Source organism: Natrix helvetica (assembly GCF_964273705.1).
Source record: "Natrix helvetica genome assembly, chromosome: 6".
Taxonomy (NCBI): Eukaryota; Metazoa; Chordata; class Lepidosauria; order Squamata; family Natricidae; genus Natrix; species Natrix helvetica.
In genome coordinates, this window is record NC_138553.1 from 12,183,355 (window position 1) to 12,255,443 (window position 72,089).

The 72,089-nt window shown below is 43.1% G+C and overlaps 1 protein-coding gene across 2 annotated transcripts; it reads left to right on the forward strand.

The window, feature by feature from the left end:
• Positions 1-8,844: 8,844 nt before the first annotated feature.
• Positions 8,845-58,407, forward strand: SLC15A5 (solute carrier family 15 member 5). 2 transcript variants are annotated; one of them, XM_081957387.1, is made up of 11 exons: positions 8,845-9,167; positions 10,889-11,055; positions 11,202-11,746; positions 14,219-14,441; positions 32,990-33,159; positions 35,911-36,131; positions 36,885-37,071; positions 42,288-42,476; positions 43,835-43,966; positions 55,857-55,965; positions 57,352-58,407. In XM_081957387.1, the coding sequence occupies exons 3-11, from the start codon at positions 11,383-11,385 to the stop codon at positions 57,497-57,499; spliced, it is 1,743 nt and encodes a 580-aa protein (XP_081813513.1). In that variant the 5' UTR covers positions 8,845-9,167; positions 10,889-11,055; positions 11,202-11,382; the 3' UTR covers positions 57,500-58,407. The 2 variants fall into 2 exon arrangements, with proteins under 2 accessions (XP_081813513.1, XP_081813514.1); XM_081957388.1 differs by lacking the exon at positions 8,845-9,167 and adding an exon at positions 10,091-10,202.
• Positions 58,408-72,089: the final 13,682 nt, after the last annotated feature.

Below are 72,089 nucleotides of genomic sequence, written 5' to 3' on the forward strand. Positions count from 1 at the left end.
TGACGGAGCCCAATTATACTGTCAGGCTTCCCCGGAGAAAAACCAGTCAAAGACAATCAGCGTGTTTCAGAAGTGTTAAACACTTTGCAGAACTGCACATAATCAGTCTGGTGTACAAAGGGGGGGGGGAATAGGAGAGAGGGAGGAGAAAGTAACCCTTGTAGATGCATAGTTTCTTCAGCAAAGAAGACACATTGGAGGCTGCAGTTTTTACAGTATCCTTCTCCCAGGAGTGGGGAGGGAATGGAGATTTTAAAGTATCCTTCCCCCAGGAGTGGAGAGGGAATGCGGATTTTACAGTATCCTTCCCCCAGGAGTGGAGAGGGAATGTGGATTTTGCAGTAACCTTCCCCTGGACTGGGGAGGGAATGGAGATTTTGCAGTAACCTTCCCCTGGACTGGGGAGGGAATGGAGATTACAGTATCCTTCCCACAGGAGTGGGGTGGGAATGGAGATTTTACAGTATCCTTCCCCCAGGAGTGGGGAGGGAATGTGGATTTTACAGTAACCTTCCCCTGGACTGGGGAGGGAATGGAGATTTTACAGTAACCTTCCCCTGGACTGGGGAGGGAATGGAGATTTTACAGTAACCTTCCCCTGGACTGGGGAGGGAATGGAGATTTTACAGTAACCTTCCCCTGTAATGAGAAGGGAATAGAGATTTTGCAGTATCCTTCCCCTGGGGTGGGGAGAGAATGGAGATTTTGCAGTATCCTTCCCCTGGACTGGGGAGGGAATGGAGATTTTACAGTAACCTTCCCCTGGACTGGGGAGGGAATGGAGATTTTACAGTAACCTTCCCCTGGACTGGGGAGGGAATGGAGATTTTACAGTAACCTTCCCCTGGACTGGGGAGGGAATGTGGATTTTACAGTAACCTTCCCCTGGACTGGGGAGGGAATGGAGATTTTACAGTAACCTTCCCCTGGACTGGGGAGGGAATGGAGATTTTACAGTATCCTTCCCCCAGGAGTGGGGAGGGAATGTGGATTTTGCAGTATCCTTCCCCAGCCATGCCAACCAAGCCAGACCACACCCACCAAGCCACGCCCACAAAACTGGTAGTAAACCTTTTTGAATCCCACCACTGGAGTTAAGGATTGCAAGGCTGCATCTGGAGACAAGGCAGCGAGCTACATCTACACCTTCCAGCTGATATCAGTTCAATTACAGAGGCATCATGTTCCCCCTATGAAGCATATTTCTCAATAATAAACCATATCAGAGAGCCTGAATGGCTTGAAACCAACTCAGTTTCACCCCATTTCTCCTTGGGAAAGATAACGGCTAGATAGAGAACAATTGATCTCATTTGAGAACACAGACGCATACATTACTCTAAAATTGACTTAAAGTTGAGTCGTAATTCCTACTTAAACGACATCTTTATAAAATGTGTTTCCGAAAACCACTGTGGTGGAAGAACACCATTTATTATGTGAAGTAACTTTAAAAATAACAGAATTAGAGTCAGGAGAATTCAGGAAGAAACTGTGACAGCTTTTTTTTTTCCCAGAAAGAAGTGATCGTACTGCTTTATACAGTACTGCACTAGTGAGACTATACTTGGAATATTGAGGACAATTTTAGTCGCCACAATGCAAACAAAATGTTCAGATCTTAGAAGGTATGCAGAGAAGAGCAACAAAGATGATTAAGGTTCTGGAGGTTAAATCATATAATGGACGGTTGAGAGAGCTAAGTATGTCTGGCCTATCAAAGGCAAAGATTAGGGAGGACATGGTAACTGTTGTTGGAAGCAATGTCCATCTGGGTTCAGTTCCTAGTGGGAAGAAAACATGGAAACACGGAGACTGCTTGCAAAGTTGGTTTAATGGTGGAGAGGACCACATGGTTTGAGATCCTGGGCAAAAAAAGCACATGGAGTGGAGAGAGAGAGATATTTATACACTATCTTCGGCCCTGCCTTAGAGTTTCCTGTTCCTGTACAAGAAATGTATCCCATTGGCTGTCAGACTCCCAGGGGGTGGGGCTCTTAGCCAGTGGTGGGATTCAAAAATTTTACTACCAGTTCTGTGAGCGTAGCTTGGTGGGCGTGGCGTGGCATGGCTTGGTGGGCATGGCAGGGGAAGGATACTGTAAAATCTCCATTCCCTCCCCACTGCAGGGGAAGGATACTGTAAAATCCCCAATCCCTCCCCACTCCAGGGGAAGGTTGCTGCAAAATCCCCATTCCCTCCCGATCAGCTGGGACTCAGGAGGCAGAGAATAGATGGGGGCGGGGCCAGCCAGAGGTGGCATTTACTGGTTCTCCGCACTACTCAAAATTTCTGCTACTGGTTCTCCAGAACTGGTCAGAACCTGCTGAATGCCACCTCTGGGCTTAGCTAACTTTGTAGGCTGTCTGTGTCTGAGGCTTGGTTAAGCTTTGCTGGGTGATGTAATCTTTCCAGGTGTGGTGAGATGGGTAGAGGGCTAATCCTATTATGTCCTGAGGACCATGTCTTAATCTCACCCTGGGGCTGCAGGGAGGAGGCAGGGAGCTGCAGGGAGCTGCTTTGTCTTTAAAACGTGTTTCTCCTTTTCTCATCCAGATATAATATAAAAAAGGCAAATATAATATTCTGCCTTTTAAATATTTCTCAGAATATTTCATTCTCCTAGGAGAGGGGTGGGTGCTAACTTCCTACACTGTCTTCCTGTACTTGATGGGTTGTCACAGAGAAGAGGGGATTGTCCAAGGCACCAGAGAGCAGGATAAGAAGCAATGGATGTAAGCTTGTCAAAGAGAGATCCAAAGTAAGGAGAAATTTTCTGACAGTAAGAACAAACATTTGATGTAATAGTTTGGCTCCAGAAATTATGGATGTTCCATCACTGGAGGTTTTCAAAAACAGACTGGACAATCATTTAACCAGGATAATATAAGATCTTCTGCCTTGAGCAGGGGGTTGGACTAGGAGGCCTCCAAGATCCTTTCCAGTCCTATGATTTTATGTTCTAAACATATTCCTAATCTGGCTATTTATCCCCCACCCAACTCACCCCAAACATTTTAAGGACATTTCTCTGAAACAGACAGAATCTCTTTGTGTTTTGTTCATTCAAACACTTTTTGCACACAAACAAATATAAGGTAAAGGTAAAGGTTCCTCTTGCACATATGTGCTAGTCATTCTCGACTCTAAGGGGCAGTGCTCATCTCTGTTTCAAAGCCGAAGAGCCAGTGCTGTCCGAAGACGTCTCCGTGGTCATGTGGCCGGCATGACTAAAAGCCGAAGATGCATGGAACACTGTTACCTTCCCACCAAAGGTGGTTCCTATTTTTCTACTTGCACTTTTACATGCTTTCGAACTGCTAGGTTGGCAGAAGCTGAGACAAGTCACTGGAGCTCACTCCATTACGTGGCGCTAGGGATTCGAACCTCCAAACTGCTGACCTTTCTGATCGACAAGCTCAGTGTCTTAGCCACTGAGCCACCCCATCAACAAACATATATACACATAAACACACATATATAAACATAAGTGGACTATCACTCATCCACATATCAATAGCTACTACTGAAAAGGGACTCAATCCAGCAACATTAATTGAAACAGAATTCAGATTCATTTGAGTTTGCAGTGCTGGAATACCTCAGTGACAGCTGGAGAACCTCTTCTGAAATCAAGTGTCTTTGGACATATTTCTTTTGACGAAACACTAAAGAACATACACTGAGATGCAATTTGGTATGGTTGTACAGAGATCATTGTTTAATCACCTGGTCAAGATAATAGAGATAATTCTGTAAACAACTTTTAGCACATAGCCTTACCCCAGGAAGAATGGATATTTTTCAGACAAAGCTCTGATCAGCATATCTGGGAGGTGAAATAGGGAGAAACAGTGGGGTTGTCACAACTCTGTAGCAGGGGTGAAATTCTCTTCAGTCTGCTACCAGTTCGCTTCGCATGCACATGCATGGCAAACGAGCACTTTGGCACACCACAGGCGCTAAGAAGCATTTTCTGGGTCTGCAAAGGTAAGTAGAACAGTGAGGGGGGAGAACAGCTGTGCCATGCGATTTACATTCACTAGAAAGCACAATTTCCTGCTTTCTAGCGAATGTAAATCGTGCGGCACAGCTGATTATCACACAGCTGATCGTCGACACTTTTAAAAACTTTTTTAAAGCATTTTTTTTACTACCGAACCGGTAGCATTTCACCTCTGCTCTGCAGCAGACAAACTCTTCAGTCTTTCATATCCTTAGCTCCAGGAATATAAAATGTGCGAGGATGCATAAGTAAATTTAATATTCACTAAGCTTTTCCACCAAGATGCTTGTGACTTTCCTGGCCTTATGTTAAGCTTCACAACCATCCTGTAAAATGGATTAAGTTGAAAGATACTTTAAGTCTGGCTGAAAATCAATTAGTGAGTTCTGCTGATGAGTGGGGACTGGAAGCTGGCTCCCTAGATATTCTTTTGCAGAAATTGATGCTTCTACTACCTCATAAAGGCCTCTTGCAAGTTGTTGGATTACAGAAACGGAAACGTGGATAGACAACTGCAAAATTGTTTCTAAAATTCTAGCTTACGTGATGATTTTCTCCTAGGGAGAATCGCATTTGAAAGCATTCTCTGCCCAGAGAGTTTGCACACAGACAGCTTCAACCTCCCCACCCCCATCCTCCCAAAAGCAGTCAGATAAAAGTCAATTTTCAGTGGAGAAGAAAGTTTCACTTTTATCAGAAACTAGTTGATAACCCGGAGTTGCCTGGGTATTTATTTATAGGGGGGGAAATATCCAGATCAAACGTAATTTCTAATGTTGGATTTTCCCCCTTACCAGTGGTAGCTCCCTTGTGGAGTGCTGTGAAGCCATTACCATGACAACTCCACAGCACTGTACAAGAAGCCATTTTACGGCAGTACAATAGAAGCCATTTTAAGGCACAACAGGCTGTATCTTAACAGAACACACACCCCAAGGGGTGTTAGGGGTGTCTTACCCCCACAGTATTTGTTTCCAGAGAGTAAGTCATCTGTGTGCCAAGTTTGGTTGAAATTGCTCGAGGCATTCCAGAGTTATGCTGGAACATACACACACACACACACACACACACACACACACACACACACACACAGCCATTTATATATAGAGAGATCAGTTGCTCTTCCTGCACTGTGCAATGGTGTTTGCCTAAAGAGGGACTAGAAGTCACTGTCTCCTGGTTTCTAGCCTGGTGCCTTAAACCTCCACACCAAAGTGGGTCTCAAAGGGGTATTACACCTTTACTCAATGGTACAACAGCTGTGTTCAAGCATGTAGATTCAAGAAATGGAACAAGAATATAATTCATTCCCATATCTACCCATGAACTGACACCATGTCAAAAATGCTAGATTTATAGTACTATATTGGATAGTACCTCTATCGAGAAATGGATACCCTAACTTTCCTGAGGTTGCTGAGTTATAGCTCTCTGCATCTCTCACTGACCACACTAAATTTTATTCATTTATTTATTTTGTCAAGCATGTATAAGATAACAGATATAAGTATAAATGTGATTATGAATACAGGAAATGGATACGAATAAGTGGGGACAGTAGGACAGGGATGGTAGGCACGTTGGAGTTTGGAGCAGTTTACATTGAGTTTGTATCCATTGTGTGCCCGTGTACTGTTGAAGTTGAAGTAGTCATTGACAGGTATGATGTTGTAGCGGATGATTTTGCGTACAATGCTTAGGTCAGACCAAAGGCAGTGTAATTCTAAGTTGTCTAAGCCCAAAATTTCAAGCCTGGTAGTATAAGGTATTCTGTTGTGAGCAGGGGAGTGGAGGACTCTTCTTGTGAAATGTCTCTGGACTCGCTCAATTGTATTAATGTCCGATATGCAGTGCGGGTTCCAGACAGATAAGCTGTAATCGAGAATATGCCTAGCAAAGGTTTTATATGCCCTAGTTTGCAATGCAATATTATGGGAGAAGAAACTTTGCAAAATTAGGTTAACAACTCTTAATGCCTTTTCGGCAATGCTGTTACGGTGAGCTCTGGCACTTAGATCATTAGAAATGATACTCCAGGGTCCTTGACAGAGTGAGGGACATCCTCACTCTGTCATAAATGTTCCATAAATGAAACTTCTCTGTTCGGCAACATGTGGAAGGCTCAGATTCCTCATCCCAATGTTATCTACTCAATAGCGATCCCTGAGTTTTTCTGATCACTGTAATCTGTATGTAATGTAATCTCCATGTAATCTGCTCACTGAGCTAGCAACTCCTAGGCAGCACAGGTAAGGCTTATTGCTAGAGATTGCTAAGGGTGAAAAACAACAATTAAGTTAGTGAATATTGTAAAAGACTCAATTAAAGCTTTGAACTATCTTCATTGTCTGGCAGCATTTCCCTAAAATTTTAGATTGGGTCTTAGCTTCAGCTAAAGATGACATAGACCAAATCTGGAACTATTTAGCATAGCATGTTTACCATGGAAATATAGTTAAAGAGATTTTTTTCTCTGCCCTACTCAAGGGATGCGATGGCTCAGTGGCTAAGGCGCTGCACTTGTTGATCAGAAAGGTCAGCAGTTCGATGGTTTGAATCCCTAGCGCTACATAACGGAGTGAGCCCCCATTATGTGTCCCAGCTTCTGCCAACCTGGCAGTTCGAAACCATGTAAAAATGCAAGTAGAAAAATAGAGACCACCTTTGGTGGGAAGATAACAGCGTTCCATGCGCCTTCGGTGTTGAGTCATGCCAGCCACATGACCATGGAGACGCCTTCGGACAGTGCTGGCTCTTCAGCTGTGAAACAGAGATGAGCACCGCCCCCTAGAATTGGGAAAGACTAGCACATATGTGCGAGGAGAACTTTCGCCTTTAATCATGGTTACTCTACATTACTAGCAATGAGCAGCTAGGAACAAACCTAAGTACATTAATGTTTTATTTAAACATTAAGAAGTTTGTGATATGAGAGAGAGAGAGAGAGAGAGAGAGAGAGAGAGAGAGAGAGAGAGAGAGAGAGAGAGAGAGAGAGAGAGAGAGAGAGAGAGAGAGAGAGAGAGAGAGAGAAATATACAAACACACACCATGCACTGTACTTTTTTAGTAGATAAGAGGATGGAGAAGAACCTTGAGTACTTTCTCCCATTTACAATTTGTCATACGATTTTTAAAAAAGTAATCTTTCCAGATGATAAAGCTGGGTCTAATTTACCCATTAGTGAAAACAATGTCGTAAAGAATATCTGCTGACTGCCCAATATAAAACTCCACCATGCATCATGAAAAATAATCGCAATGCAATTACCTCTGAATTATAGAAACGTCAAATAGGTGCAAGTAAGACAAGAACTTACGAATATATGAAAAACTGCCTGCCACAGATATCATGTATATGTTTGCTTTGACGCTAAAGAAGAAGGCAATAGAGAAGGAGAAATAAAAGTGGAGCAATAATCAGATGCCAAAAAAGAGCATAATGGCACCTTTATTGTATCTTGCAAGACAATAAAATAATGGCCAAACATTGATATGTGCCAACACTTTACTAGTATAGCATGTATGCATGCATGCATGCATACATACATACATACATACATACATCCACACATATACATACATACAAAAGGTGTGCTCATCATGCTTGCCATCGCTTATCTTTTTTATGTTCTGTTGATTTTATTGTAATTTCTTTAATTATTGTTAGCTTTCCAGGGTCATTGAGAGTCGGTGAGACATTTAATGTGCAGCAGCTGCCAAAAAAGCTGACACAGTTCTAGGCTGCATAAACAGAGGGATAGAATCAAGATCACATGAAGTGTTAATACCACTTTATAATGCTTTAGTAAGGCCACCCTTGGAATACTGCATTCAGTTTTGGTCACCACGATGTAGAAAAGATGTGGAGACTCTAGAAAGAGCGCAATGAAGAACAACAAAGATGATGAGGGGACTGGTTGTGTAATACTGTTTTGTGATTGCACCCAAAGTGCCTATCACTATTGGTACTATATTTGCTTTCTTTTGCCATTGTTGCTCTACTTCTATTTGCAACATTTGTGATTTTCTATTATGGTTCATCACACAATCAGCCCAGTGGTGGGTTCTGGATCCCAGTACGGTTGGAACGGGCTCGCCATCGCCCACATGGATGCGCGCCATGCGCATGCATCGTACCTGCCAGCAATGCCTCTGCAAGCCTCCGCGACACTCCAACTGCTCGTGCGCAGAAGCGCCAAAGGCTTTAAAGGACAGGTAAGGAGCTCAGGTGGGCGGGTGGGCCCTCCGGAGCACCATACCGGAACAGTGCCCGGTGTTCCGGGCAGACTCCGGTACACCCGTACCAGACCATATCACCTACAACCCACCACTGAATCAGCCATATGTTTAGGCTGGATTTGGCGTTTTTTATCTACCTATCAAGTTCTTCCCAAAGACTTGGGATAGGGAGTTTGTTGTTGTTTTGAGAGCATTAAAGGTATTATATGTTATATGGCTGTGATCATACAATATGCTAACATAGAACAGAACATAGAATAATAGAGTTGGAAGGAACTTTGGAGATCTTCTAGTCCAATGGCTAAACTCACAAGACAACAAGGCAACCTCAAGCAACCCTATTACTTCCTCCAGTAATCAGAAAGGAAGTTTATATAGTGCATTCATCTTCATTGCCCTATTTCCACACCTTTTCCCCTCTTAGTTTACCCCAACTTCCAAGAATATTACACAACACCTGAAACCTTTGTTCCTGGAAACACAATAAATCATGCAAATAGATTCTGACTTACAGAGTGTCTTAACTACCGTTCCAAATTATTTAAAAACGCACATGCTCTAAATCTGAAAATTCCCTTTGGTTGAATAGTTTTGCTTTCTAATATCCCAACTATCTACTGCAGTCTTTCACAATACTTTGCAGTAGTGTCGTCTACAGAACATTTCCTTCTGTTGATTTAAATAGGCTAAATGTGTAAAATGTAAATTCTTGGGGGAACTAAGTGACTCTCCATCTTTGATGACTGTGCTGTGACCTTTGCATATTTATCTAAAAGTATGTCCTGTTGTGACCAACAGGATCTACTTGCAAGTAAGTGTGCATAAGATTTCTCCCATGGAGCTAAGTGGCTTCAGGGGTTGGGCCTCAGAACATACTACAGAACTGAAGGCTCAGCAGTTGGCCACAGACAAGGACGGGCAGGTAAGTTAACACTAACTGTTCTAAATTGAATTGGATTGTCATCTCTACCATCCCAGAATAGAGTTGCTGGCTGGCAGTAATGGGAACTATTACCTACCCCACAAAGAGTTGACCAGCTTGGAGTAGAGTGCTCGCAATATTAAGAGTAGAAGTTATCCAGGCACATTTGTGTGATTGATAAACTGGGTTATAAATCAAACACAGAAATCAGTCAATTTGGTGGGATTCACAGTACTCTAAACAAAAACCAAACAAGCTACCTTAATATTTTAGCCATAATCGGATAAACAAGTGAGCAGGTTGAGTTTATTATTCAAAAAGTATTAACTTTATGAAAAACCATCACCCAGAGTTTACAAATATTCTGCACAAAATACAAGAGTTTAAATGCCTAGCATTTAGTTTAAGGTTATAGTTCAAATTAATTCCAGCTGAAGCACAAATCAAAGATGGGGAAAAAAAGATGAGATGTGTGTTTTTCTCACAGGAAGAAGTCTCATTCATAAAGGGGATGCAGATTAAGAGATGAGTTTGCAGATTACTCAATCTATTTTAGCATAAAATAAATCTACCAGGTTTGTGAAAAGAAGTTGAAGAAGAGTTGTGTTAAAAATATGATATGTTGGGTTTTTTTTATAAAAAAAATAACTATTTAATTTAGCCAGCCATTTTGATTTGTAAATCATGGTTTGTCTTTTTACCTGCATGTGTATTTATGATTTAGCTTGTTGCACAAACCTCCCTTGCCTATGCAGTGGACTAGAAGACCTCCAAGGTCCCTTCCAACTCTGCTATTGTATTGTAGTTTATGGCTTAATATGTTGTGTGAACTCAGCCAATTATAGTTTATTTGTTTTTTTTAAAAAAAAACCATGGCTCCCTAAGCAACAGTTTTAAAACTGTGAATTCGGCCGCTTTGCTTCCAGTATGATGGCTAGGAACTTTGAACCTGTCCTCTTGTTTCACCTTAACTGACGTTTGCTTGCTTTCTTGCAATAAATAGACAAAATGGATGATGTGAAAGGTTGCAAACAGGTAACGTCTCTGCAGTTTTTTTCCTTAATCTTGGCTACTCTAAAATGTGTGGACTTCAAAGGCTCGAAATTCCCCAGCTAGACTACTGGCTAAGGAATTCTGGGACTTGAAGTCCATACATCATAAAGAGGTCTAGGCTGAGAAACTGCTTTAAATATTAATGCATAGAAAAAAAGCCTTAACCTTTTGTCCATCAGGGACCGTTTCTATGGAGGCTGGTTTTTCCATAGGGGGGGGCAGGGGGGGGCATGGTTTCATGCACTGCCAGGATCCTGCACATGTACAGATTGAGCCTTCTTCAATTGTGCAGCCTGGTTCTGTTTATACTGCAGACTGACACCATAAATTTTACCTATAAGATTTTTTTCTGGAAACCTCGCAAACGGGGTTGAGATTAGAACAAAGTTGCAAGGAAGAAATATGCATCTATTTTGGTTTGGAGATATCCCAGGTGATTTTCTTCGTGGCTTCCAAACTTTTCATTAGCACTTTGCAATTATTTGGAAGAAGGTATGTTGATGAAGATCCTACCTATACTTTTAAATCTAGCGGAATATAGTTCCCCCCCCCCTCCTAATTAACTTTCTTATCTGAATTTAACTAAGAAAATAGCAAAATGTAATAACGATAAGCTGTTGTTCATCCTGTAATGTGTATCCATCACATCTTTATCTGTTTACTTCCAGTTTCATTTGTGGCTGCTTAATTAAAGCATCGGAATATTAGCCTCCTGTTATTTTCTCAATCCTAAAACTTGAATTTTGCGAAGGTATTTTATCTGTAACAGACAGATAAAGTTTGCTGCACATTGTATTGGATTCACATAATTTTAATCGGCAATTGTGGTCTGGAGGTAGGTAGAAAAGAGAGTACAGATCATGTTTGCCACCTGAAAAGCTAATTAAACAGGGATGGCTTTGGGGTTTTTTTGTTTTTTTTACAAAACTTGCACCATCCACTAAAATTAATACCCATGTTTTGAATCTGTTTTTTAAACAGATTGAAAATAGGACTCGCTCTGAAAATTGTAGCCGAGGATGGAATCTTACACAAATCTCTCACTTAGGTGTTAATTATAGAAGAGGGTAAACCGAAGCACGCACACACACTCACACTCACACACACTCACACACACTCACACACACACGTACGTTCCATTGCTCACAGCAACCTTCAAGTCATGCCTCTCGTAGACTTAAGACTCCGGCAGGACGAACAGCTTCTAAATCATGTTTCCAAGATTGAAAGAAGACCAGCCAATGATCCTCTTGGCCTGGGTAGTTCAAAGTTTGAGAAAGAATTCCAGGCGATGGTTTGCTTACTCCTGGTGGAACTGTGCGAAAAATTTACTTTCTACGGCATCGTCTGCAACATGATTCTTTTCTGCACTATCAAGCTTGGTTATCACAACTACGAAGCCGCCATGCTCAACGTTTGCTTTGCTGGGGCGTGCACAGTGGCCCCAGTTTTGATGGGCTGGCTTGCTCAGCACCCAGTGGGACGGATCAGGCTGGTGTATCTGTGCGCTGCGCTACATTTTATTGGTAGGTATCCCTTTTTTGGGGGGGCACCTTATGGTAGCTGGTGGTTATTTCCAAATGTAGATGGTGTGCAAAAGATGGCTTTGTAAAACCTGAATGTTTCTGCGCCAAATTGGACATTTGAGAAATGGGTGCGTGCTATATTTTGAAATCGTATGTATGGCCTCTTTTTAATTTTTTTTTTTTTACATTTTGTTTGGAACGTAAGTTGCTTTTCCTGCCATTCATGCTATGACAGTCATTTAGACTAGTGTTTCTCAACCGTGGCAACTTGAAGATGTCTGGACTTCAACTCCCAGAATTCCCCAGCCAGCTGGGGAATTCTGGGAGTTGAAGTCCGGACATCTTCAAGTTGCCAAGGTTGAGAAACACTGATCTAGACCATAATGGATGAAACTAACTGGCCTTGAGACAACAAGATTTATCAAGTTTGAGAAAATCCAAACAGAGGTCAGATTAAGGAAAGAATAAGCCAGTGTTTCTCAAACTTGGTGACTTTAAGTCCTGTGGACTTCAACTCCCAGAATCCCCCAGCCAGCATAGCTGGCTGGGGAATTCTGGGAGTTGAAGTCCACAGGACTTAAAGTCGCCAAGTTTGAGAAACACTGGAATAAGCAATAGTGTTCCAGGTCTTTCTGAATTTACAGTACTTCAGGTGTTGGTTTAATTTAAAAAAATTAAAGGTACAGCTTTATTATTTTTGATGAATGTTTAATGAAAAGAAGGACTAGAGATAACACGATAGCGGTGTTCCAATATCTAAAAGGGCTGCCCTAAAGAAGAGGGGGGGGGGTCAACCTATTTTCCCAAGCATCTGAAGGCAAGACGGGAAGCAATGGATGGAAACTAATCAAGGAGAAAAGCAACCTAGAACTAAGGAGACATTTCTTGGCAGAACAATTAACCAGTAGAATAGTTTGTCTCTAGAAGTTGTGGATGCTCCATCACTGGAGGTTTTTAGGAAAAGATTGGACAAGGATTTGTCTGAAATGGTATAGGATTTCCTTCCTGAGCAGGGCATTGGCCTCAAACAGGGGTCATCAACCTTTCGGACCTCAGGGACCACTAAATTCATAGTTTTAAATCCCGTGGACCACTAATATGATCTGCCTAGACCAGCTGGGTGGGCATGGCTAAGTGGTCATGTGACTGGGTGGGTGTGGCCAACTTGATGTCACTCACATCGAGGGGCGCCTCAAAGGCCTCTACTCGCCCCTCTCCTCCCAGCCACTCCTCGCCTCCCCGCCTGGGTTCCTTAGGGCCCCAACAGGAAGCAGTTGTTGGAGCTAAGCAGCCACCATGAGAAAGAGTTGGCAAAACAGCTCAGTTCAAATTGGATCTGACCGAGAAGGAGGCTCAGCAGAAGCACCTTACTGAGGACTACGAGCATAGGCTTTCCAAGCAGAGGGAAGGCCCGCGGGAGTGCAAGGCCAGGTACCAGTGCCTGGAGGCTCAGCGGGCTGAGATGGTCAGCCAGTTCCAGGCCATGATGCAGTCCCAGTGGAACAAGGCCCTCCGGCTCTTCGCCATCAGTGGCACTTCCCTCCAGCCTTCACCCAAAGCCCCACAGCAGGAGGCTGAAGCAGACTCCAAGTGGGAATTTCTGCCCCCCTCCGACCCACACAAAAAGACCAAAAAGGAGGAGACTCTCTGCAGCAACACAAGCCTTCATTGCACGTATCCAGCCCAGGGGCCGTAGTTTGAGGACCTCTGATTTAGTGAAATATAAAAAAATGCAAATAATTTTTCTGCGGATCGCCAAAATTTTCTCGCAGATCACCAGTGGTCCATGGGCCACCACTTGGTGACCGCTGGCCTGGAAGACCTCCAAGGTCTCTTTTAACTCTCTTATTCTGTTATTTATTTATTTATGCCTCCAGCAACAGCTCCCAGGGGCATTTTTTTAAAAAAAATTAGAATGGCAGGTTACCTCAGCTGGATGGTTGCTAGGAAGTCTGCTACCTATTGACATTAAAAAAGGACAAAGCTTCAACTGAGATAGTCTACTCTGGCAACCATTTTGTTAATACCTAACCTCATTTGAAACACAGATAGTCCTCGACTTAACAACCATAATTGGTATCATTGGCTTCCCCCATTGACTTTCCTTGTCAAAAGTTGGCTGGTAAGTTTACAAATGACAATCACATGATCCTGGGGATGTAAATTGTAAGTGTGTAAATACATGCTGGTTACCAAATGCCCAAATTTTAATCACACAACCATGGAGATGGTGCCACAATCGTAAATGTGAGGTATCAGCTGTAAATAACTTTTTTTCAGTGTCATAACTTTGGCCTCTAAACAAATGGTTGTCACTCAAGGGTTGTCTTAGTTCTTTTATAAGAGTCACCATGACCTGCTCCCAAAATTTATGAGGCCCCCCTACCACTTCAAGAAGTCTACGTTCCTTCAGAACTTCCCAGGATGACATGTCTGTTTTATGCTTTCAGATGTTCCTCTTTCTTTCTGCAGGTACAGCCCTGTTACCTGTGGTGGCCTTCCCTTTTGAGGATTTTTTCATAGATAAGCACTACGTCCTCCACACTTTGGCTAAAAAGAAGCAGGAAGCCCTCTTCTACATTGCGTTGTTGGCCACCTGCCTTGGCTCTGGAGGAATAAGAGCCATTGTGTGTCCTTTAAGTGTTTACAACCCCGAGGAACATAGACCAAAAGAGCTTCTGTCCTTCTTCAACTGGTCAGTGTCATGTGCAGGAGATACAAATGGTCAACCATGGGAACGGGTGTCATTTTGGAAAAACTGAACGTGGTTTGTTTGTTGCAAGCTATGCCAAGATTTCACTTGTGTGTTTAATTATCAAAGAAGGTAAATACCATGTTTCCCCGAAAATAACACAGAGTTTCTTATTCTTTTGACCCCCCGAAATAAGTGCTTTGCTTTATTTTTGGGGAGGTATTATTATTTTGGAGGTGCAGGAGATGGCGAGTGTGGTCACCTCTTGGCTGCTGCTGTGTTGCAATATTTTCAGGGAGGGCTTATTTTCGGGGAGGGCTTATTTTCAGGGGGAGGGCTTACTTTAGCACATGCGCTCAAAAGCCCAATTGGGCTTATTATCCAGGGAGGTCTTATTTTGGGGGAAACAGGGTAGTCAGGTCCAATGATCGCTGATGAGCCAATTTATCATAGAATCCTAGATTTAGAAAGACCCTCAAAGGTCATCTAGTACACATTCAGGTTCCTTTAAAGCACTTTAGATAGGTCTGTTTGAAGATCTCCAATAATGAATGCTGTGGTGGCCTAGAGGTGAAGACACTCGCCTCCCATTCAGAAGGTTGAGAGTTCAATCCTAAATAGCGGCAGAGGTTTCTCTATCAGGGCACAGTAAAGAGAAAATATATGTTGTGAACTCCGCATGGCTCCATCTAGTTGCCCCAACTCTACCCTGAATTAAGAGATTACAGGGTCATAAAAAGGGAGGGGTTTGGGGGGTTGAAGTTCTCCAAAAAAGGACATATCACTCCATAAGACAAGGTTTTCCACTGTTGACAGGTCTTACTGTGAGAAAGTTCCTCCTGATAACCTAACCTGGAATTTCTCGGGCAGAAGAGAAGAGATCCACTCCCCCCTCTATATAATGGCCTTTAGATTTCTGAAAATTCTACATTTCCCTTCGGTCTTCTCTGCTGCAAAGTAAACATGCCCACTTCTCTCTCTCCTCCTTTTCAACATCTCCATGAAATCACAGGGTCAACTGCCAGTTTGTGATTCGGTATCTTGACTACACAGGGGATGCGATGGCTCAGTGGCTAAGACGCTGAACTTGTCTATCAGAAAGGTTGGCAGTTCGGAGGTTCGAATCCCTAGTGCAGTGATGGTGAACCTTTTTTGGCTCGCGTGCCAAAAGTGGGGGGAGCGCAGGGGGGTCGTGTGCCACACCCGTAATGCTATGTGCACAACTCCAGCACGCATGCGCACACAATCAGCGCTCTCCCTCCATTTTTGGCATGGTTTTTTCACCCTCCCCAGGCTCCAGAGGCTTTATAGGAGCATGGGGAGGGCAAAAATGCCCCCCCCGGAGGCCCTCTGGAGGCTTCAGGAGCTTCCCTGAAGCCTCCAGAGCGCGAAAAACCAGCCCTATGGGCAAACCGGAAATTCGAGAATGGACTTCCGGTTTGATCGTATGGCCGGTTTTGGCCCTCCGGATCCTTCAAGGCAAAAAATGACCATACAAGCAAATTGGAAGTGGCTTCCAGTTTGTCCGTAGGGCTGTTTTCCTCCTCCGGAGCCTTGATGGCCCCTTCAAAAGGCTTCCCTGAAGGCTCCAGAGGGCTAAAACCGGCCCTACGAGCAAACCGGAAGTCACTGGCCAGCTAACAGGGCAATGCCTCGTGTGCCCTAACAAATGGCTCAGCGTGCCACCTGTGGCACATATGCCAAAGGTTCGCCATCACGGCCCTAGTGCCATGTAATGGAATGAGCTCCCATTACTTTGATCTTTTGATCTTCTAGAACACTCAGATTCTTTTCACATGTACTCCTGCTTGGATCAGTCTCCCCTCTGATCTTAGCACAATTTTAATGGCAAAGTTAAGGCTCAGACACCACAGATGACTGTTATCTTCATACTTTGTTTTACACTGAAACAAAAATTAAAAAATCCCACAAGTGCAATAAACAGAAAAAGAGATAGAAAGCCCAATGCCTAGCAAAGCTCAATCATATATTTAATACGAAATGGGTGGTTGGTTGGATATGTTTAGCTGTGACCGAAACCTTAACAGAGCAATTCCGGTTAATTGGAGAACATTTACTTTTAAAGTTCTAAAATGTTTTATTGCAAGTCAGAGCATTTGAAAGAAGTTCAGCTGGGGAGCGTCTGTGCTTCTTCTCTGCAGAGAGACTCATGAAAAGAATGTTTGTAGGAGAGAACTGAGCTATTAAATCACATCTATGATTTTCCTAGCAAAGGTGTATATCTATTTTTGGAAACGGAGGAGTTACTGAAAAAGAGAATAGCCAAGGCAATGCTTGTTTGAGAAAAGGTGGGAAAAAGGAAGATGAAGAATTGCCTAAAAGCAGAACTGAGAACAACTTGCAAGGGAGAGGAAAAGAAATAAAAGGACTAGGGGAGACATGATAGCAGTGTTCCAACATCTCAGGGGCTACCACAAAGAAGAGGGAGTCAAGCTATTCTCCAAAGCGCCTATTGCCCCCCCTTCTTTGTGGCACCCCCCTCAAAACCCTGTTTTGTAACCTGCCTATCACACTCTTGGGCAAAGCATGTGAGGCATCTCCTCCTTTCAGTGGTCCACAAAAGTACATCTATAGTATGTAGATGAAGATAATAAAGTTGAAAAAAAGGTGAACAACATTTTTACAGAACTATAGATACCTTGAGGCTGGTTGATCTTGAGGGCAGGACAAGAAGCAATGGGTGGAAACTAATCAAGTAGAGGAGCAACTTAGAACTAATGAGAAATTTCCTGACAGTGAGTACAATTAATCAGTGGAACAACTTGCTTCCAGAAGTTGTGAATGTCCCAACACTGGAAGTTTTTAAGAAGATGTTGGATAGCCATTTGTCTGAAGTGGTGTGGGGTTTCCTGCCTAGGCTGGGGGTTGGACTAGAAGACCTCCAAGGTCCCTTCCAACTCTGTTATTCTATTCTACTCTACTCTACTCTACTCTACTCTACTCTACTCTACTCTACTCTACTCTACTCTACTCTAAATATTGGATATACCCTTCAGTAAAGTTTGCAGTTATTGAGTTCATGAGATCTGGGCCAAGGAAAAGAAATAGTAGTTTCTATAACTGTATACCCATCCTTGTTTTTCTGGCTTGGATATGTTGGAAACAGCCCAGGTTTTTCTTTAAAAAAAAAAAAGAGATTTACTCATTTGAGCAAGAAGCCTGAAGATCCTCCCTAACTGGGAAGTACCTTTCTTCTCTTCAAAGGTCTGGCGCTAATGAGTATCTTTATTTATTTTTATCTCCCTTCATTAGGAGTCTTGTTAGCAAAGCCAAGTTCTCACTTCAGAATAGCCTCTCAGGATATTGTTGGGGTGTAAACCAAAAACTGCTTTTCTTTTATTTTCTTGGGTGCTTTTTTTTTTTTAAGCAGACAAATCGGATGCAACTGGATAATTTTTCATCAGTGTGAGAGATAGAAATTGAGGTGACCAGATGTGGTGCCAACAGCAGAACTGAAATAGCAACTTCAACATCAGAAAAAAGCTTCACAATAGAAGAATAACAGAATAACAGAGTGGGAAGGGACCTTGGAGGTCTTCTAGTCCAATCCCCTGCTCCAGCAGGAAACCCTATAACCATTTCAGACAAGTGGTTGTCTTTAAAACTTCCAGTGTTGGAGCATTCACAACTTCTGGGAGCAAATCATTCCACTGGCTAATTGTTTTAACTGTCAGGAAAATCCTTCTTAGTTTTAGGTTGCTTCTCTCCTTGATTAGTTTCCACCCATTGCTACTTGTCCTGCCTTCAGTTGCTTTGGAGAATAGTTTTACTCCCTCTTCTTTGTAGCAGCCCCTGAGATATTGGAACCCTGCTATCATGTCACCCCTAGTCCTTCTTTTCATCAAACTAGACACACTCAGTTCCTGCAATGTTGCACAGGATTGAGCTGTGGGGTCCTTGTTGCTCCCTGAGCGTTGTTGTTTTGTTGCAGACATTCCATTACCCAGCTAGGTAACATCTCTGATAACGCTACCTAGTTGGTAATGAAACATTTGCAATAAAACATCCAAGCTCAGAGAGCATCCTGGACCCCACAGAGTAGACATTGTAAAACTGATAGTCTGGTCTTCTTTTTGGATTAAACAGGAAGGTAAAAGTCAGCATTGATGTTATTTGGTAGCAATGTCTTAAGGAACATCTGCAATTCCACACATGTAAACATGAAGGAGAGAAATTATTCACATAAGACAATTGAGTAATAGAATAACAGAGTGGGAAGGGACCTTGGAGGTCTTCTAGTCCAACCCCCTGCTCAAGCAGGAAATCCTATAACCATTTCAGACAAGTGGTTGTCTAATCTCAAGTACCTCCAGTGTCAGAGCATTCAAAACTTCTGGAGGCAAGTTGTTTCACTGATTAATGGTTCTACCTCTCAGGAAATTTCCCCTTAGTTCTAAGTTGCTTCTCTCCTTGATTAATTTCCACCAATTGCTTCTTGTCCTGCCTTCAGGTGCTTTGGAGATTTCTTTCTGGCAGCCCTTCAGATATTGAGCCCACTGTACATGCTTGTAAAGGCTCATGGCTGACTGTTTTGTTTGAGATGTATGTTTTGCACCAGTTTGAGAAATGGAGTGGTGTCACAAAGGAAATTTCTCCCCTCGGGTATAGATTCTCCTTTAACAAAATCCAGGAGATCATCTCAATAACACGGGGAAAAAGCATTCCATTCCTACTGTAGTTTGAGATGTGACCCAGTCTCATCACTGAGCTCCTTACCATGGTGAATTTGGGAGAGGAGCACAGAAACTTAGAAAATGTGCTCTAATGACGCCTGAATACGTTTTATTACTGAGAATTAAAACTTCAATGAGAATGTGCTACTTTTTGTTTCCTTGGAGAATGGTTTTACTGGGTTTAGCTTCTTTATTCCCCTCCACCAGTCCTCCAAATTACTTTTGACATCTCCCCTTTTGGAAGAAATCCGTTGCTAAATATTGCAGCTGTACCGAAGGGAAAAAATATTGTTTGGTTCTTCCCAGCAAATTCTTCCTCCTTGACCTACGCAAAAGAGAGAGAATGAAAGAGAAAAGGCTTCCTTTTTAAAAATTCAATACTGGGTTTTTAATCCTTAATTAGCAACATCATTTTGATTAAATAAGACTCCAGAGAATTAAGGCTGAAGATCCATCTAAATGGTTGCTCGGGAGAATTTATTGTACTGCAGTCCTAGTAATTCAGGAGAAGGTGGGTTATTTAATCAAAGTGACATTTCCTAGTGTTGATTACAAAAGAAAAGATTAATTTTTATAAAATAGATCCTTGAGGTAATCTGAACAGGGTGTTGTAGGAGTTTAGGCTAGTTGGAGAAAGTCAGGTGAGAAAATGAATTTCTGTAAGGATGGATGGATGGGTAGGTGAGAGGGAGGGAAGGAAGGAAGGAAGGAGGAAAGGAAAGGAAGGAAGGAAAAGATTGTTGATGGATAGAAAAAGGGAAGACGGGAAGCAAAGGGGATGGATGGATGGGAGGGAAGGAGGGAGGAAGAATGGAGAGAAGGAAGGGAGAGGGAGGGAAGGAAGGAAGGCAAAGATTGTTGATGGATGGAAAAAAGGAAGACAGGAAGCAAAGGGGGTGGATGGATGGGAGGGAAGGAGGGAGGGAGGGAAGGAAGGAAGGAAGGAAGGAAGGAAGGAAGGAAGGAAGGAAGGAAGGAAGGAAGGAAGGAAGGAAAATACTGTTGTAATATAGGTAGTTCTTGACTTATAACCACAATTGGGACCAGAACCTCTGTGGCTACATAATGCAATCATTACGTGAGTTCTGCCCAATTTTATGGCCTTTTCTCTGTGACCATTAAGCAAATCTCACAAAGCAAATCCAGTTTCCCCCACTGACTCTGCTTGTTGGAAGCACCTTGGGAAGGCCAAAAATGGTGATCATGCAACCCCAGGATGCTGCAATTGTCGTAAATACATGCCAATTGCCAAGGCTCCAAATTATGATCACATGGGCTGCAGGGACACTCTTCAGAATCGTAAGTGCAAGGACCAGTTGTAAGTCACTTTTTTTCAGCACCTTCATAATTTTGAACAGTTGTTAAATGAATGGTCATAAGTTGAGAACCATCTGTATTATTATTTTTTTCTTTGGGTGCTTTGAGTCAGGGTTGGCTCCCAGTGACTGCTGGGATTTTTCATACTTATTGCCATTGATGCTTCTTCCTAGGTTTGAGAGAGAGTAAGTAGCCCAAGGTCACTCAGCTGGTTTTGTGCCTAAATTGGGATTGGAAATCATGGTCTCCGGATAGCTAACCTGGTACCTTAATCATTATTGTCTCTCTTCATAGTAATAGAATTAGTTAAATACAGCTACATCATTGAACCCCATCCTTTGTTGCCTGAAATAATCTCTCTCTGACTCTATGCTGGCCACGCCCATGCCTGGTTTAGTGAAGGGAGGGAAAGTCCCGATACGTCACGTGACGCTGCCGTGACAATGTGAGTTTGACACCCCTGCTATAGTTGTTGATTTGCATCTCTTACATTAGGTGTCATGGTTCCAAATAGCATCCAAAATTAAATCAGAGTCCGAGGCAAAGTATTCCTCAATGTTCCAATTTATTAAGAGAACCATGTTGACACATCTGGGAAAACCCAAATCTGAAAACTTTCCCCACCCAGTTGAAAGTTCATGATCTTGCCTCCACACCCACAAGTCCAACACATGGTCCAATCTCCCACTTCCATGCTGGCATTTCCACCCATCCAGTTCCGGTCAGGCTCAGAAGTGTAGAGACCAAAAGATGACCTTGGTTTCTAGAAAGGAATGTTTTATTTTGACAACAACACATTTTACTGCTTACTATTCCCCCTCCCAATTCCCCACTAATGAAACAGCGTAGTAAAATAAGAGAGAGCGTGGCAGGCCAAAGATCCAGAAAGGAATATGATTGCAGGCCTGACATTAGGGTTCAAAAGGGACAGTCCACCAAAATCTCTTCCGTGGCTCCTGGAACCCCTCTCTATTTTGGGTGGCCCTCTCAATTGAGGTCTCTTCTTCATTTTGGAAGGCGTGGCAAATGCTTGCATTATGTTCATGAACCACCTTATCAAAATAGTCCTTCACCCTGACCTTCTCCTTGTATTATTCCCCTGAAACTGGCCTGAGGAGTCATATTGCCCCAAATATGGGGATAGCACATGGCAGGGATGGCAAACCTTTTTCAGCACCGAGTGCCCAAACCAGATTGCGGGCGTACTGGAGTGCCGGAAACCCGTAGACCAGATGGCCCGTGCGCATACGTATGCCGTCCACCAGTTCTTTAGGTTTCCGGCATGCGCATGTGTGCCAGCCAGCTGGTCTTTGCGTCGATTGGAGAGCCAGAAAGCCAAAGACCAGGTTTTATGGAACTCAGTAGCCTCTCAATGCATTGAATTATAATTCAGAAACTCCAGAAAGTTATTGGAATAGCAGTCAAATAGACTGTATCTGAAAGGAACCAGGTTAGGGAGAACTGAGTTCAAGAAAGGTTAGGTTAGCTTCTCAGCTGGTCTTCAGGTTTCTAGCACTCCAGCGCACGTCAAGAACCAACTGGCCAGAGCAGCTGGCAACGATGCGCGTGCCAGTGGTGGGATTCAGCCAGTTCGCACCTATTCGGGAGAACCGGTTGTTAACTTTCTAAGCAGTTTGGAGAACCGGTTGTTAAAAGAAATCTCATTTTGTTTTTTCCACTTTACAGGGCTAATCCTGTAAGGAAGGCAGGAAAGAAACATTCTGGTGTTGTTTCTACCCTAATCTTTATTGCCCTGCTTACAGAAACTGCCTCTCCGGTTAACCCTGGTTACATTGTAACAGCTAAGGCAAAAGCGCCCATCGACGTGAGTGACGTTGAGTTGGCCATGCCCACCCAGTCACATGACCACCGAGCCACACCTACCCAGCTGGTCATTAGGGGAGAGAACCGGTTGTTAAATTATTTGAATCCCACCACTGGCGCGTGACCACAAAGAGGGCTCTGCAATCGACCTCTGGCACGCATGCTATAGGTTTGCCATCATGGGCATATGGTCTCTAAACTGTTAGCTCCACGTAGAACTATGCTCCATGAAAGTATACAAACCCCTTTTTAAAGCCATCCCCATTACTTGGCCATAAGTATGTCCTGGGTAATGAATTCCACAGATTAATTATATGCCGCGTTGAGAAGTATTGCACCTAAATCTATTTCCAGTCAGTTTCATTGGCCATAAATGATGTAGGTTTATTTAGGGAAGACCATCTCTCCGCAAACCATTTACAGAACTTTGTCATCCTTCCTCGGAGCTGATTAGTTAAAAACATAAGGAAAGGAGAAGTAGAAGAAGGGTGAAAAAAAAAAAACAAGCTCAGACATCTCTTCTTTAAAGGGCTATTTCTTAGGACAGTGTTGGAGAACCTTTTTGGCACCGAGTGCCCCATGCAGCTGCCCCGGGGCTCATGCACACAGGGGGAATATGATATTTCGGTTTTTGGCACGCGCACCTGAGGGCAGAACAAGGACAGGACAGGACAGGCACCTGAGGACAGAACAAGAAGCAATGGGTGGAAACTAATCAAGGAGAGAAGCAACTTAGAACTGAGGAGAAACTTCCTGACAGTTAGAACAATTAATCAGTGGAACAGCTTGCCTCCAGAAGTTGTGAATGCCCCAACACTGGAAGTCTTTAAGAAGATGTTGGATAGCCATTTGTCTGAAGTGGTGTAGGGTTTCCTGCCTAAGCAGGGGGTTGGACTAGAAGACCTCCAAGGTCCCTTCCAACTCTACTATTGTATTATTATTGCATGCACACCTGCCAGCTGGCCTTTGCATGTGCATGCGTGCCAGAAACCAGAAGACCAGGTGGCCGGTGCGCATGCCTGCACCGGAAATCAGGAGATCGTCTTCCCAGTATGCGTATGCACACCGGGCGGCTGTTCTTCTGGTTTACGGCACTCCCACGTGTGTGAAGACTAGCTGGCCGGTGCACCAGAACCCAGAAGAGCAACGGGCAATGGTTCACGTGCCCAGAGAGATGGCTCTACGTGCCACTTCTCTCACGCATGCCATAGGTTCAGCATCACAGTCTTAGGATGACAAGATGTAAGGAAGAAAGACACCTGTCTCTCAAAAGGAGCAAACTTCACAATTCTATTGAAATCTGGCTTCTTTGTTTCCAACTATGAAAGATCTTAAAAAGTAGTCCTTACAACGACAACTGAGACCAACATTTCTCTTGCTAAGCAAGACAGGTATTAAATGATTTTTGCCCCATTTTATGACCATTTTACAGCATATCACACAAAGGCATGGTTTGTTTAAACATGGTTCAGTGACCCGAATCTCAGTGGGTCAGGTTGGATGATGGACTCCTCGGTGTGTTTGGGACTTCCGAACAGTTGTTTCTGGACTTTTAGATTAAATATACTTTATTTGTATTGTTGTTTTCTGTGAGCTAACTGGCGTTGTCAGCAATTGGAGGAGACCACGAATGTAGTTTTTTAAAAAAAAGATAAACGGTGGCACAGTGGCTGGCTTCATACAACACATTAAGTGAATACAAAACTAATTTAGTATGTTTGGTGTTTTGTATGTTTGATGGAAACTAATCGAGGTGAGAAGCAAGCTAAAACTAAGGATAAATATTCTGACAGAACAATTAATCTGTGGAATGTCTCCTGAAGTTGTAGGAGGTTTTTGAGAAGAGATTGCACAGCCGTGTGTCTGAAATGGTATAGGGCCGTGATGGTGAACCTATGACACGCGTGCCAGCGCGCACATGACTTCGGCCTTCTTTTGAGGCCATTTTTCGCCCTCCAGAGGCTTCAGGAGTTTTCCTGAAGCCTCCGGAGCATGAAAAACCAGTCCTATGGGCAAACCGGAAGTTCGGGAACGGACTTCAGGTTTGCTCGTAGAGCAGCTTTTAGCTCTCCGGGGCATTCAGGAGCCCTCAGGAGGCTTCCCTGAAGGCTCCAGAGGGCAAAAAACGACACTACGAGCAAACCGGAAGTGACATAGGGCCTCCGTGGGGGGCAGGGGAGGCTGTTTTTGCCCTCCCCAGCCTCCTATAAAGCCTCTGGAGCCTGGGGAGGGCGAAAAAAGCACACCAAAAATGGGGGGGCATGCGCATTGGGGTCATACGCAAAGCATGGGTGTGGCACACCCGCGCATGACCCCCCTGCGCTCCCCCCGCAAGCTAAAAAAGGTTCACCATCACTGGTATAGGATTTCCTGCCTGAGCAGGAAAAACTAGAAGACTTCCAATATCCCTTCCAACGCTGTTGTACTTTTCTATTCTGTTAAAATGCCATCACGCATGATAGTTTAGTGCAGGGGTCTTCAACCTTACACGCTCAAAAAGTCACAAAGGTCCTAACCAGAAGCCCCCCCCCCCCTCATTTCTGGAGCCGACCGGAAGTCCGGTTCCCCCACCATAGAGTCTCCTCCTAGCACGGCATCCTTTTTTCTCTACCTGTCCTAACCGAAAGCCCTATCAATTGTGTAGCCGACCGGCATCAGGGAGCCGCAGCAGAGGGATGAAAGAGCCACATGTGGCTCCAGAGCCGCAGGTTGCTGACCCCTGGTTTAGTGCAATCTGGGAATCTAACCGTTGTGTATTTTTTTCTCTCCCTCCTTTAACCAGGCAGTACCACTGGCACTTTCCCCCTCTTCTTTTATTTCTTGAAGGTGTGTGTGTGTGTGTCTAAATGAGAGGAAGGAGGGATGAAGATCCAGCCTATGTTGAATTTGACTTTTTTAGAAAATGTGTAATTGCTTTGAGTTTTGGGGGGCCCTGCACTGCAAGGCGCTATTAATCTAACTTCCTGTCTTCTGAGGTCCCTATTCTGGGTATACCTTAATTGTTCACAGCTTCACTTGGAGACATCATTATTTCCTTCTAACCAAGCAACAACCAGATAATAGCTGGGATGTGAATATATATGATATTAATTGGAACAAAAGAAGCCCCCCTGTTAGGAAATAGGAGTGGATCAAATGTTTAGCTAGCGGGAAATCAACAGTTCTAAAAAAGTTGCACTTTGTGTGAGTTGCTATTTTACTCCCTCAATCTGGTACCCAATAGAGATTCCTTATGGCCTACCTTCACAAATGGATTTGTGTGTGCGTACGTGTGTGCTTTGTAACGCTACAACTATTAAGATTGCAAATTGGTAGCAGATAAATGGAAAATCAGTACAAATCAGCAGCGGTTGAATGCCTAAGTTGAGTACAGTCTTGTTAAAAGAAACTAGATACTCAGTTGTTCCATTCTGCTTTTTTTTTTCTGACTATAGCAGGGGTGTCCAAACCTGGGAACTTTAAGACTTGTGGACTTCAACTCCCAGAATTCCCCAGCCAGCCAGGCTGGCTGGGGAATTCTGGGAGTTGAAGTCCACAAGTCTTAAAGTTCCCAAGTTTGGACACCCCTGGACTATAGGTAGTCCTTGGTTTACGACCATAATTGGGCCCAACATTTCTGTTGCTAAGTGAGATAGTTTTTAAGTGTGTTTTTCCCAATTTTTCAGCTTTTCTGGCCACGGTTGTTAAGTGAATCACTGCAATTAAGTTAATTGACACAGTTATTAAGTGAATCTGACTTCTCCATTGCCTTTGCTTGTCAGAAGGTGGCAAAAGGTGATGACATGACCCTGGGACACTACAACCGACATAACTGTGAGTCAGTTACCAAATGTCTCAGTTTTGATCATGTGACCATGGGGACGCTGCAAGGATCATAAATGTCAAAAATGGTCATAAGTCACTTTTTTCAGTACTGTTGTTATTTCAAACAGTCACTAAACGAACTGCTGTAAATCAAAGACTATCTGTAGTCATTCTGGATTGTCTCCCTTTGAGATCTGTTGACTTAATTCTGATTTGAATTCTAAACTAAAAAAGGAAAAGCAATATCCATTTTTTTTATTTAAAAAAGCCCTCTGTGAAAACTGAAGTGTACAATCAGACTAATGTTTCTCAGTCTGGATGACTTTAAGATGGATGCCGGCTGGGGAATTCTGGGAGTTGAAGTCCACCCATCTTAAAGTGGCCAAGGTGGAAAAACACCATGTACTTTCTTCAGGATATAGGGCTGTAAATGCTCTGGAACAAAGATTATTTTTTTCAAATTTTATTTATTTTATTTATTAGGTTGTGAAACATGTACAAGATAGCAGGTATAAGTATGAACATGGACATGAATGAAGGAAATGAATACAAATAAATGGGGACAGTAGGACAGGGACGGAAGCAGGGGTGGGTTCCTATAGAAGAGGTCCCACAAATCTACAGTGCCGTTTAGAACCGGTTCCAGCTCCCTCCCCCACCCGTCCGCACATCATCAAGATGAAGAGCGAGAGGAGGAATTCTGGGAGTTGAAGTCCACAAGTCTTAAAGCTGTCAAGTTTGAACACCCCTGTTTTTTTTTCTAAAGGGTTAGGGGTGCAGGGGTCTTGTAACCTGACAGCTTTAAGACTTGCGTGCTTCAAATGCCAGAGTTTCTGAGGCAACATTTTGGTTGCTAAGCAAGAGTGTTGTTAAGTGAGATTCACCACATTTTACAAGTCACAAGTTACCCAGTCACATGGCTGGCAAGCACCCACACCCGGTCACATGGCCAGCAAGCCACACCCACAAAGCAGGCCACACCTACAGAAGAGGTTCTAAAAAAATTTGAAACCCACCACTGGACGGAAGGCACACTGGAGTGCTTATGCACGCCTCTTTTACAGACTTTTACAGACAGGAATGGGGTGAGGTCCACAGTAGACAGTTTAAGGTTGAAGCTATGGAGGTTTGAGGATGAAACAACAGAGTCAGGTAGAGCATTCCAGGCGTTGACCACTCTGTTGCTGAAGTCGTATTTTCTGCAATCGAGTTTGGAGCGGTTTACCTTGAGTTTGTATCGATTGTTTGCCCGTGTATTATTGAGGTTGAAGCTGAAGTAGTCATTGACAGGTGGGACATTGTAGCAGACATTTTTTTAAAGTTTTTATTTTTAGACAGACATAGACAAACAAAACATAAAACCATCTTCAATTACATACAGTGTGTCGATTGGTTACAAGGTTTTTGTGCATCCTTCCCATAGTCGTCATTTACAATTTATATGAAATCACATATTATCAAGTCAAATATCTTTGTATACCTTATTATCATTGTACCACATTTATTTAACTATCACTATTATTCCTTCATTTTAAACGAGATATTCTAGATATTGGATTCATTTATATTATAACAATTCATTGCATCATCTTAAATCTATCTAATAATAATATATATTTATGTTATATTCCGTATCATTCTATTATTCTTGTATTTATAACATTCTCTAGCATCTTTCATTTCCATGTTTTTTTATCTAACCACTTATAAAATAAATCCCATATCTTATAAAATTGTTTATCTTCCTGTTCTCTAATTTCAAATGTCAATTTACTCATTTCAGCACGTTCCATTATTTTATGAATAACTTCCTCCTGAGTTGGTCCCCTGTTTCCCCGAAAATAAGACCTCAATCAGACTTTTGAATGCATGCACTAAAATAAGCCATCCCCTGAAAATAAGTCCTCCCCAAAAATATTCCAACAGAGCAGCAGCCATGAGGTAGCCACACTCACCTCCTCCTGCACTTTAAAAATAATAAGACATCCCTGAAAATAAGGCCAAGTGCTTATTTCAGGGTTCAAAAGAAAATAAGACCCTGTCCTATTTTCGGGAAAACACGGTATTTTCTCATTTTTCCAATTTTTAGCAAATACAATTCTAGCTGCTGTTAACACATTTACAATCAAATATTTCAATTCTTCAGACAATTTGAGTACTATGCTTAGGTCCTACTACGGGAGGCGCAGTTCCAGATTATCCTTTTTGATTCTGACACACATTTTTTGTAGCCATTTATATTATTTTTCCTTTACCACCTTCTCTTCCATGGTTAGTGAATTTTTAATTTCTGTTGCTGCTAAGGGTGGATATACTAATCAAGATACTAAATGAAAGAGCACTTACTTGTGCTGCTCTGGGCCTAAAATACATGTGTAACAATTCAATGTTTTAATGCTTATCTGAGCTACTCATTCCCCATTATCTGTAAGTAGAAACATTCAGTGAGTTAACAAATCCCTATCTTTGTGAGATTGAAAGTTTGAGCAAATTCATCCATAATCTGAGAGGGAAAAGTTGTGATTCCTCATATCATAGTACATAAATCTGCCCTACGTGGAACTCACACCTCTCGACAATCTGAAGTTGCATTTACGTGTAAACTGAGGAGGCCCCAAAGAGTGATAACTCAAGCGTAGGACAGAATCTATGCATGCAGGTGGACTTAGATTCAATTTATGACCTCTCCAAGTAAAACTCAGAAATGCCCTCCTCCGAAACTTTGTCCTTTTTGCCAGTTTATGTGAACAGTATTAAGGTACACAAATTGTAATTTTTCACAAAGTAGATTTCCAGTGTCCTAGCTACTCCGTAGATTTATATTGCATCATTATTTCTTCTATGTGGATTGCCCCGCTACACACACACACACACACACACACACACACCAAGAATTCTGAAGGTGTGTATTCAAACCCCCAAATAGGTCCTCAGAAAGTACTCCTATTGAGCAGGTTGGATTCCAAGTTCAGCACGTCAAGAGTCACTGGTTAGACAAGTCCAATGAGCACACGCAAAGTCCAGGAAAGCAGTCCACGAGTCAAATGGGTCAGGATAGATTGGCATGAGGATACAAGGGCTACACTACTGTCACCTATTTAACCCCATCCCGAGGACTTGAGTGATCAGGGCACATTGCTCCAGCAAAACTCAAGTCCTTGGGATGGAGTTAAATAGGTGATGCTAGTGCAGCCCTTCGTGAGAGGTGAGGTTGCCTCCTCGCAAGTAGTCTAGTTGATCGATGTTGTGCCTGCCTCCTCTCCACCGTACATGTCCTTGGATCGGGAGGAGATGTGGACACCACCTCCTCTTCATTGATAACCGGCAGCACCTCCTGGCCAACTTGCTACAGCTGTGGCTTGCCTCACTCAGCTTCAGCCTGTCACTCCTCCGATACTCAAGAGGTGTCAAACTCAATTTCATTAAGGGCTGCATCAGAGCATTTGCATGCTTTCAGGCTGCTAGGTTGGCAAGAGTTGGGGCAAGTAATGGAGGCTCACACCATCACATGGTGCTTGGATCTCAAACCTGAGCTGTCAGCTTTCTAGCTGGTAATCCCAACATTTTTCAAGAGCCGTGGTGGCGCAGTGGTTAGAATGCAGTACTGCAGGTTACTTTTGCCGAATGCCGGCTGCCTGCAATTTGGCAGTTCATATCTCACCAGGCTCAAGGTTGACTCAGCCTTCCATCCTCCTGAGGTGGGTAAAATGAGGGCCCAGATTGTGGGAGGGCAATATGCTGACTCTTTATAATGTTTAGAGACGGCTGTAAAACACTGTGAAGTGTTATGGAAGTCTAAAATGCTATGCTAACAGCTGAGCCATCATGCCTCCCGGGAGCTCAAGTGGTGGACATTCTTAAGAAAAGACTGGACAACTAATTGTACAGAGTGGATATAAAAACTCCTGCCTTGGGCTGAGGGTTGGACTAGAAGACCTCCAAGGTCACTTCCAGCCCTATGAATTTATGAGGGTGAAGATTTGTTCTTCAAGCTTCTGGGTTGGTTTCCAAACATTTTGTTACCAATCTAGGTAACATCTTCACTAGAATTTAGGGGATGTCAGTGTCAGTGATCTTCTGTTTACAAGGGCTTCAGGTGTGAGTGTGTCAAGTGAGGTTCTTGTGATGGGTCAAGCATGAGTCATCAGTCAGTCTTTTGATGGGTCTTGCGATAAGGAGATTACCTCAAGTCAGGGTCATTGAGAGAGGAGCTGCTGGAGGGGTTAGCTTGAAGGTCGGTTGAGGGTCTTGGTTGAAGGTCGGTGCCAGTGGTGGGTTCTGGATCCCGTTCCAACCGGTATGGATGGAACGGGCCCAGCAGCGTCCACATGGATGCGTGCAGCGCATGTGCTTGCATCTTAGCGCCTCTGTGAGCCTCCGCAACGCTCCAGCTGCTCAGCAGAGCAGAGCGCAGGCGCTGTACACACCGTGCGCGGAAGCACCAAAGACTTAAAAGATCGGTAAGGAGCTTGGGCAGGCGGGTGGGCCCTCCGGAGCACCGTACCGGAACGGTCGGTACTGTCTCTGGTTGACTGTGTGGTTGATTGGGATTCTGAGGGGTTCATAAGCTGGTTGTAGGTCAATGTGTGTTGTTGGAATGGCTTTTGGAGTGCCAGCCTTCAATGAACTCATGAGCATGGAGAGTGATAGTGCGACTAATGATTTTTGTGTTGCTCCAATCGAAGTGGTACATTTGGTGTCAGTGTGGGTAAAGATTAAGGCAGTGATGGCTAACCTTTTTGTCCTCATGTGCGACAGTGCTCCCGTGTGTGCCCACACCCATAATGCAATGCATGCATGACCCCCTCCCCCATGCGCCTTGCCCCCTGCACATATGTGCATGATCCCCCACACATTTCCCCTCCCCCCCACGCATGTCCGTGTGATCCTCCGCCCTATTTTGTGCCTAAAAGGCCTCCCTGAAGCCTCCTGGGACCAAAAATGGAATGCCATGGGGGGGCGCAGCACACACACATACACACACACACAACCCGTTTTGGGCCTAACAGGCCTCCCTGAAGCCTCCTGGGACGAAAAATGGGGCAGGGGGGATGCAGCACCCCCCTGCCCCCACACATGTGCGCAAGACCCCCTCCCGTCCACCCCACATGCACGCATATCTCCCACATGCATGGTACCAACCCAAAAATCAGCTGGCCGGCAGGAGCCTCGCGGACATGCATGGTGGAACTAAGCTGGGGAACATCTGGTGTGCCCGCAGAGAGGCATGCGTGCCATAGGTTTGCCATCACGGGATTAAGAATTTGCAATCATGGCTTTGACTACTTGCCGCTGTTCATGGATCCTGGTTTTTACTTGACATGGAGTTTGTCCCACATAGAATTGGTCGCAGTGATTACAAGTTGATTTTATTTCTACTGCTCAATTCACCTCAGTTGGATCTATCATTATTCCATTCCTCAACTGCTGTCTGTATTCTCTTTGGCCCATTAGGCAGCTCTGTGGCTCTGACTCAGCCACTGCCATTCTGCTCTAACAAGATGAAAGATAGTTTAGTTCAGTGTTAATACCCACCGGGGGATTCCCCCAGTCGCTCGTCTTCCACCATACAAAGATTCTGCCTTGACCTTTGGCGTCCCTGAAATGCTCTTGGTCTAAAATTACTGGGGTTTTAAAAACCACTTTTGAATTATGTCTGTCATTGTGATAAAAAGAAAAAAAGAAAGAAATCCAACAGAGGTCCAATGAAGGCCACCTGGCAAAAATCCTCGGTGGAGAAATTGTCACGTGAAAATTGTAGTGGGAGTTCAGGTGGTCCTCGACTTACGACCACAATCGAGCCCCAAATGTATGTTGTTGTGAGGAATTTGTTAAGTGAGTTTGCTCCGTTTTACAACTTTCCTCGTCTCATTTGTTAAGTGAATCACTGCAGCTCTTCAATTAATAACATGTGTCTGGGTTCCAAATAGCATCCTCAAGAAAATAAGAATCCAAGGCTAGAGATAACGCAAAATTGCAATTTATTAGAAGAGCCATGTTGGCACATCTGGGAAAACCCAAATCTGAAAGCTTCCAGGTTTTCCCCACCCAGTTGAAAGTTCAAGACTTTCAACCCAGCACCCACATGTCCATCACATGATCCAATCAGTCACTGTCCCAAAAGAAGATTCCTCCCAGTGACACCCTTCCAGGTGCCGGGGTGAGATGACCTTGATTCTCTGAGAAGGAATGTTGTTATGACTACAAAGCTCCCATACTCTATACTAGTGATGGCTAACCTTTTTGTTGTTGGGTGCCAAAAATGCAAGTGCGCCTGTGCGATAGCACGTGTGTGCAGCCATAATGCAAAGCGCCCCCCCACATGCACATGCGCGCACAACACCCCCACACTCCCATCACATGCGCGCCGCACTGTTCATCTCCAAACTGAGCTTGGTATTTCCTCCGTGAAAACGGTCTCCCCCAGCTCCCCGGAGGCCCTCTGGAAGCCAGAAACGGATCGTTTCCGCATTTCTGGTAGGCCCATTGGGCCCGTTTTCCATCCTCCACAGACTCCGGGGGCTTTCCTGAAGCCTGAGGAGGGTGAAAAAGGCCTCCCCCCGGTCCTTCGGAAGGCCAAAAATCAGCTGGCCAGCTCACATGCCGGCATATATGGCTCTGCATGCCACCTGGGGCACGTGTGCCATAGCTTCGCCATGAGGGCTCTATACAATTCCCCCTCCCACTGTAAAAGATGGCGCCCAAGCCTGACAACACGGTTGTTAAGCAAATCTGGCTTCCCCATTGATCACAAAAGGGGATCACGTGATCCCGGGATCCTGCAGAGCACCGGCCTGGGTTTATCGTATTCAGAATTGCACTGCAGTTTCCATTTTTGAAAGGAACCAGCTACTTCTCACACACTTTTCATTTGTCTCTGAAAATAATGATTGTTGCCATTTCCTCTTACAGGTTTTATTGGTTGGTCAGTCTCAGTTCAGCCATTGTCTTCATCAGCATTTCATACATCCAGCAGTCGGTGGCTCAAAATCTCGGTTTTCTTATTCCGTTCGTTTCCGTCCTGATGGGACTGATCACAATTCACATGGCGCGTAGTGAAATGATTTATCAGCCCCCCAAAGGTAAGCTGTTACATGATGTGCATCATTAAATCAAGTGGGACGACATACTACCTTTTCAAAATTGGCCATTTAATTAGCCAACCACCCCAAAATTTCTGTTGCTAAGTGAAACATTTGTTAAGTGAATTTCGTCTCATTTTACAACCTTTTCTTGCCAATGGTATTGAGTGAATCACTGCGGTTGTTAAGGTGGCAAGAGCAGTGGTTAGATTGCAGTATTGCAGGCTAATTCTGCCAACTGCCAGCAGTTCGATCCTTACCGGCTCAAGGTTGACTCAGCCTTCCATGTTTCCGAGGTCAGTAAAAGGAGGGCCCATCCTGTTGAGACAATATGCTGAGTCTGTAAACCACTTAAGAGAGAGCTGTAAAGCACTATGAAGCGGCATATAAGTATATGTGCTATTGCTATTGCCACTGCTAGTAACACAGTTGTTAAGTGAATCTGACTTCCCCCATTGACTTCGCTTATAAGAATCTTGTTTGCTTCTGCCTGACGTTGAGAAAGAGGGACCAGCCCAAAGTCATCGGGCTGACTTTGTGCCTAAGGCACAATTTGAATTCGGGGTCTCTGTTTTTTTTTAACCAAGTGCCTTTTAGCACTACACAAACCCTAGGTCTGAGAGAGAATGATTGGCACAAGGGATGTCAGGGTTATGAGAGAAGCAGCGCTTTGGTTAAAGCTACTCCCATTTCTAAATAGCTGAATTTAAAACCTTGTTTTAGCTGCTTCCAATCAGATGACTTGGCTAGAATTCTCTCTCAAGCCAATAATTCAAGTCCATAAGTGACCTTAAAGAAATTGCCGAGTTCTATTTTAAAGACGTCTCTTCCTCTCTCCCACCCCCCCCCCATCTCCTCTCTCTCTCTCTCTCTCTCTCTCTCTCTCTCTCTCATATGTGAGCCCAGCATATGTCAAGCAAGGCAATGTCTTTGTGTTCGGCTATAATTTTGACAATTGGCAGTTGACCAAAGATTGAGGTAGGGTTGGGGAGAATCATCTAGAGCGCCATATAGCCTTTTAAACTACTGTAATTAAGTAGCATAGATTAACTCAAGGTCAGAGGAGAACACTGGAGCCAAGATTTAAAGGGGAAAAGTTACAAAAGTAGGAAAGGAATATTGCTTATAAAAAATACTTTAGTCAATTCCTACAGTTTTGTTCCAACATTCCAATATATAGTAAGGTGCATTTTTGGAGATACATATAGTCATGCCCTTGTTACAGACGGTCCTTGACTTAGAAGGCTTTCCCCAAGCTATTTTTGAACAGAATAACAGAATTGCCCAGTTTTGGGCCTAGCAGCCTCCCTGCAGCCTTCTAGGAGCAAAAATGGACCGTGGGGGGAGAGGGGCACACCACACACCCCTACGCTCTGTTTTGGACCTAGTAGGCCTCTCTGCAGCCTCCTGGGAGCAAAAACGCACCACGGGGGGGACGTGCCGCCCCGTCTCCCATGCATGTGTGGCAGAGTGCTTCAGAGCGCCCAGATGGCATCTGCTTTGGTCCCCTCCACTCGTGGGCCAAGGCTGATCCTGCACCCATCTGTGGCTCCAACAGCAACTCCTTAGGGGAGCTGAATCCTGCGGACTCATCTTGCAGAGCTAGGTCCGGTTGCGAGGGGTACCTAGGAGCCAGCTCTTTGCACCTGGCTCCCAGGAGTTGGCATTCCCTCTCCGCGGACTCCACAGCTTCCACCATGGCTTGTGAAGGTCTCGAAACAAATAGGTGATCCGTCATCTGCTGGTTTCCCCACGGGCTTCTTCTCTTCCTCCATCTTCCCTGAGTCTTTACGTCGCCCAGGTTCGGGTTGGCGCTGGGGCTCAGGACCCTTGACACAGAGACTTGAAAATCAGCTGGCTGGTGGGTAGCGTGCATGCATGCGTGGTAAAGCTGAGCTGGAGTGATGGTTTGTGCCCCCGGAGAGAGAGCTCTGTGTGCCACAGGTTCACCACCATGACAGCTGTAGTATATTTAGTAAAATGCAGGTTTTCTGCCCTATGCCTTTAATCCTTTGAATTATTAAGTTGGATTTTGTGGCGAAGAGAGATTTCTAGGCCACTAGAGCAGCGATGGCGAACCTTTTTTGGCTTGAGTGCCACAAGTGGGGAGAGCGCAGGGGGGTCGTGTGCGGGTGGGCTGTACCCATAATGCATTGCGCTACCCCCCCAGTGCGCATGCGTGCACAACAGGCGCTACCCCCCATTTTTACATGCTTTTTTCACCCTCCCCAGGCTCCAGAGGCTTTATAGGAGCCTGGGGAGTGCGAAAAGAGCCTCCCCCGCCCCCACACCGGAGGCCCTCCAGAGGCTTCAGGGACCGTCCGGAGGCTTCCCTGAATATTCAGAATGCTTAAAACGACCCTCGGAGGGTCCCTGAAGCCTCCAGAGGGCCTCTGGGGGGTCGGGGGGCTCTTTTCGCCCTCCCCAGGCTCCTATAAAGTCTCTGGAGCCTGGGGAGGGCGAAAAATGGCTTTTAAAAACGGTGAATTCATCTGGCCAGCGCGTGCATGTGCACTGGCCAGCTGACAGGGCAGCGCTTTGTGTGACCTGACAAATGGCTCCGCGTGCCACCTGTGACATGCGTGCCATAGGTTCGCCATCACTGCACTAGAGCCACAAACCCTAACCTAGTTTCTTTACCAGTTGAAATCTGCCAAAACTTTCAGAGAGGAGAGCCAGCTGCTATAGCAGGCAGATTCAATCTTGTAAAGTCTGTGTTGTAGAGTATTAACTCCCTTGTCTTGTTCTTAGGTAGCTGCCTGTTGACCGTCTGTGGCATAATCATCAATGCACTGAAGGTGTGTTGCGTCCAGTGCCGCTATTTCAGTGGGAACGTGGCCAGCTGGCTGGACCACGCCAAGGAAAACTATGGAGGCCGCTACACCGAAACACAAGTGGAAAACACAAAATTGCTCATCCGTCTCTTTCCTTTATTTGCCTTCCAGGTCCTTTATAGATCGTGTGTTATGCAGGTGAGTTAATTACCATATTTTTCGGAGTATAAGACGCACCCAAGTATAGGACGTACCAAGGTTTAGAAGAGGCAAATTAAAAAAAAAGTTTTTGCACTCTGCAAACCTCCCAAAACGGCCCGTTTTTTGCAAAAACGAGCCCATTTTTTTCCAAAAAAGGCATGAATAGTCTTTAGGGGGCTTGCAGAGTGCTCGGGGGGGGAGGGGGCAAAAAGGAGCAAAAAACAGCCTGTTTTTTATGAAAGCGGGCCCATTTTTTGTAAAAAAAAGAAGGGGGGGCATGGATAGCCTTTAGGAAGTGTATAGAGTGCTCCTGGGGGCTGGGGGGGGGGTAAAATTGAGCAAAAAACGGGCCGTTTTTCGCTCATTTCTGCTTTCCCCAGCCCCCAGGAGGTCTCTAAAACCTTCCTAAAGGCTCTGCACGGCCATTTTGGTGAAGGGGGGGGGGGGGGTTCGGGAGGCAACAAATGCTGTATCCAGTGTAAAAGACACACCCAGATTTTCAGCCTCTTTTTTGAGGGAAAAAGGGGCGTCTTATACTCCGAAAAATACGTTATGGTTTTGTTTTAAATTCGATTCGGTTTGGTTCAGACGCACACTCTTGTCTCTTTAATTTTAGCATGCAACACACATCCCTTCAAAAATGGAGGCAAACAACAAACAAAAATAAAACCCCTTTCTTTTCTTTCTTTTCCATGAGTGGAAGGAAGTTGGATCACCAACCAGACTAAAGCATTTCTCTTTGCTATTCAGATCCCATCCGGATATAATATACAGGCAATGAATTCCAATCTGAATTTGAATGGATTCCTTTTGCCGATCGCTGCCATGAATTTAATAAGCATCTTGCCATTTTTAATTCTGGCGCCCCTTCTGGAGTGTGTCAATGCTTGTTTATTGAACGGCAAAACAAGTGGATGGTATCCTATGATCTGTATTGGTGAGTACTAAAAAAAAAATATGGTGCAAATTATTTCCGGTAGTCCTCGATTTACGGCCACAATCAAGCCAGAAATTACTGTTACTAAGCAAGACAGTTGTTAAGTGAGTTTTGCCCCAGTTTACAATCTGTCTTGCCACAATGTTTCAGCGAATCTGGTTTCTTCATTGACTTTGCTTATCAGAGGGCCACAAAATGTGATCACATGACCCTGGGACAATGCAATTGTCATATATATATATATATATATATATATATATATATATATATATATATATATATATATATATATATATATATATATATATATATATATATATATATATATATATATATATATATAGTGTGTGTGTGTGTGTGTGTGTGTAATATCACTCACTCATCATGAAATCTTCAGAATTGTAAAGCCTACAAACTTGAAATTTGGCACAAATTTTGTAGCTGTGCATCATTAGGGGAGCTTCATTATTAAATAGCTTCTGGTAGTTAAACGATGTATATTTCGTATTAAGAAAGTATTTGGGTGTTTTTATTTATTGAGCATGCATTTGGTCAACTTTTTCAAAGCGCTCGTGGCCATTTGTTAAGTAGCCTATGATGTGCAGAAATATCGCTTCACTTTATACTATTGCTTGCAAATTCAAAATAGAATAATCCACGTAACAAGGTGCCCTTTTTTTATGGCCCAAAGCCAGCAATAAAACATTCCGAAGTTAATTGCAATCTCATAAATCAAATCAGGGTCTTATGTGAAACCAATTGACATATGAAGTCCCAAACCCAGAATTCTCCTTCCACACATGCATAACCTTACCATCAAAACTCATAGGAGAAATATTTTGACTGAGCAGGGATCCCAGACTGGATAGCGATGGTAAAAGGTAGGAAATCAAATCTACAATGGTCTGACAAATGCAAAATGAAAACAAGGTACTTCAGCATCTGTCCACATAGGTGGCAGCACCTTGAAAGCTAAAGGAAATTGGCTAAGCAGATCAGATCCAGCTAAGCTTTTGAGAAGCAACCATTAGGAATCCCAGAGGTGCTTTTCCCAGAGGCAATTGGATTTTGTTTTTCCTGAAGAATCCAGAACTGTGGTCATATGGCCAGCCACATGACCACAGAGACGTCTTCAGATAGTGCTGGCTCTTCAGCTTTGAAACGGAAATGAGCACCGCCCCCTAGAGTCAGGAACGACTAGCACATATGTGGGAGGGGAAACTTTACCTTCACCTTATTCATCTCCAAAAAAGATGAATACTCCAAAGCAGTATTCGTCTCCAAAGCCAAAGAACCGGCGTTGTCTGGAGATATTTCGACAGTCATGTGGCTGGCATGACATCACAGTACAGCACAGAACATAGGGCAGAACACGGAAGGCTTCTACCTTCCTGCATGTTTTTATGCAGTACATATTCATCTTCTTGCCTTGGCATACTTTCGAACTGCTAGATTGGCAGGAGCTGGGACAGGTAATGGTAGCTCACTCTGTCCCATGTCACTCAGGTCTTGAATTGCCAAGCTATTTGGTGATCTAAGACTCAGCGTCTTAACCACTGAGACACAGCGTCCAGTGGTGGGTTCCGGATCCCATCGCAACCAGTATGCTGCGATGGGGCCGGGCATCCACCACGTACATGCGCGCTGTGCATGCTTGTGCATCATCGCCCTGCGATGCTCTAGCTGCTTGGCGGAGCGTCACGCAGCCGCCGTATGCTGCGTTTGTGTGCGCAAATGGCCCGGTTGGGTCAAATACGGGTAAGGAACGCCGGTGGGTGGGTTGGTGGGTCCTCCGAAGCACTGTACCAACGGTACCTAGTGCACCGTACCGGGGCGTACCGGCTGTAACCCACCACTGACAGCATCCCTCTGAAAAGACAAATGCAACAGGCATTAAACTGTTCAGCTTTTTCCTGTTGTCCATCACCATGTTGCTATCTTCTCCAACTATCAGCCCTGACCTGTGTTTGGTATTCATTGCAAGACTCAGTCCTGATCCTCTCCATTCAGATTTGGGCTATTTCCTGAAATCCTGCTTTTGGGATATGCCCCTCTTCGCTCATTCCCAGCTGCGGTATTGGCTACTTGCAAAGTAGAACAGCAGCTCCCGATTTCTGCTTTGGAGATGACTTCCCGTTTGCATGAACTGGAGTGCTCACCCTGCTTGAGCTGCCTCCCATCCTGCAGTGCATCTTAGTTAGAAATCAACATTTCCCGTATCCCTCCGTTTAATTTGGCAAGCACGTAGCATGTGGCACAGCTAGTGCCGAAAAGACAGGAAATATTAATCTGACTAGAATTAGCCTAATTAAGTTTGTTGTTAAGCTTTGCGCAAAGTAGAAGCACATGAAACAGCAGGTGGCAATTACTCAGGATTTAAAATAAAATAATGTCTCAGCTGAGCTGCAGAAAAGAAGATTTGGATAATGTTGCTGACAATTCTTTCAGTTACATGTTGGCCTAGAGCAGGGGTGTCAAACCCAATTTCATTGAGCATCAAGGCTGTGGTTGACCTAAGGGGGCCGGGGGGAGGGGTCGTGGTCGACTGGGTAGGCATGGTTGATTGGCTGGGTGTGGCTGGCAGCAGATTTGGAGGTTGGGGAGGAACATGGGCCAGTCCTGGAGTCTGGGGAAGGCTCAGACGAGGGCTCTGCGTCAGAGGCAGAGAGGGGACCAAGCCCATCTGGTAGTTATTTGCTGCCTCTGGAGTCTGATATCAGCGATGCAGAAGAACAGCAGGAGCCCGTTTCCAGTGTGCGCATGCGCAGAGCTGCCAGAAGGCAAGAACAATTATGAAAGCAGAGTCGACTTGGGAGTAAGGCTTGGAGATGACTGGCCCCTCCCATAAGACATAAAAGAGAAGCGAACGGGACATGAGCTTTTGCAGGGAGCAATTAGTTCATCTGTTCAGTTCAAGCTTTGAAAAGTTCTGTTTGACTCTGTGCTAAATTTGGCCTTGCTCTGAATTTGGCAATTAGGTCTCTGGCAGCATTCCAAGGGAGACAAGTTGGGTATTTATCAACATTCCCCTGAAAGACTGTGGCAACTCGAGCAGACATCTGTCGGAACCTTCACAGACTGTTTGTGAAGCCTTGCTGACTGATAATAATTTACAGCTGTATAAATAAAAGAAGATTTTTGGGACTAAGATTGTGATTGATGCTTTATCCGGAAGCCTAGGTCAGAACAGAAGCGACGCTGGATTGCCCCTTACATTTTCCAGGGCAGGCCCGCGGGCCAAATCCAACCACATTGCGGGCCGGATCTGGCCCTCGGGCCTTGAGTTTGACACCCCTTGCTTAGACTCTAATGGCACTGCAAGAAAGATTTGGTGTTTCACTTGGTGTCACAGAAGAGATATCGGATGTCCAGATTCTTCTTTCTCTGGTCTCATTGGCAGGGTACACGGAGTGATTTATAAGTGTGTCTGAATGCGATGCTGCAGGGTGGTGTTTCTCAAATAGCAATGCTAGCTGGGGAATTTTGGGAGTTGAAGTCCACTGATATTGTCGAGATTGACAATATACCTCGACGTACAGCCCGATTTGAGTCCCAGATGACTGTTGCTAAACAAAGCATTTGTTCAGTGAGTTCTGCCCCATTTTACGACTTTCCTTGCCACGGTTGTTAAGTGAATCACCACAGTTGTTAAGTTAAGTCACACGGTTGTTAAGGGAGCCTGGCTCTCCCGTTGCATTCGCTCATCAGAAGGTCACAAAAGGGGATCACATGACACACACACACCGGACATTGCAATCGTCACTAATATGAGTCATCTACCAAGCATCTGAATTTTGATCACATGACCATGGAGATGCCACAACAGTTGTACCTGTGAAAAAACTGGTCGTCAATCACTTTAGTGAGTGTCACTGGAAATTCAAATGGTCTCTAAATGAAGTTTTGTAAGTCGAGAACTACCTGTACAAAACGGCAGAATGTACATTCCTTTCTAAAAGGATGAGTGCATGGCTAAAAGCAAGATGGTCCTGGAATGGCTGCTGTCTGAATTAAATAGAAAAATCCGTGGAAACCTGTGCATGTTAAAACCCACATATGTGTAGCAAGGTGCAAAACACCTGTTCCTGCTAGTCTGCCCTGGATTTGCTACTTGGAAAATAATTTCATACAATACAATACAATACAATAATAGAGTTGGAAGGGACCTTGGAGGTCTTCTAGTCCAACCCCCTGCCTAGGCAGGAAACCCTATACCGTTTCAGACAGATGGCTATCCAACATCTTCTTAAAGACTTCCAGTGTTGGGGCATTCACAACTTCTGGAGGCAAGCTGTTCATGGTTGTAACCTTTATCCTGGAGGCCTAAAATCATGCATTGCACTAGCCTAAAATGATATTTTAATTCATAATCTTAACATATAATGGGTAGAGGTAAAAGAATTGGTGTGAGAGGGATGGGAAAGGGCTGGAAAAGGCAGGGACAATAGACGTCAAAAATCAAGAGAGAGAAGATGAGTTTGCGGGATCCAATCTGGGTCAATCACTGGGACCTTCTTCCAAGCTTTTGAACTCGTGCTGGAGCCCATTATCAACATCTCTGTCAACTTCTCATTTTGATGAATGGAAAGTTCCCTGAGGATGGACTCCAGCACGAATCTGAACGCTCAGAAGACTAAACCTTTGATCACAGTGACCAAATCACATTGGTCCTGAGACATGTTTATTTTCCTTCTCGTTCATAAGCAGAGGTAGTATTCAGCCGGTTCAGACCGGTTCACCCGAAAATCGTGGGTGTCCCTTCCCCACCCCCCCACCCCCAGTTCTATGTCATCCTACTTAGGCACGTTTTGAGGCCATGAGCATGCATGGAAGGGGCAGGCGCGAATGTGCACGGCGAACCGGTAGTAACAAAACGTGAAACTCACCGCTGTCATAAGATGAGTTTGTTGGCAGATAATCTCATAAGTTGGCAATTTGGCCCTTTTATGACGTGTGGACTTCAACTCCCAGAATTCCTGAGCTCACCCCTGAGTTCTAGAAGAAGAGTCTTAGAAACCCGTAAAAGCAGTGGTGATTTAAAAACTTGAGGTCTAGAAAACCAGGCCTCTCTCTTTTCCACACGAAAGTTTTGGGGAAATGTTTTGGAATTTTTAAAAGGCCAGTTTTCATGGAGCATGGCACGTGCAATTTTTATTACACTTCACAAAGTATATATTTCTATCCAAAATTAATTGTTCTTTGTGTTTGATGCTCAGTTGTAGGTAACACCTCTGCAACTCTTTCCATGGTGGTTGCTGGTTTCTTTGAACTCCGTCGGAAGCATTTCCCTCTGGTTGAACAGACTCTTTCCGGAAAAGCTCTCCTTGTTTCTTCCATGCCGTGTCTCCATCTGGCTCCACAATATCTCCTGCTTGGCATAGCAGAAACTCTGGTGACACCCATCTGTAAGAGCCCTTGTTTTCTGTTCCGTTTCCTCATCTTCAAATCGACTGATTTAAACCCAGAATGACACTCTGTTTTGACCAGGGACGGTTGAGGGATTCTTTTACTGTTCTCCTCACCCTGGTGTAGAAAGTTAGCGCCCACCCATCTCCTAAAAGAATGAAATATTTTGAGAAATATTAAAAAGGCAGAATATTATATTTCTCTGGATGATAAAAGAATAGAATAGAATAGGGAAGGGAAGGGAATAGAATAGAATAGAATAAAAACAGAAACAAATAATGGAATGGTATGGAATAGAATAGAATTAAAACAGAAACAAATAATGGAATAGGAATGGAATAGAATAGAATAGAATGAATAGAATAGAATAGAATAGAATAGAAACAGAAACAAATAATGGAATGGAATGAAAGGAAAGGAAAGGAATGGAATGCAATAGAAAAGAAACAGAAACAAATAATGGAATGGAATGGAGTGGAGTGGAGTGGAATAATAATAGAATAGAATAGAATAGAATAGAATAGAATAGAATAGAATAGAATAGAATAGAATAGAATAGAATTCTTTATTGGCCAAGTGTGATTGGACCCACAAGGAATTTGTCTTTGGTGCTCTCAGTGTACATAAAAAGACAAGACACATTCATCAAGAATCATAAGATACAACACTTAATGATAGTCATAGGGTACAAATAAGCAATCAGGAAACAATATCAATATAAATTGTAAGGATACAAGCAACAAAGATACAGTCTTGCAGTCATAAGTGGGACGAGATGGGTGATAGGAACGATGAGAAGGAGGGTAGGAGTTGAAACAATTTATATCCAGGATGTGAGGGGTCTGTAAATATTTTCACGGTCCTCTTTTTGACTCATGCAGTGTACAGGTCCTCAATGGAAGGCAAGTTGGCAGTAATTGTTTTTTCAGCAGTTCTGATTATCCTCTGAAGTCTGTGTCTGTCTTGTTGGGTTGCAGAACCAGATGTAAAATTAGTATCCAGTTTGAATCGGTCTGAACCGGCTGAATCAGGGGTGAAATTCAGCAAGTTCTGATAGGTTCTGGAGAACCGGTAGTGGACATTTTAAGTAGTTCGGAAAACCGGCAAATATCACCTCTCGCTGGCCCCAGACTGGTGTGGGAATGGAGATTTTGCAGTATCCTTCCCCTGCCAGGCCCACCAAGCCAGGCCCACAGAACCGGTAGTAAAAAAAAATGAATTTCACCATTGGGCTGAATCCCACCCCTGCTTCCTTCCCATCTCCCAATCCACCTCCCTAACCACTGGTTTAGCCTGTCTCTCTCCATCCTCAGGATAGTTCCTCTTCATAATTATTTTTTCCTCTTCCATTGCAAAGGTGTCTTCATCACATTCCGATTTCTGCCAGGCCAAATTCGTGGGGTTGCCATGCAAATCTTGGCTTTCTTCAATGGATCTGGTTGCATCATGGGTGCCTTCCTTATCCAAACAACTTACATTGGCTCACAAGGTAAAGGTTCCCATAAATGTAGACTCTCTCCTGATCTCACTATTCTTTTCTACTTTTTTTTCCTATTGTTTTCCTGCATGGGGGATTGCCCTTGAATGAATGCTAAGTGCTTCATTATAAAGAAACAGATCAGTTCCCATTCGCTTGAGTTAGGGGCATATTGTCTTGAGATCTTTTGGGGAGCTCTCTGCGTGTCCAACTTTCTTTAGCTTCTGTTCCTCTCCCATCTGCCCGCGGTAATGGTTATCGGTCCCCATGCAAATATTTTGTAGCATTTATAGCAATAGCACATAGACTTATATTCCGCTTCACGGTGCTTTAAGCCCTCTCTATGCTCTTTAACGGGACGCGGTGGCTCAGTGGCTAAGACGCTGAGCTTGTTGATCAGAAAGGTCAGCAGTTTGGCAGTTCGAATCCCTAACTCTGCATAACAGAGTGACCTCCTGTTATTTGTCCCAGTTTCTGCCAACCTAGCAGTTTGAAAGCATGCCAAAAAAATGCAAGTAGAAAAATAGGAACACCTTTGGTGGGAAGGTAACAGCGTTCTGTGCGCCTTTGGCGTTTAGTCATGCTGGCCACATGACCACGGAGACGTCTTCTGACAGTGCTGGCTCTTCGGCTTTGAAACGGAGATGAGCACCGCCCCCTAGAGTTGGGAACAATTAGCACACATGTGTGAGGGGAACCGTTACCTTTTAAGATGTTTACATAATCAACATATCGCCCCCAACAATCTGAGTCCTTGTTTTACCGACCACAGAAAGGATGGAAGGCTGAGTCAACCTCGAGCAGGTGAGAATCGAACTACTGACAGTCGGCAAAGTTAGCTTGCGATACTGGATTCTAACCACTGAGCCACCACAGCTCCTGTACGATTTATGCTTGTATGATTTAACTGGAGTACAGAAATGTCAAAATATTTCAAGTTCTGGTAGCGTTTTAGGACCGCCAAGACTTGCTTGTTGGAGAGATGGGCGACCATGTGAATGTGACGAGTAAATCATAAATCAAATTATCCTCTATGCCAGTGATGACTAACCTTTTTCTGAAGGTGTGCCAAAAATGTGCATGCGCGTGCCATTGGGAGCACACGCGTAACCACCCACCTGCGCATGCGCACGTAACCCCCCCATGTGTGTGGGGGGGGGGGAGTTTTCACCCTCTGAAGGCTTTCCCGAAGCCTGGGGAGGGCGAAAAACAGCCCAACCATTCAACCGGAAGTTTGGGACGAACTTCCGGTTGACCCATTGGGCCTGTTTTTCGCCCTCCCCGGGCTCTGGAGGCTTTCCTGAAGCCTGGGGAGTCCAAAGAGGGCCAGGGGAGGCCGTTTTCACCTCCCCAAGCTTCAGGAAAGCCTCCGGAGCCTGGGGAGGGCAAAAACTCCCACCACCACGTGAGGGGGCGGTTTCACGCATGCATGCGCAGGTATGTGCACATTGGGTCTGTTTTTCGCCCTCCCCAGGCTCGGGAGGCTTTTGTGATGCCTGGGGATGGCAAAAATTGCTTCTCCCGGCTCTCCGGAAGGTCAAAAATCAGCTGGCTGAGGGCTGCTTTACCGGCAGATATGGTTCCATATCGTGCCATTGGTTCACTCTCACGGCTCTATGCTAGTTAATAACAAGGAAAAAACAGCTATTTATATACCCATTAGATACAAATTCCCTCTTTCCTCTAGGAATTCAATACAGGATACATTCCATTTCTTTAGGTTTTTTTTTCTTTTCCCAGCAACAGTAAATTTATGGGATAGTTTAGGCTGAAAGAGAGAGATTGCAAATAGTTATTGATTGAACAACCATTCACTTACAACAGCCCTGTAAAAATGATTCATGGTCATCTTTCACATTTACGACCGTCATTGCAGCATCCTTGTGGTCACCTGATCAAAATTCAGACACTTGGCAACTGGCATGTACTTATGTCGGTTACAGTGCCCCGGGGTCACATGATCACTTTTTGCGACCTTCCGACAAGTAAGGTCAACGGGGAAGCCCGATTCACTTAACAACTGGGTTACTAATTTAATTGATTTGATTCACTTGAAACCGTGGCAAAGCAGGTTGTAAAACGGGGCTAAACTCACTTAAAAATTGTCTTGCTTAGTGACAGAAATTTTGGACTCAGTTGTGGTCATAAGAATCTTAAAAGTGTTTTTAAATTTTGGTTTTTTAAAAAAATAATAATAATTTTAATTGTATGTTATTTTAGCTTTTAAAATTATTACCTGTTTGTATTCTGCTCATCCTATACTAGTCTATGACTATAATAAAGATTCATTTTGATTGATGGCTGAGAGAGGGACTTGAACCTGGTTCTCCTTAGTGCTAGACAAGCACTTTAGCCACTACACCGCATTGTCTGTATTTGTAATCACCCCTTAATTAACCAAAGACCAAGTCTATCTCTCAAATCAAATTGGGAAACTGTTCAAAACCTTCCACATTATTTTTCTGTCCTCTTTCTCATTTTCCATCTCTTTTATCTTCTTCTGTTGGCTGCCTAGCTGATTATCCCATTATGAAAGGAAGATAAATAATAAGATTAATAATCGAAGGATGACCATCAGATGTGAATGTTCAATAAAATTCCTACAATGATCTGTTGGTCATTCACCCAAAAAATGTTTTCTGCAGCCAAAATGAAGACAGGTGGTTTTTCCTTACTTCTTTTCTAAGTAGCTATTCTTATCCTCTTCCTATTGACCATTGACATCCATTAGAAATGCGTAGCAAAGTCTTAAGAACCTGCAATGAATTGATTTTTTTTTCATGATTAAGATGGGTCACTAATCTATGGCTGTATGCCTCATAATATAATGAATCATTCCAATTTTGAAAGGGAGAATAATTAATAGGAGCTGTTACAGAACTTCTTTTTTTTTTAAATTCTCCTCTGAAAATGAATTACATTACACTCCCAGAGCATAGGCTGGGCAGAAGGTTTTTTTTTTTTTAATGCATTTCATCTTTTAAAAAAAATGTTTGTGCCAATATTTTCTCTGGAATAACTTGTATTAAGCACATAAGATGATCCATTTCTAAAATTGTTATAAATAAATATAATCTCTTTAAGAACAGATTGGACAACTGTCTGAAATGGGATCTCCTGTTTGAACAGGGGTTGGAGTAGGACCTCCAAGGACATTTCCAACTCTGTTATTCTATTCTATTCTATTCTAAATATTGAATACACCCTTCAGTAAAGTTTGCAGTTATTGAGTTCATGAATTTCTATTCTATTCTGTTAATACTTTTAAAAGAACAGCATAGAATGCAGTCAAAGCAAGAAATGAACACAAAATCGACCACAGCAAAAAATTCTAGTGGGAATTTTATTTTTTTTTAAAAAGCAAGGTTTTGTTTAAAATAGTCTGATTTATCCTAGAAAATCCTGATATATAATTTCAGAACAATGCAATTTAGATCACTGTTAAATGCAAATAGGAATAGAAACAAATATTATTATTAAAGACACAGAGCTTGTCAGCTGAGCATGTCAAAGAGGTGATATTCAGCAGGTTCTGACTAGAACCGCTAGCGGAAATTTTGAGTAGTTCAGAGAACCGGCAAATACCACCTCTGACTGCACACACGCACACACCCTCCCCCAAATCTATTTTCTGCCTCCCAAGTCCCAGCTGAAATGGGGATTTTGCAGTAAACCTCCCTTGGAGTGGGGAGGGAATGAAGATTTTACAGTATCCTTCCCCTGCCATGCCCACCAGGCCACATCCACAAAGCCATGCCCCGTGCACCAAGCCACACCCACAGAATCGGTAATTTAAAAAATTGAATCCCACCACTGGCTTGTCACCAATAAATGTGTATTGGTATATCATAAGGGTTGTGTCCAAAACCTGCATCACCTCAATAGCAGTCAGTGAAAATACACTGAAGTTTAAAAAGATAAAGGATTTGGACAAAAATGAATAGATGTTTAAAAGTCTTGAAGAGTTAAAATGTCAGGGGATGTTTCACCCTGAGCTAATGAAGTGTAGACCGTCGGCTTTCCTAACAGCACATCCTCAGAAAAAGCGAAAATAAAACCCGAGAACAGGTTCTAATTAAAACAAACTTTAATATGAAAATAAAATAAAAACAGATCTATCTAATTGTTACATTTTGGCAAGAACAATTGTCGCCCACCTTCTCCGGTAGACAGACGAAGATCAAAGAGAAAGTTCAAGAATGTGTGACGTATTAAGAAACGTGTTAAGAAGCATGTGCAGCAAATCATTGTCAGATAAGGCCTATAACCTGCGCACTACATCTTCAGCACGGCTAGCAAACAATAAATGCAGTGACATAAAATGTCTTCATCTGGTATAGATGAAGCACAGGGGTGATAATCTAAACCACACTATACAAACTATTCCACATTGCTAGCAGTACGTGAAGATAATCTACAAATAAGTGTTGGTCCATGAAAGGTGTATATCCTTTTTTCAATTAGAGGTATATCCTACCTCTACAAGGGCAGTTGTAGAAAAACAAGCAGAGCTGTGGGTGGAGTCAAGAGTGGGATCAGCCTGCAATCATTACATTCCCACAAATGTTCTATGTCCAACCCCTCTTGACTTCTCTTGACCCTTATCCCTTGCTCATATAGTGCTGACTGTTAGTTGATGAAATCCTTTTGTATAGGCACGAGCAATAAATCAGCTTGACTGGAACTTAACATGCGGTCTGCATTCTTCATACCTGACAGCAATGCACAGAATGCACCTGCCTATTTTCTCCGCAGCATCAACACTTCAAGGTAGTTTGGGCTGAGTAAGAGTGACTGGTCCGAACTCACCCCTTTGGATTGTGTGACTAAGAACAAAATAGAACGGCCATCCTCCTAGTTTGTACCATGTTCCCCCTAAAATAAGACCCACCCCAAAGAGAAGCCATATCATGTTTTTGAATGCATGCGCTCAAATTAAGCCTTACTCCCAAAATTAGCCCTAATTAATACCCCACCCACCCCAGGTGCAGGGGCTGGGGCGAGGCGCACAGGTAAAAAATAAACTAGGGTGGGGATGGGGGTATGGACAGCCTTACTTACCAGACCTCGCATACCCCAACACCAGTAATGGTGTTGAATTCTCTTCACCACTGGTTCGGTAGCGGGAGCACGTCTGGACATGAGTGATGACATCAGGGTAGGTGGGCGGAGCTTGCACTGCCACCACTACCGGTTCGCCCAAACCAGTGCAAACCGGCAGCAGACTACCTCTGGCTGACACCTGCCTGGCCTTCTTCTGCAGCCCACTTCTTCTGTGGCTGCTTGCCACCACTTGCACATATTGCCCCCAGCTTCCATTTTGCCATCAGAGCCTTCTGGAAAGCCCTCTATGGCCAATAACAAAGCTCCGAATCTTGTCCCGGTCTTATTTTCGGAGAAACACGGTAGTTTCTCAAGCAGACAATCCTGCTTGAAGAAAAAGCACTTTGTTTTGTTTTGTTTTGCATAAATCAATTAAGGAGAGGAAATGTCTTTCTTTCCTAAATATATGCCTGTTTTGCATAACATATTCTATTTTTCACATAAATAAGAGACACTACTGTCATCTTTTTGGAGCTTTGTCTCCGCCGAAATTCTTATGCGAAACTCTGGAAGTTGTTCACCGTAAAGTTTCAATTACAACATAACTTCATCAACCGTTGTAAGAATAAGAAATTTTTCAATTTTTTAAATTTTTTTTTAAAAAGAAGGGGGTGGAAACTAGACTCTGTGCTTGAGAGAGGATTCTGTGATTTTAAAATAAATAACATGTACATAAATGAGATTTCATTTTCTGTTTAAAGCGTTCTCTCTTTAAAATGTTTTCAGCCACAGAAAAGGTATTTTGATTTCATTCACCTAATTTTTCCTTCTTATTTTCATGGTTAGTATTAATTTCTCTTAAGTACAGGGCATACTCAACTTGTGACCGATTGCTTAGTGACCATTCAAAATTCCAATAGATTTATCTCTGGGGGTTACTTATGACCCAGATTTAAAATGCTGACGGTCGTGCCCCCCCCCCCAACACATAGTCATGTGATCCAGGGGTGGGTTCCGCCCGGCACTACTGCCAATTTGCTCGTGTGCACGCTTCATGCTTGCGTGCATGCGCAGTGCAATTAAAATTGTTCTGAGCATATGCAGAACTGAAAAACAAGATGGCGGCCCCAACGGCGCTGACCGGGGAACTGGTTTGGGAGCGTGGCAGGCCTGGGTTGCTGCTGGTTCCAGTGATCCAGGCTGCCAAATCACTACTGGTTCAGCCAAGCTGGTCCGAACTGGAAGGAACCCACCAGTGGTGGGTTGCAGGTGGTATGCCCCGGTATGGGCGTACTGGAGCCTTCACGGAGCACCTGGTACCTCTCGGGTTATATACTTTTCAAAAAAAAAATATGGGTGCTCACTTTATAGTGTGTGTTTGTGTGTGTCACAATCACATTTGAGAAATGGGCATAGATTAGGGATGGGCAATTTTTCAAACCAAGGTCCGTGAGACAATGATGACATAGCATGTAATCTTTGCCTCTTTTTTGTGGGGGCGGGCGAGCAAAACAAAATATAAGCAGTCCTCGGTGTACGACTACAAGTGAGCCCCAAAACATTAGTTAAGTGAATTTTACCATTTTTACGACCTTTCTTGCCACAGTTGCTAAGTGAATCACTGCAGTTGTTAAGTTAGTAACAAGGTTGTTAAATGAATCTGGCTTCCCCATTGACTTTGTTTATCAGAAGGTCGCAAAAGAGGATCGCGTGACCCCGGGTGACCATGGGGTTACTGCAGAGGTGGTTTCCTACCAGTTCGCAACGGTTCGGTGGAACCGGTAGTGGAAATGGTGACTGGGTCTCCGAACTGGTAGGGACGGCATGCTCGCCATGCACCCGAACTGGTTTCCCCGGTCGGTCTGACATCTTTTTTTGACCTTTTAAAATGTTCTGCGCATGCGCAGGCCTATTTATAGGCAACTGCGCATGCGTGCGCACCGAACCAGCAGTAATGCTGGCAGAAGCGCACCCCTGGGTTGCTGCAAGAGTCATAAGCTTGAAAAATGGTCATAAGTCGCTTTTTTCAATGATGTCGTAACTTCAAACAGTCACTAAAAGAGCAGTTGTAAGTCGAAGACTATCTGTAGTAAATTGTTCTGCCCATAACTAGCAATGTGATCTTGGGCTGCTTTGATGGGCCATAAAATGGCGTCTTGGGCCTTGTGTAGCCTACAGATATCTACCTCCAGAATATAGTTAGAATTGTCAATGTTTTGGCTTCTTCCTTTTAAAAAAAAGATGTTCTATGTAGTAAACAAAAGTATAGTTACTCTCCCTCCCCGAAGACTATTTTATCTTCATTTTTACTTTGGATGCAGTGAGCTAGTCACATTTAGGAAATCAAGGTTGCCATGGATTTGATTTATTTATTTATTTAGATTTATGGGCTGACAAATCAAAAGACTGGAGGTGGGGTACGAAGCTACAGTAAAACAACATAAAGGATAACGATATCAACCTTTTCACCTTAGTATAGCAGTGAAAGTTGACCCAGGTTAACAATATTACTGGAGCTTCAGTTTCTCCTTTTTTTCCCACTCAATTTTTGGAATCCTTCATGGCGATGTGAAAAAAAATCCTGTCATCGCCTAAAAGAATCGTCAGCTCCTTCCTTAAAGCTGCTGTGGAAACCTTATGGAGCAAAAGTTGCTACGGTTAAAAGCGGTCAATAAATTATCGCAAAACTTCTTCTCCAAGGAGCCCCAAGTGTAATTGAGATGATTAGATTAGTTGTATTGTTGTGGAAGAAAACTCGATTAACCATCCCATGTGGTCCCCAGGAGTAGAGTGCAATTTGAGGCAGTATTTTACCTTAACTTCCAGCTTAGTGACAATGCGTGGATTATATTTATATTCATAGTTTAAGGTGAAGCAGAGGTGAAGTCTATAAGCAGTGGTGGCTAACCTTTTTCGAAACAGGGACTCCCGCGCCGGAGCACCGAAACCCGGAAGAGAGCAGCTGATCAGTGCGCATGCGTGCGGTGGCCAACTGCACTTTTGGGTTCCGTCATGGGCATGTGTGTAGGCCAGGTGGTCTTTGCGCATGCGCGCGACGGAACCCGGAAAAGAGCAGCTGGCCACGTGGACATGCTCGCCGTTGCTAGCTGCACTTCTGGGTTCCATCAAGACCAACTGGGCATGGGCATGATGGAACTCGGAAGACATTGGCTGGACGCCCGTGCATGCACACGATGGAACCCGGAAGTGCAACTGGTGACGGCACCCATGCTACCCCTGGCATGCATGCCATAGGTTTGCCATCATGGATCTTTAGCCTTGTTTTTATGAATGGAAGAACCTGTTCTTTTAAATTCTCTTCTCTGTTGTGGTGAATGTGAGTCTTCCATTAAGGGAGAGGTGTGGGAATATCTTGGTATCTTACAGGTAGGCCTCATTTAGTGACTACCTCATTTAGCAACCATTTGCAATAATAACGGTGTGTGTGTGTGTGTGTGTGTGTGTGTGTGTGAAAAAGTAACTTTGTGACCAATCCTTGCATTTAAGACCTTTGGATAGCCATATAAATGTACTTAATAAATAAACCAAAGGAAAGTGATTGCTTCACTTAACAGTATTAAATAGCTTTTATTTTTTGCTTTTACCTGAGCGAGTGATTGCATTCTGGGGTCCTAACCCATAAAAAGTTACCTATGTTTTAGTCCTGGTGAAATTAACAAGAAAACGTAGATGGAACTATTTTGTATCCCATTATTTTTCAAATCAATTTGACCAGGATTAATTTTGTATTGAGATTTTAGTACAGAAACCAATTTTACCAATGCTATATCATGCTTTTATGCATAGAGAAGAACTTCCTTTCAATCTGATTTCTGAGAAGTGATTCTAATTTATAACAGTCTGGCCCATTTATTGGCCCAGAATTAATTGTGAATCCAAATATTCCAGTCCCCACATTGGCACAGAAGTTAGAAGTTCCAATTCTTAAGCCAGGTTTCTTAACTTAAAGAGGTGTGGACTTTAACTCCTAGAATTCCCTTGCCAGCATGGGATTCTGGGAGTTGAAGTTCAGATATCTTCAAGTTGCTAAGGTTGAGAAACACGTAATCATTATTTGCAAATATTTTTTTAAACTACCGATTCTGTGGGCGTGGCTTGGTGGGCATGGCGTGGCTTTGTGGCATGGCTTTGTGGGCGTGGCAGGGGAAGGATACTGCAAAATCCCCATTCCCTTCCCACCCCACTAACCTGCTTTCCAACTTTGTTCTCTTGTTCAGGGCAACAAAAGAAGATCAGCTGGGAGGCAGTGGGGGAGGTTATTTGCCGGTTCTCTGAACTACTCAAAATTTCTGCTAACGGTTCTCCAGAACCTGTCAGAACTGGCTGAATCCCACCTCTGATTTGCATCCAGTAGTAGCATCTTGTTCATCCCGAGTTGTGTTATACTAGCACAAGTGGATAAGATATTCACTTAGAGGCTTAAGTGATACTAATCACTTTTTAAAAATCACATCTCTGAAACATAGTGTGAATATGATAAAATAAGACTTTTTTAGAAGTTTGACGAGTGCAAACAGATGACAAGTGACAGTGATATTTTCAGTACACACTGAGGAAGCTGGTTACGAAAGGCTCTTGTGCATCCCTTGACATTTTAATGAGATATATAATGAATCTTATTCCCACCATCCCTCTCTTTTCTTTCACTCACACACACACAGACACACATACACACAGTTATAGAAGTAACTTTTCCCAAAGTTGTGGTGTGAATTCATATACTGCGATTTGGGTTGGTTGCTAAGAGTGAAGGAATTTGGCCTGAACCAATTCATTATTGTATAGATAATAACCTGAAGCCACAGCTTCTAGTTCTTTAGCTGGTGTTGGCCTTTATACACACTGACTTCTTCCCAAGAACTAAATGTTGAAGTATGTTATTAATACTAGCTGGATACCTGTGCTTCGCAACAAAACTATCATGATCGGGCAATGCAGGAGAAATCTGGTTCACTCCGGTTCAATTCGTTGGCTCAGTGGTGGTCGGTGATTGTATCACATAAGGGAATATCGCTCTCGCTGCCTTGAGTCCGGAATCAGTTCCATAGGTGGAAGGCATAGACATTTTGGTGAGGTACCGAGATTTAATACTGTAAGAAGCCCCGGACAGCTCCTGAGTGAAGGAGTGCAATATATGCCAGTTTGAGGTAACAGAATGTGAGGCAACTGGCAGTTGGAACAGAGTTCTTTTCAGGTGAGGAGGGGGAGTAGAACTACTTAACATCAGAGCGTGTTAATTACTGTATAAGAAATACTAATGATCTGATGGTCATTTCAAAAAATTCTTTCTTAGCGAGCACCTAGAAGCCAAGAGGAACATACATGCCAAATTTCAACTTTGTAGGCTTTACAGTTCTGGAGATTTCGTGATGAGTGAGTGGTTCTTGGCTTTTATATAGGATATACTGTATATAGATGATTCCTTCTAATTCACATGGTAGTGGAAGTTTACCAGTTCCTCATAAAAACCTGGCCCACAGCTTTCTTCCAGTATATCATGATAATGGTAATTGAGAGGTGGGATGTCTATTCTCAGTTATCCAGGTCGTGGTTGTCCCAAAGTTGCTTTTTCAAAAGGCAACTGGACTTCCTTGGTTTTTTTTCCCATGAAGGCGTTTCACTTCTCATCCAAGTATCTTCTTCAGTTCAGTTCATTCCCTGCCTATTTTGCAAAGCACGTATGATAAGAAGAACCCAATTAGTTAAGAGTAAATGAGTTAATATTAAGTTAATATTAAATAATAAACATTAATATTATTAAACTTTAATGCTATCCCTAACCTTGAATTATTAAATTTAATGTTCATAAATTAATATTAGTTAATAGGAAATTAACAATGAGAAGACAGATGCTTAAGCATCCAAAAAAGGCATATAAAACTTAGAGGCTTCGATAAAGAAGACTGAATTTTTGAGGTTTTTAGACTTAAAGGAAAAAGATAAAAAAGAAAGATTCCACTGTAAGCAGTCTTAAACTAAAGGGGGAAATTTAAGACTACAATCTGTGGAAAGTAGAGCTGAGGAATAAAAAGTGGCTTGCTTGAGAGCTGTGCTTATACAGAGCCTCTAGGATTCAAGTGGATAAATGCTGAAAGAATTGAGGCTGATGGAGAAAGAGAAATGGAAGAAGATAGGGAGGGAGAAAGGCTGGGTTGATGTTTAATCAAACCATGAATGGATATTTTCTAAAGTAGGAGTCCAAACCCTTGATCCATGGACCTGCACCGGTCTGCGGCATGTCAGCAACAAGAGAAGTCCCATCCGCGGGATGCAGGCAGCATGCAAAACCACCACCCCCCTTCCAATCCGCGGAAAAACCTTTCTCCACAGAATCAGTCCCTGGTGCCCCAAAAGATTGGGGGCCACTGTGCTGAAGCTAAAATAGACAACATGAGATGACACCACAGTTGGCAGAACTTGGTTCCTTTTTTTTGGGGAATTGTGGCATGATGTAGGTACATTAAGGTTCCCGGAGGTTTAATAAATCTGTGTTACTGTTTTAAGATGGTGGTTGTTTTTTTTAAGGGAGAGGGAGGGAAATGGACTATTGAAAATTGCCACGTTGCTGCTGAATTTGGCAGGGCCATCCTAAGGAGCTTTAAGAATGTCAAAAATGAATTGGGGGCAGGGGCGGGGGCTCATGAAGGTTCTCAGCTGCCCTCTACATCTTAGAATAAGAAGGCAAGCATACGGAAACTGACCCCATAATCCATAACGGAACAATAATTCTGCAGTTATGGGCCAGAAAACCCCATTGCAAGCAGAGTTTGGCAATCCTTTCCTTGTATATTGGATTTTTCACTTAATGTATGCATATTTCTTTCCCCCATTCTTCTAGGTGAATGGTTTCCAAACATTCTAAATGAGGGTAAATTTGAGAGATTTTTCTTCTTCTTGGCCTCATTAATGATTGTGAACATTTTAGGCTTCTGGATCATTTCACACAAGTAAGTCCTTAACTTTTTCCGCTCTTGGTATCTTAATCTTTTGCAGAACAAATAAATAAATTGGGAAAATAATATCCACCTATGGTGACTTTAAATGGTTCCTGTGCAGATAACAGCGAGTAAATCTGAGATTACAGGTAGTCCTTGACTTATGACCACAATTGGTAAGTGAGACAGTTGTTAAGGGAGCTTTGCCCCATTTCACGACCTTTTCTGCCAGAGTTGTTAAGGCAGGGGTGTCCAAACTTGAGAACTTTAAGACTTGTGGACTTCAACTCCCAGAATTCTGGGAGTTGAAGTCCACAAGTCTTAAAGTTCCCAGGTTTGGACACCCCTGTGTTAAGGAAATCACTGCAGTTGCTAAGTTAGTAACCCGGTTAATTGAATCTGGCTTCCCCATTGACTTTGCTGGTCAGAAAGGCACAAAAGGGGGGCAAGCGTCATAAATATGAATCAGTTGCCATGCATCCAAATTTTGATCATGTGACTATGAGGCGGCTGCAAAGGTTTTAAGTGTGAACACCGGTCACGGGTCACTTTTTTTCAGTGCCGTTGTAATTTTGAACAGTAATTTTTGGTTTCTTGTCCATAAAATATTCTTCCATGGTCTAGAAACTGCTGAGTCTGATGGGGTGGGGTTCCTTGCTTAGCTTTTGGAAGTGAAACTTTCTCAAAGAAGGGTAGTTCTATCAGAAATGAGGCTTACATTGGAAAAACATAAAGTTGTCCAGGCTGGTTCAGGGGTGGGCTGCTGGGGGTTTGGGAGAACCTCTAGCTAAGATTCTGTGCAGTTCGGAGAACTCCCAAATCCCACCCCTGGCTGGCCGCGCCCACCCCTCCCCTCCCAGGAATCCCCATGCAGCCCATTTTGGATGCAGGGCGCATGCTGAGGCTAGGGGAGGGTGAAAAAACGAACTAAGCGGAAGTTTGGGAAGGCTACAAATGGGCCCATTTACAGCCTTTGGAGCCTGGGGAGGCCGTTTTCACTCTCCCGGAGGCTCGAAGAAAGCCTCCGGAGCCCGGGGAGGGCAAAAATGCCACACACACACACGCTGCCATGGTGCAGGAGGCTGACTAGGCCACACCCACCATGGCCACGCCCACCCAGCAACTGGGCAGAGAACCCCTTGCTAAAAACTTTGAACCCCACCCCTGCTGGGGGTTGATAGGTGATTTCACCTCCCACTCTTAAACTTTCTTTTGACAGACAACTTTATCCTTCGACACGAAGAATCTGGCCAGATGACATCCTTGTTTTGATTTAGCAAGTCTCCCTTTCTCTCTCTGATTCCCCCGCCCTCCCTTATATTAGACTTCGAAGACCTTAAGCATATCCCTATGTTTTATAGCACTGCAAAAGAGGTTTAATTTATTTTTGCTTTGCAGATATAATAATCTTCAGGAAGACTATGATGAAGGATTCAGAGGGAGCCTTCTTCAGGAGCAGCTTTTACAGCATGAGAAATCACTTAAATTTTATGATAGCATCCTAGTTTACCCTTCTTCCTTGTCCCGGATGGAAACTCTCCTGTGAACTTACCCTCTGTAAACGACCGGCTGAGAACTTGGTCTACTCTGTCTTCAGACTATTGCCTGTCAGATTTTAATGATGTGTTCCTTTCTTTGTTTATGGATTGACTTAGCAATAGGGGATCGTAGTTTGTCTTTTTCATGTCTGCTTCTCTCTGTGAAAATTAATTCTATAAGTTCAGGACTTAACACCTGAATGATTCTAAATCCATGCATCTCATTCCTTTTCCTATCGCCGAGAGCCTCATGGGTGACAAAGCCTTTTAAATAAGGCACCTTGATTTTTTTTCCCCTAATGTCATGCTCCATATCTAGTACGGCTACCAGATTTGGTTTGCAAAAATCCACATGTTGGCATCACAGCGTTACAGTTGTCTTCTTTCTCTTTGCTGCCATGTAGTGGTCATCCGGATTTTTGCAGGTTGTGCTTGGTAGTTCCGTATGTAGAGCCTGGGTGGGGAGCTATGGCCCCTTTTATCATTTGTGGACTTCAACTCCCAGAATTTCTGAACTAGCCTCTGGAATTTTGGGAGTTGAAGTCCACAAGTCATAAAATGGGGCTATAGCTTCACACCCCTGATGTAGAGATATCTCTATCTCTAAAGGAAAAGTTGTACAGTCGGAGTTACATGAAACTTTATTAGATCCGATGTCATTTTACAATGAACTCGTAAGATTTCTTATAACTCTCACTGTATAACTTTCCCTTCGAAAGTTCCCTATTTTTTGAGGACAGATATAGCACTTAATGAAGGGAAAAGAGAAGACAGCCACTTCTGGATTTCTGGAGCAGAAGGAGAAGACTCTTATTCCCTTTGTATATATTCCATCAGCCTGGAATATATCAATATCTCAGTCCATCTCAGAGTGGCAAAAGCAAAAAATAAAAAATAAAGATGTATGTCCAGCCAATGTTCAAGTAAATGTGTGTAATTAATACACTAATATTCTCATCAGTGGTGGGATTCCAAATATTTTCCTACTGGTTCTATGGAGCGCACTTCGCACCTGTGCCTAATGCGCACTTTGCACGCGCGCACAGCACTCAAAGAATGCCCTGGTGAGCTGAGCTGGGTTTTTTTTAGCTCAGCTGAGGCGCAACAATCCGCTCTGCCGAGCGAATCAGCTGAGCTAAAAATCAAGGGATTTGATTTTTAGACAGGGAACGATGGGGGTGGGAGGGCGAAGCCAACCAGAGGTGGCATTTGCTGGTTCTCCAGGCTACTGAAAGTTTCTGCTACCGGTTCGCCCGAACCAGCCCGAACCGGCTGAATACCAACTCTGATTCTCATGAGTTATTTACAAGAACCAAGTCCAGCTAATGCATAAAATCTTTGAAAGATCTTTTCTAAAGCTCAACAGTTTTGCTTTGGATGGCACTCTGAGAAAATCGTGAGGATCCCAAGGTTTCTAATCCAGCTACTACCTACAGCTTTTATGCTTCTCCTGAACTTTGGGGGTCTACTCTTATTGTTAACATCTTGGCTTTGATTCTTGGGCTGACGTTAAACTCTGCCTGCTACTACATTCTCTGTTCCAACTCTATGAATTCATCTTATACCGCTTACCGATTTAGCCGCTAGTGATTGAACACCTGTATATTTGCAATCGTTCCTGACTCACCTGGCAGCCATCTGCTGGATAAAAAGCAAGAAGATTGACCATGAACAATGGTTGTCAGCAGTGTGCAGCAACAAGTGTGGAATAATGTATGGATCAATTTAGCTTGAGACTCCAAATTTAGCACTTAGCCATTCTTTGTTTGCTGACGTCAAGTTTAGCCATAATGCAAGGAAAATGGATTTGTACTAGCAAAGCAGCAGGAAGGAGAAAGGGTTACTAGGTCTGGGCTGTAAACCCTCCCCCTTTCAATAAATTGTGATGAGGACATGAATTTTACCACCAACAATATACTGTGAACAATCCTTGTTTGTCATGTACTCTTTATTTGTTTGCTTGTTTCTTTCATGGGTAACTAAAGTTCTGATAACTTTCAACAAAGTTGCTTCTGATAAAATTGAAGGGGTGAGAACCGGATAGCTTATATTCTCTTCTTTCCCTTTCTTACATCTTTACCTGTATACTTTGCAAGTGCGCTCTAATAATAATGGGTTTGGAACAGGGGTGGGTTCCAGCTTCTGTTACTACCAGTTTGCTCAGGGGCCCGTTGTGGGGGCGCATGCGCAGTAGTAAAAAAATTGCTTCAAGCTGCTTTGGAAGGATTGGGAGATAGAAATGGTGGCCGTGTGGAAATCAATCTGTCTGTCTGTCTGCCTGCCTGCCTGCCTGCCTGCCTACCTACACACACACACACACACACACACACACACACACACACACGGCAAATACCACTCAATCATCACGACATCTCCAGATTGGCACATATGTTCCTCTGTGCTTCTAGGTGCTCACTAAGAAAGAGTTCTACTCCCCCTCCCCACCTGAAAAGAACTCTGTTCCAACTGCCAGCTGCCTCACATTCTGTTACCTCAGTTCGAAATGGTAGACATTCCACTCCTGCACTCAGGAGCGGTCTGGGGCTCCTTACAGTATTAAATGTCAGTACCTCACCAAAATGTCTATGCCTTCCACCTATGGAACTGCTTCCGGACTCAAGGCAGCGGAAGCGCTATTCCCTTATGTGTTTCAATCTCCAACCCCCACTGAGCCAACGGATTGTGAATCAAATTTCTCCTGCATAGCCTGATCACATTGTTTCATCGCAAAGCATGGGTATCCAGCAATATACACCAAAAAAGATTGGTTCATTTGTTGACTTGATAGGAGTCACTCTGGGAATTTTCATGACAATCCTCACACTTCATTCAACACAACAGTACTAGATGGACCTCCCTAACAGTTCTTCCCTTCCATTGATTGGGTTAGATAAAAACAGACCTGGGTATTTTATGGCCCATGGGACACACTCAGCTGTCTGGCTGTCCCTATCTGGCATCAATGGGGGACAGGAGGGCACGGGTGATGGGCATTAGTGGTGTTGGTGAGCAGGGTGTCAGCAGGGGAGGGCTGCTGGGGGTTCACACAGGTTCGGGCTATCCTCTAGGATTCTGCCCGGTTCAGCGAACCCCCAAATGCCACCCCTGGCTAACTCCGCCCATCCTGCCCCTCCCACCACCCCCCAGAAGTCTCCACATGGCCCGTTCATCATTCAAAGTAAGTGCAGGGCCTGCGCAGAAGATTAGAGAGGGTGAAAAATGGGCCTACTGGAGGTTCTGGAAGTCTGGAAATGGACCATTTCTGGTCTCTGGAGGGCCTACGAAGGCTGGGGGAAGCAGTTTTTGCCCTCCCGGAGGCTTGAGGAAAGCCTCTGGAGCCTGGGAAGGGTGAAAAATGCCCCCCCACACCGTGGTGCAGGAGGCCAGCTAGGCCACGCCCACCATGGCCACACCCACCCAGCAAGGGGGCAGCGAACCCATTGCTCGAACTTTTGAACTCCACCCCTGGGTGTCAGTGGGGGAAGGGCCTCAGCAGCTCTCCAGTCCCTCATGTGGCCCTTGAGAATATTAATTGCCCCTGTCTGGATTAGATTGATTAGACCAGGGGTATCCAACCTTGGCAGCTTAACAACCTGTGGACTTCAATTGCCAGAATTCCTTAGTCTGCTATGCTGGCTGGTGAATTCTGGGAGTTGAAGTCCACAAGTCTTAACAGTTGCCAAAGTTGGACATTCGTGAATTAGACCATCTTTAGATCAGATTTGACTGCTTAGCTCGTCCCTCTTGGGTCTACAGCAGCGTTCTTTCCCAACAGGTCCCGAAGGAGTTAAACATATTGGAAGGTAGATGTAAGCCAGGTGACTTTATTTTAGGGTTTTTTCAAACTGAATAATTTCAGGACTACAAGGCAAGGCAAACCACGTGGGGCATTGTTTCAGGTAGACAAGGGAGAAAGGGGGAGAGAAGCGGGAGAGGGGGTTCAGTGCAGGGATTAAGCTATCCATCTGTTCAGTTTGCACTGGTGATGAAGCACATGCTCTCCATTGCAATGAGATGTGTTAAAAGAGCATTTTTCATTTCCACTGCCTAGCAACAAAGTCATTCAGCACCTGCAATAGTTTAAACATTAAGCATAATTGGCTTTGCTTGACATAAATCTGTAGTTTTGTAAATAAGAACAGGATAGTCCTATCGTCATACCAATTAGCTGAAAGGAATGCTTGCTTTACAGATGCCTGCTGCTTTTGGAGAAGTGAGATGGAGCTCTCTCTCTCTCTCTCTCTCTCTAATTCCATGCTGTTCCATCACAAAAGGCAATCATAAATTGATTTATATCTAAAATTATAGAAACAGCACAATGCTATAATAAAATTTGACAGAGGCATAGCACTCATGCAACCTGCTAACCAAATAGCAATCCTCCAATCTAGAATAAGTTCAGTTGGTGTGTGTGTGTGTGTGTGTGTGTGTATTTCTCTCTCTCTCTATCTATCTATCTATCTATCTATCTATCTATCTATCTATCTATCTATCTCTATCTCTATCTCTATCCGTCCATCCATCCATCCATCCATCCATCCATCCATCTATCTATCTATCTATCTATCTACTGTATCTATGAATGTAACCTACCTAGAGAGGCATGATGGCCTAGAGGTTAAGACACTGAGCTTGTCAACAGGAAAGTAAGCAGTTCAAGACCCAAGCACCACGTGATGGGGTGAGCTCCCATCCTTACCCCCTGCTCCTGCCCACCTGACAGTTTGAAAGCATGCAAATGAGAGTATACAAACAGGTACCACTTGGGTGGGAAGGTAACAGTGTTCCATGTGCCTCAGCATATAGACATGCTGGCATGGAAAGGTCATTAGGCAATGCAGGCTCTCTCGGCTAAGAAACGGAGATGAGCAATGCCCCATCCCAATTAGTCAGAATCTTCATGCTTAAATGCTTCCAAAAGATTTCCAAGACCAGCCCCAAATACAATATATATTTGAGGAAGATACACTACAAGAATCCAGGCTTTTGAGGAAATGTTGGGTTTGGTGAACCAGTCCAAACTGGTAAAAAAAAAAAACCCATCTCCTTGAAATTACATGTATCTCTGGGGAAACAGTATCAGACCAAGAAAGATCTCAAACTGTGCAACGGCTCTTTCCGAACAATACAATCCATTGAAAACCAGCTATTCTGTGCTTTCTTATTCTTTGAGTTGTCAATTTCAGTTGTAAAATGAGGACTTGCAAAACTGCAAGTCCTTTTGATATAATCCCGATTCATGGAATGTGCATTTTTGAATAAGGATATGCATTTCCCAGCATGAGGCTCTTCTCCAGTGAGTCCTTCCTTCTCATTAGGTGGCCAAAGTATTTGAGTTTCATCTTCAGGACCTGGCCTTCTAAAGAGCAGTCAGGGTTGATCTCCTCTAGGACTGACCGGGTTGATCGAGTCCCCTGGACTGCAAAGTGATCAAACTGGTCAGTCCTAGAGGAGATCAACCTTGACTGTTCTTTAGAAGGCCAAATCCTGAAGATGAAACTCAAATACTTTGGCCACCTAATGAGAAGGAAGGACTCACTGGAGAAGAGCCTAATGCTGGGAACGATTGAGGGCAAAAGAAGAAGGGGACAACAGAGAATGAGGTGGCTGGATGGAATCACTGAAGCAGTAGGCATGAGCTTATGTGGACTCCAGAGGATGGTAGAGGACAGGAAGACCTGGAGGAATGTTGTCCATTGGGTGGCCATGGGTCGGACATGACTTCACAGCTAACAACAACAACAGGTCAAGGACTACCTCTACATTCACAGCAGTTTTGAGTCTCTCGCTCACGCTTGTGGTGGCAATGTAGCACCAGCAGCCTCATTTTATATAGGTTGGGCAAAGCTTTTGTAAGGGGAACGTCACTTCCACAAAAAGTTTTTGCCAAACAGACACTTCAAAAGTGCTGCTTTGTGAAGTAACACTTTTTCCCCCGTTTGCTTTAAAGGGTGAAAGGAAGCAGCTGTGACTCTTTGCTTAGAGATTATGCCTCGTGTTTCCAGCAGACACGGAGAGTTTTGTCGCAGGCATATGGAAGCCTCTTCAGAACTTTCCAGTTGGCGGGAATTCTTTGGATTTTATAACTGTTCCATGGGATGAACATCGTAATTGAGCTGCCAGATCTGCGGAGGGTGGAAAACTCTGCCAATTTAAAGCGCATTAAATAGCAATTTCGCTCCTCACCCAGATTTCGAACCATCCACCTCTTCTTCAATTTCAAATGCTCGCCTCGTCTCTGTCCTTCTAAATAGGTGAGCTTAATGGCATATTAAGGCTGCTCCATGATTGCCGTGTTTACTCTGAAGTCTCGAAGAGGTCTCACCATAGCAAATACGGCGTGAATGCTAACGTCCACGCAAACCAATAGTACCGTTATCCTAATTGTCCTTCGGTTACTACATTAGCCAGAAGAGGCAGGGCAAATTATAATCAGCAAACTGGTTGATGTACCACCAGAATCTTGGCACTGTCGTTTTGAACCAACCCATAAATTCACCTCTAAAAACATATTGCATGCCAAAACAATGCAAAACAAAGCAATATTGTATGCCAAAACAACTAGTCACAGAGACAGGTTTTCCCCTTGTGCCATCACTCTGTCGAACACTGAATCTCCACAATTCTGACTGATGTCTAAGTATATTTATCCATACAGTATTACTTTTATCCTTCTCATCTGTTCTTCTACCTTCTCTTATTGGTATCGTTATTATGATTATTATTACTTGCTTGTTTTGCATGTACACTGAGAACTTGTTCACTGAAGACAAATTCCTTGTGTGTCTAATCACACTTTGCCAATAAAACCTATTCTGTTCTGTTCTATTCTATTCTGCTCTGCTCTATTTCTGTTTTTATTTGTATTTTATCAAATACTAACCAATAACCCAGTGTTGCCTGGGTATTTATTTATAGGCGGAAAATGTCCGGACCAAATGTAATTTCTAATGTTGGATTTTCCCACTTACCAGAGGGAGCCCCTTGTGGAGTACTGTGAAGCGATTACCATGGCAACTTCACTGCCTGCACAGTAGAAGCCATTTTACAGCAGTACAGTAGAAGCCATTTTAAGGCACAACCAGTGGTGGGATTCAGCCAGTTCGCACCACTTCGGGACAACCGGTTGTTAACTTTCTGAGCAGTTTGGTGAAGTGCTTATTCGAAGAAATCATTTGGGCAGAGAACCAGTTAAATTATTTGAATCCTACCACTGGGCACAACAGACTGTATCTTAACAGAACCTACACCCCAAGGGGTTTTAGGGGTGTCTTACCCCCACAATATTTTTTTCCAGAGAGTAAGTCATGTGTGTACCAAGTTTGGTTGAAATTGCTATAGGCGTTTCAGAGTTATGCTGGAACATAAACACACACAGCTATTTATATACAGACAGATATAGATATAGATAGATAGATATATAGATGTAGATGTAGATGTAGATAGATATAGATATAGATATAGATATAGATATAGATGATATAGATATAGATATAGATATAGATATAGATATAGATATAGATATAGATATTCCTGGTGGTCTAATGGCCATATCTAAATCCTACATTCTTTCTGTAGCAGGGCTCATCTGGATAAATATTTACTTTAAAAAAAAATATTCATCAGGCTTTTTCTGTATTAGGTAGATCATACCCTAACTTTCACAAGCCGATCTTTCTTTTTAAATCACAGTCATTTTAAGCTCTCATGATTCATAAATTGCCTAAACTACAATAGGTCATCATAAGTGTTGGGCAAATTCTAAATGTGCATAAGTTCTTTTCCTCACATTGCTGTTATGGTTCTCTAACAAAGTACATCTTCTCCAGGTAGTACAGACAACAACAATGCAATTCAGATAGTCCTCAACTTACAACCACAATTGGGATCTGAATTTCTGTTGCTAAGGAAGGCAGTTGTTAAGAAAGTTTTGCCTGATTTTATAACCACTTTTTGCCACGGTTGTTAAGCAAGTCATTGCATTTGTTAAGCGAATCATGCAGTCATTAAGTCAATCCAGCTTTCCCCGTTGACTTTGCATGTCAAAAGCAAGCTGGAAAGGTCACAAATGGGGATAATTTAATCCTGGGCCTCATGCAACCATCGTAACATATGCTGTTTGCTAAGTGCTCGAATGTTTTTTTTTAATATTTTTTTTTAAATTTCTAATTTTCCAAAACAAACACAACACATAAGATTTTCCTTCTTTACATACTGTAGGAAGTGTATCAGTTGGTTACAAAAAGGCTTTCGTGCATCTCTTCCACAGTCATCAAGCATAATTCATATTAACTCAAGTATTTTAACTCAGATATTTATACATGTTACCATCATCATACCTCCATTTTCATTTGACTATAATTGTTTAAACGTCCTTCATCATAAAATATACCAAGATTTAATACATAACCACATACTGGCTTTTCATTTACTATTTCTAAAATCCTCCAATGACACTAAATCCTTATGTCCTATTCTAGCTAAACATCCATAATATTTAATAACAAAGTTTTATAATCTTCCTTTCCAAATCACTGTTTACAATTTACATCCAGTTTCCTTCTGTTGTACCCATACATATATATAGTTGTTATCATTATCCCTCCTTTATTTAACTATTTCCTATATCATAACATTTCCCCCCCTAATAATCAAGACTTAACTGAATCTAACTTAGTTCTTTTTTATTAGCCTTTATATATAATCCAAAAAGGATTTCTAATCTTCCTTTCATGGGTACCATTCAATATTCATATCCAATTATTACTTATAACACTAAACATTGTATACATTATTATCATTATCAATTATTTATTTAACTATATCTAATGTCACTAAATTTCACTAAGTTTAACTAGTTTTAAATTATACACTTCCATCTATCAACCTGTATCTTTCCAGTAGCAAAACAGTCTCATGTCTTCTGCCATTTGTGGTGTCAGTCCTCTAATCATCTCCTTAATCAAATTTGTATGGACTCCTCTTAGCAACTCCTTGCTTATGAAATCTGTCATGTAATTTCGATGCCCTTCTTCTGTTTCCTTAATCAGCTTATCTTTAATTGTCAGTAGTGTTATCAATGATGTTGCTAATAAAATTTCTCTCTTTAAATCCATAAATTCTTTTGTTTTTTCTTCTGTGTCTTGCCATCTGGGGTAGAGTTCCCCTCCATTTAATTCCTCTTTCAGTATTCCACTCTTTCCATTTCCAGAAACAAACCAATCACCATAAATATCAGCAGATTTAATTTCTTTACGGTCATTTTCCTCTTTGGTTTTTAGGATTCTAACCTCCACTTTTTCCACTTGATAAACATCTCCAACTTTTTCATCATTTTTTACTGTTAGATGCTCTAAGTCTTCCAAGTTCTTCTCCATCCTCTCAAATGTGTTTGATAATTTCTGAATTTCTAAGAATATCTTTTGCAGACTTAAAGTTTCTTTCTGCTGTTGAAGTTGTCCCATTATCTCCAGCTAAAAAACACTGCTGCTCTAGCTTGGAAAGATTTTACAAGATTAAGCATAGATTCACAATAAAGTTTTATTTTCACTTTTCTCTGGTTAAAGATATACTTCAAAGGGACATCTGTATGCTTTTCTATAAACTCTCTATAAACAAGCAGTGAGACCTTGAAGTGCCAAGCCAGGATAATCAGTAAGAAAAGTAAAAGTGTTTCGTTTCCAATACACAAACCTCCAGCCTCCGAGTAGCAGTGTTATTGTTGCAATTTTCTTTGTTTCTTTTTGGATCTTTTTTGTATTTCAAGTTTTAAAAAGGTCCGATTCTTGAATGAGTTAGAAAAACACCCACACTTTCAGAGTAACGAAAGAGGAGAATTTTAGTTAATAGGTTACAAAGAATAATAAAAGAAAAAAATAGAAAAAGAAAACTTAATCCATTTGTTTTGAAAGGCTTGCATGAATTCCATCCATGAACATAGTATTTAAAAAGTAAGATAACCCACTGTCCAAAACCGTTCCAAACTTAATTCCGCCGTTTATTTATTCTGTTCTCCAATTTAAATTAATTTTAAGTTTTTTATAGGCAGTCTCTTTTAAAACGGTAAAAATTCCTCACCAGCTGGAAACACTTTCTCTTTCCGTATCCTTCTGTTTTGGAGCCGCCCCGACTTCATCAGCCTTGGCTGGATTTTTTGTCGCCGGCTTGAAGAACTTCTCTTGCATCGATCAGGGACTTTGTGATGTCCCTCAGATCAGCAAGACGTATTCTTCCTGTTCACCATCTCTGCAGGATGGTTTAGGTCCGATTGGACCACCCAGCGGCAAAAGTATCGGCTGCGGTCTCGGAGCATCAAGACCGCACATCCGTATTGTTGCGATGTTGGCTCCTCAAAATCCTCAGTGCTCAAATGTTAATCATGAGTTTGTGGAGATACTGCGACAATCGTACGTGTGAAGACTGGTTGTAAGTCCATTTTATTCAGCCATAACTTTGAACGATTGCTAAATGAATGGTCCTAAGTTGAGAACTAACTGTAGATGGGTAGCAAGAAGAAATTATTCTCAAGAAGCTGACAGAGAAATAGATATAAACCTGAAATGTATTTGAATATATGTATCTCGGGTTGGTAGTTGGGCTGTTGATCCATTGTCAATTGAAAGTGTACTGACGACGTCTCCTCGTATGGTGACAAATTGTTTGCAATCAAATTGCCAAGCTGGGAGCTCAGACTAACAGCCCAGATACAAACTTGTATATTTAAATATAGGACAAGTATAGCTTCTAGCTACAACCGTCACCCCTTGATTATTAGAAAGTAGCCTTCCGCATTTTTAACAGGCAGAGCTGGGGTGTTTTCAAGGCATCAAAAATGTGCAGGGCTACCTCATTCTTTTAAGAAGGCAAACCTTCCGTTTCATCCTTAGCATCTTCTCCATTCATATACTAACTCACGTGAAGGTGTGTCTCTACAAAAGAAGCATTGTTCTCCCTTCTTATTTTGTTGAGGGGGAAATGAAGAGGGAATGACAGCTGCATACTTAGGTTTGATTTAAACAAATAATTGCAAAAGCAAAGGTAAGATCCGTGCCATTCTAACAAACGAATCCGACTCATGGGGATTTTTTAAAAAATCATTAAAAAAGAAAGAAAGAAAGAAACAGTTCCATCGCGAGTCCCAATTTAAATTCCACATCAAACTCCATGACACAGATTGGGAGTTAAATCTCAGAGCTTCTGGTGTGGGTCTCTGGCAGGTCACCCAAATCCAGTCACTCAAACATTTTGTTAGTGCTTCTCCTGCACTTACGTAAGTGATGCTGTTTGACACCTCAGAGACAATTTCTCGTGTTAGATGGGTTGCAAACGAGCACATGGTCCAGAATAATTAACAGTAGCACTTCAGTCCTTTTTCTGACAGAGTTGTGTTTCTTGTGTATTTTGTGCTGGTCTGTCTACTTAGCTGTAGCCAACCATGCCTGAAAGACAAGGAAGACAGAAGATGGACAAGTGTGTCATTGATCAAACCTCTTTTGCTGTAATTAGAAATGTACAGGGAATAAATTATTCTCACACTCAAGCTGTCCAGCTTTGCACAAATAATAACACAACTCAAGAAGCAATCTGTTCCTAGGGAGGGTGGACAGAATTTGCAACAAAATGTTTTTCTACTGCCTGATTAGCTTTCCTGGAGCTTATGAGATAAAATTTGCTCTGTCGATAGAATCCAAAATAATAGAATTGTCCCTAGTTTCTTTTTTTTAAAAAAAAAAACTCATGGAAACTAGACAATTTCATTGATAAATGATCACAAATCACTAACATTTCACTTGATCTCCATAAAATTAGTGGATTTGAGAGTATTCAAGTGGGTTGTTGAACTAAAGGAATAACAAAACAACTCGATAACAATGGGAATGATTGCACTTTTCAAATATTCTATCAATGTCTTGATTTTATCCGGATACAGAATTTGCATTACCTTCAGGAAATTGCTTTCATAGGTTTATTTGGGAAAAGAGCTAAACAAACTTTGGTTGTTCCTCATTCCACCTATTTGAAGTCATTTGAAAAAGGTGGGGTGTTATTATTTTTATGCCGTAGGAAATTCAAGAGCCCCTAAAAATCCGAAGACTCTTTTTTTTGTTGTTGTTCTTGAAATGTTTTAAATAAGACTCTGCCTTTTAGATGTACTTCTCCTGGTTGTATTGAAACACAGCCCAAGATCTCTCTGAGCAGGCAAAGAAAATAACAAGGACTTTGCAGGGTTGATTTAAATCCGGTAGATTTCCAGAAAGCAACACATAAAATGATTCAAAAGATGAGCTTCTTTGGAACCAGAAAGTTGCCTTGACACATTTATTAAATTTCCATTCACGACTTCTCGCTTCCCTTTCCATTCCTCTGCCTTTTTAACTTTGTATTTCTAACAACGGATTGCAATTGTGCTGGAAAAATAGAACACAGCAAGCAAGCAGATTACAACATTGTTTCGCCTACACTTTTGAAGGTTTTTTCCTGCACCTGTTTCGGATTTTATTTCCTAATCTTGACTTTCAACAAAGTTGTTTAGGAAACAGTTGCATGTGAATAATGTTGAAAAATAACACAATCCTTGGCATGTACTGGTGCCCCCTATATGGATTTAATATGTGAAATATCTCCAGATACAGTTATTGATATATATTATTTAAACAAAACAATTCAGTCTGAAATTTCTATTGCTAAGCAAGAGAGTCGTTAAGTGAGCTTTGCCTCATTTTACCACCTTGCTTGTCACAATGGTTAGGTAAACCACTGCACTTGTTCGTAATATGGTTGTTAAGTGAATCTGGCTTCCCCATAGACTTTGTGAGAAGGTCGCAAAAGGTGATCGCATGACCCTGGGAAACTGCAACTGACATAAATACATGCCAGTTGCCAAGTGGCCAAATTCTGATCATGTGACCATAGAAATGCCGCAATGGTTGTAAGTATGAAAAACAGTCATAAGACACTTTTTTTCAGTGCCATTGTAAGTTCAGGCGGTCATTAAACAAATGGCTGTAAATCAAGGATTACCTGTATAGTCTGTATATATACACTAGACATGGTGGCGCAGTGATTAGAATGCAGTATTGCAGGCTAATTCTGCTGACTGCTGGCTGTCAGCAGTTTGAGTCTCACTGATTCAGAGGTGGGTTTCTACCGGTACGGTACGGTTCAGCCGAATAGGTAGTAACTCCCGCAGACATGAGACCGTACTGGTTCTATCCTCGGCGGCGCCATCTTGATTTTCTGTTCTGCACATGTGCAGAACAATCTTCACTAAAATAATGTAATTTTTTAATGTTGTGCACATGCACAGACCATTTTAAGTGCAAATGCGCACATGCACGGAGAACAAAATTTTTTGGGCGCCGAACCGGTAGTAATGGTGGCAGGAACCTACCCCTGCACCAGCTCAAGATTGACTCAGCCTTCCATCATTCCCAGGTCGGTAAAATGAGGACCCAGATTGTTGGAGGAAGTAGGCTGACTCTGTAAAATTGCTTAGAGGGGGCTGTGAAGTGGTATAGAAGTCTAAGTGCAATTGCTATCTGCATATATTTCCAATTTCTTATAAAAACTGGGTCCCAAAGGTGCCAAGTGGTTAATAGTCCCTTATGCTGATTCAAGACAAACAAGCAAAGGCAGATAAAAAAAATGAAAGAGAAAACGGAACATTCGTGGACAGCAAATCCTATCCACTGATATAGGAAGTCATAGAGTCACTAGATCAGGGGTGTCCAAACTTGGCAACTTTAAGACTTGTGGACTTCAATTCCCAGAATTCTGGGAGTTGAAGTCCACAAGTCTTAAAGTTGCCAAGTTTGGACACCCCTGCACTAGATGATGTTTCACGAATGTCTCAAACTGTACCTCTTGTGCCTTTTCTGAAAAGAGCTTCTTCCAAAAACCTTCGAAATGTTTTCAATAAGAAACCAAGCCAGAACTAAAGTTCACTTCTTGGATGAGAAGTGAAATGTTTTGAAAGGGGGGGGGAGGAAAGACCCCAAAAGTCCAGTTGCATTTTGAAAAAAGCACTTTTGAGACAGCCATGACCTGGATCAGGGATGGGTCACTGCCAGTTTGCAATCCGGTTACGGCTGGTTTGCAACCCGCGCATGCAACGCTCCATGCATGCTCCATGCGTAGAACAATTTATAGTGAACTGTGCACGCGCAGTCAGTAAAATTCAAAATGGCTGCGACCAAGCGGCAGCGAGAGAACCAGTTTGGGGGCGTGTCAGGCCTGAGTCGCTGCCAGTTCTGCGACCCAGGCCTGAATTCCACTACCGGTTCGGCCCAGTTCAGCCGGCGGCAACCCACCTCTGATCTGGATGGTTAAACATTTCCAAAGATCTCCTGTGCCTTGGGACTACTGTTTCTCACTTTCACTTGAGTTCTAAATGCCTACAAAATGCAAGTAGTCCTTAACTTGCAACCATTCATTTAGTGACCATTTGAAGTTACAATGCCACTGAAAAAAGTGACTTACAACAGTGGTGGGTTCCCGATCCCGTTGCAACCGGTACGGTTGCAATGGGGCCCAGCGTCCACCGCATGAACGTACGCAGCATGTGCATGCATCCTTACCTCTTGCGATGCCTCTGTGAGC

Excerpts from the sequence above, each read along its gene's own strand:
- SLC15A5 (XM_081957387.1), top strand. The coding sequence starts at position 11,383 with ATGCCTCTCGTAGACTTAAGACTCCGGCAGGACGAACAGCTTCTAAAT. Across the intron at positions 33,160-35,910 it reads GATTTATCAGCCCCCCAAAG|GTAGCTGCCTGTTGACCGTC; the intron begins GTAAGCTGTTAC and ends TCTTGTTCTTAG. Across the intron at positions 55,966-57,351 it reads TTCTGGATCATTTCACACAA|ATATAATAATCTTCAGGAAG; the intron begins GTAAGTCCTTAA and ends TTTGCTTTGCAG.